The 65,088-nt window shown below is 36.3% G+C and overlaps 6 protein-coding genes across 9 annotated transcripts in view; 2 read left to right on the forward strand and 4 right to left on the reverse strand.

Moving 5' to 3' along the window:
- Positions 1–9,170: 9,170 nt before the first annotated feature.
- On the reverse strand, positions 9,171–10,936 carry LOC130747478 (putative F-box protein At1g67390). The gene is made up of 3 exons (XM_057600430.1): positions 10,810–10,936; positions 10,401–10,465; positions 9,171–9,848 (listed from the first exon to the last, which is right to left on the reverse strand). Exons 1-3 carry the CDS (start codon positions 10,934–10,936, stop codon positions 9,171–9,173), a joined length of 870 nt encoding a protein of 289 aa, XP_057456413.1.
- A 13,803-nt stretch (positions 10,937–24,739) lies between these two features.
- Positions 24,740–29,650, forward strand: LOC130716874 (auxin response factor 2B-like). The gene is made up of 15 exons (XM_057566903.1): positions 24,740–25,097; positions 25,183–25,295; positions 25,552–25,647; positions 25,744–25,800; positions 25,947–26,102; positions 26,197–26,281; positions 26,410–26,500; positions 26,581–26,745; positions 26,918–27,037; positions 27,200–27,275; positions 27,355–27,526; positions 27,610–28,532; positions 28,614–28,804; positions 28,914–29,120; positions 29,271–29,650. The coding sequence occupies exons 1-14, from the start codon at positions 24,989–24,991 to the stop codon at positions 29,095–29,097; spliced, it is 2,538 nt and encodes an 845-aa protein (XP_057422886.1). The 5' UTR covers positions 24,740–24,988; the 3' UTR covers positions 29,098–29,120; positions 29,271–29,650.
- Positions 29,651–30,532: 882 nt separating this feature from the next.
- Positions 30,533–34,944, reverse strand: LOC130716880 (transcription factor ICE1-like). The gene is made up of 4 exons (XM_057566914.1): positions 33,686–34,944; positions 32,992–33,222; positions 31,725–31,895; positions 30,533–30,780 (listed from the first exon to the last, which is right to left on the reverse strand). The coding sequence occupies exons 1-4, from the start codon at positions 34,676–34,678 to the stop codon at positions 30,697–30,699; spliced, it is 1,479 nt and encodes a 492-aa protein (XP_057422897.1). The 5' UTR covers positions 34,679–34,944; the 3' UTR covers positions 30,533–30,696.
- Positions 34,945–44,234: 9,290 nt separating this feature from the next.
- Positions 44,235–51,479, forward strand: LOC130716911 (chaperone protein ClpC, chloroplastic). 4 transcript variants are annotated; one of them, XM_057566953.1, is made up of 10 exons: positions 44,235–44,440; positions 45,498–46,079; positions 46,274–46,389; positions 46,496–46,618; positions 46,706–46,891; positions 47,652–47,867; positions 48,471–48,688; positions 49,456–49,531; positions 49,611–49,700; positions 49,972–51,479. In XM_057566953.1, the coding sequence occupies exons 2-10, from the start codon at positions 45,515–45,517 to the stop codon at positions 51,148–51,150; spliced, it is 2,769 nt and encodes a 922-aa protein (XP_057422936.1). In that variant the 5' UTR covers positions 44,235–44,440; positions 45,498–45,514; the 3' UTR covers positions 51,151–51,479. The 4 variants fall into 4 exon arrangements, with proteins under 4 accessions (XP_057422936.1, XP_057422961.1, XP_057422943.1 ...); XM_057566978.1 differs by lacking the exon at positions 44,235–44,440 and adding an exon at positions 44,446–44,562; XM_057566960.1 differs by lacking the exon at positions 44,235–44,440 and adding an exon at positions 44,549–44,570.
- A 902-nt stretch (positions 51,480–52,381) lies between these two features.
- LOC130716905 (dual specificity protein phosphatase PHS1-like) lies at positions 52,382–60,180 on the reverse strand. The gene is made up of 11 exons (XM_057566946.1): positions 60,004–60,180; positions 59,736–59,813; positions 59,528–59,661; positions 59,081–59,282; positions 58,114–58,296; positions 57,855–58,015; positions 56,297–57,389; positions 55,099–55,245; positions 54,771–54,998; positions 53,651–53,808; positions 52,382–53,025 (listed from the first exon to the last, which is right to left on the reverse strand). The coding sequence occupies exons 1-11, from the start codon at positions 60,064–60,066 to the stop codon at positions 52,665–52,667; spliced, it is 2,808 nt and encodes a 935-aa protein (XP_057422929.1). The 5' UTR covers positions 60,067–60,180; the 3' UTR covers positions 52,382–52,664.
- Positions 60,181–62,719: 2,539 nt separating this feature from the next.
- Positions 62,720–65,088, reverse strand: part of LOC130716932 (serine carboxypeptidase-like 45) — a 3,371-nt gene continuing 1,002 nt past the window's right edge. The window contains exons 4-10 of the mRNA XM_057566989.1: positions 64,788–64,880; positions 64,459–64,538; positions 64,087–64,374; positions 63,844–63,968; positions 63,493–63,585; positions 63,251–63,368; positions 62,720–63,124 (exon numbers count right to left, since the gene is read on the reverse strand). Of these exons, the coding sequence (XP_057422972.1) occupies positions 62,975–63,124; positions 63,251–63,368; positions 63,493–63,585; positions 63,844–63,968; positions 64,087–64,374; positions 64,459–64,538; positions 64,788–64,880 (947 nt within the window). The 3' untranslated portion in view covers positions 62,720–62,974. The remainder of the gene's footprint in view (positions 63,125–63,250; positions 63,369–63,492; positions 63,586–63,843; positions 63,969–64,086; positions 64,375–64,458; positions 64,539–64,787; positions 64,881–65,088) is intronic.

The raw sequence follows: 65,088 nt of genomic DNA on the forward strand, positions 1-65,088 counted from the left end.
TGACAACACTGGATGTGAATGTTATTCATGTATTCGAGATATTATGGGAGTAGTTTTTATGAGATAAGAATTTACGGTTACTCACATAATCTTTATTTTGCTTGAAACAGGTAGATCTTATATCAAGTGTTCGACCTAAGTGAGGGTTAAGTTTGTTGAGTAATATAGGCCTAGAATTTGGATGTACCAGTTGGTCCCCCAACTTAATGAGTTGAGTTCAGAGGGTTTGTTTAGATAATTTATCTAAATTCTCTTTTAACCCGAGCTTAGTTTGATGGATATGTTGATGTTGTGGAGTTCTTTTGCGCTAGCTTCTTGGACAACTGGTCGTTTGGAGTCGTTACTTGATTTGGCAAAGGTGGTGAATTGGGCACATTACATCTGTCTAAGGGTTATGTGTGCAATTCTTCGTTGAATTGAGATGGTTCTGACTTATTTTGAAAAGGCTTAATTCTACTTTTCGTCCCTGATCTATCATGATTGTGCAATTTTGGTCCCCTTATTTTTAAACGAGCAATTTGAATCCCACATGTTTTTGCCGTTAACACTTTTAGTCCAGCCGTCTATGTTCTGTCAAAACTGTAACGGAATATGCTTATGTGTCATATATTTTTGCCACTTAAACATTATTTTTTAAAAAATATATATAAATTACCATGTCATCATCTTCTACTTTACTACCCCTCGGTCCCAGATTATCTTCAAATTTTGTTCATCTTATTTCTAGAAAAATTCATCATTTTTTCATCTTCTTCATCATCAATGGCCCCAAAATCAAATCTCATAAAAAAAAAATCCAACATTTTCACCATCAGAAGTTAGAACCACACAACCTTTTCAAAATCCAAATATTTTTTCATCCTTCACCATCTGATGTAACCTCTTTCTCCAAACTCAAAACTCAGAACAACCTTTTCCACACCATTTTCATCCTTCTCCATCACAACCCAACTCCTCTTCGACCTGAATCCAGAGCCCCTCAACCGCGAGCTATGGTTGCATGCGGTAGATCTTGGTTTGCTTGAGACGGCGGTGACTCGGTTTGAAAGTTTGATGACTCGTTGGCGGAGTGAAGGCTCGGAAGTGGAGGTTGGATGCAGCGGCGGTGTCGATATGAAGCAAATCATGGCGTTCCAAACGCTTCTCTCCAAATTTTCACAGGTCTGAAGAAAATCGCGCTTCTCTCTCCAAATGCTTCTCAGATCTGAAGCAAATCGTGTATCTCTCCAGAAACCCTAGGCACAATTTCAAACTTTGGTTCCATTGTTGTAACCTCTTTCTCCAAACTCAAAACTCAGAACAACCTTCTCCACACCATTTTCATCCTTCTCCATCACAACCCAACTCCTCTTCGACCTGAATCCAGAGCCCCTCAACCGCGAGCTATGGTTGCATGCGGTAGATCTTGGTTTGCTTGAGACGGCGGTGACTCGGTTTGAAAGTTTGATGACTCGTTGGCGGAGTGAAGGCTCGGAAGTGGAGGTTGGATGCAACGGCGGTGTCGATATGAAGCAAATCATGGCGTTCCAAACGCTTCTCTCCAAATTCTTCACAGGTCTGAAGAAAATCGCGCTTCTCTCTCCAAATGCTTCTCAGATCTGAAGCAAATCGTGTATCTCTCCAGAAACCCTAGGCACAACAATGGAACCAAAGTTTGAAATTTGGTTGTAATGTATGAATCGTGTAACAGAAGCTATTTGTGCAGTGTAAGGATGTAATGTATGAAGCGTACATGAATACCTTGGAGAAACAAGGTTTAGTTTGTTCTGTTTTTTTTTTAGTTCAAAGTTTGTATATTTGTCTCCATCTTCTGGGATTTTGATTTGCAAGTTGTGTTTGGTCATTGAACTGGAACCGTTCTGAATTTTTTTCCGGTGTAAGAACCAAAGCTTCAACCTTGATGAAAATCCCAGTTGAGAAAGTTGAGAAGATGTCTGAAACACATTTTTCTGGGTTTAAGCTTGTGGCTATGGAGTTGGTGTTCTGGATTTAATGTATTATTTGAAAAATATAAATGATTTGTAAAATATATATCTATGTGGATTTGCATTCTAGGTGCCACCTCAATTAATGAATCCCATGTCACCACTTCTGTTGAAATTTGGACGGCTGGACCAAATGTGCTCATGGCAAACACATGTGGGGTGCAAATTGCTCGTTTAAAAAATAGGGGACTAAAATTGCACAATCATGATAGATCAGGGACGAAAACTGGAATTAAACCTTTTGAAAATGTAGGCAGCTACTGCTTTCATGTAGCGCCTATCGTTAGCATTGTTTAGTTATAAGTTGAGGTACGATCAAAGGGTTGCAAAGCTCGAAGACTCATGTCACATGTATGTATTGATGTTCATCACCTTTTTGAAAATTTTAATGTAATTCTTATTTCGACTTCCTTTATATCACTTTATCGTTTATTTATATATCTTCCGTCATTCTTGTCCATCAGTGTCTCTATTTGGAGCGATTTGTATCTTGAGTTAAAGAGCTTAGTAAAACCTTAACTTGTTGGGTCGCGCGTGCCATTGGGACTTTTCTTACGTACTAGTTCGAGTGTTGGAATCGAGAGCAGTTTGTGTATACTTTGTTCTATGCATGTTTGTATAGTCATCCTCCACTCAAGCTGTAATTTGACCTTGATTTTCATAAGTCTTGACCTAAGATTAGTCACTTTCATCCGAGCAAAACAACTTGGTTTTTATTAATGTCTTGGCTTAGGGCATTCGTTGCTCTCGCCCAAGTTGATAACCTGGATGGGGAATACCAAGGTATCACCCCGCTACAGTCATGAAACTAATCTTCTCAAAACTCGAAGATCACATTAAGTGGGTTCCAACATATATTTTTTCAAATACGCCGCTCAATGATCAAACCTTTAACAAAATGCTCAATAAGTCAAGCAATCTACTGTGCTAAGACTTGTTGGTATTTATTTCTAATCTATTTAACAAATCCTTAATTAGTTTGTTTTATAGACAAATGTTAATTGTTAATTGTTAATTTGTAAATTAGCTTCTTTGCCAGGGTTTGAACCTTGATCCTTCACCCTTCGAGCTACCCTCCCCCAAATCCTTAATTAGTAATTACAACTAATGCATAAGCTTGGTGAGTGGTGACTCTTTCATTCATGATAGTGGTAAAAATGTGTTTTCCTATATAGAATGGAAATCGAGCTAAAAAAACATGTAAAATGTTTTACAACACCTTTCAATTTTTTCTTTCTCACGCTTGATGTAAAGTTGTTTTTATTGATGTATGTTCTATGGAAAAAGAAGGGGACGAATATAATGGAACAAAAAGGTGTTATTCAGGCCACAATATGCAACAAAGAATACATGACGAACCAACTACCAGATTTGCACCTCTTTGCTTTTGGTATGTTGGTCCAAAAATATAACTTTTCCACTTCTTTTTCTCCCTTTTACTAGACCCAGCTGGTTCTTAGAAGCTGGAAGAGTTGGTGTGTATAATGGCATTGCAGAATTGGAGTAATTAATAGATATCAGCATATACCATCTCATTTTTCATCGGTTCCATTTGGCATTTTCGACTTGTCCTTGTCTTAATTTTCTTCCTATAGTATACTACCACGTCATAGTCCTTAATTACTTACTCAACCCACATAACACAACTGAGAAGACAGTTGAAGCACACCCATGTTTATGTCTTTTGATTCTCAGGTAACTCACATGCATGGGAAATTCCTTTCCTTAATTGCATTTTGTTCTTTTCTGCTCCATTGTTAGTTAGTTCAAAACTTTGTGTTGTGTCATGTCAACACACTTTCACGTGTTGCATTACAACAACCCCCAACGAAAAAGATTGAAGCGTGCCAATCTTAACTAATTAATCTCCTAAATTGGAGGTGATATATAAATATTAAATAGGCTACACGTGAATATTATAAGCGCTTTATGGCTATAAGCGCTTATTAACATTTTTTGTGTGCGTTTGAGAAAATAACTTAATTAATTTTTTTATGATTTTAAACGTTTAGCCCATGATCACTTATTCATAACTTATTTTAAGAAGTTTATAGAGATAGTTGAAAATAGTTTATAAATAAGCATAAATTCTTTTTCAAAAGTTCAATTTAGCAACTTATGAAAATGACACTATTGCTTAGGTAAGTGTGTCAGAGAGTATGACCTACCAAGACTGAATGCATAAGCTCATTTCAGCATTGTAGATGATTCGCTGCACTGGGTGCGAGACACTATTGTTAGGGTTTATTCTATGCTTGCATGGAATTATAATGTTGTTGTTGATTATGTACCGAGGGGAAAAAATAAAACTCTTGACTGTTTAGCCCGAGAGACGTCTCGAGTTGGTGTAGAGCGCAGCGTTAGGAGGCATAGAAAGTGCATTATCGGTTGAAATAAAGATTATAGTTTTTTGTACTCTACGTGAAAATATAAAAGACCTCATTCATCCAAACACTACAACAAATTTGGCCTTAGGCTGCGACCAGGAAACTGCGGCTATATGTGAAAAAACTGTGGTTGTAAGCTTCAAGTATCACAAAATAATATAGTTTTTTCATATGAGTGCATGCTCTTTCATGTATCACAAAATAATTGAAATTATTAGTCAGATAATTACCAAACTATGAAAATTAGTAAAATATTCCAACCTATAATTTGTAAAATCTATTAATTTTCACTGTTTGACAAGTACTCAATTAATAAATATACAATTATCTCATCGTTACAGCAAAACACAAGCATCAATATTGAACATTTTAGGCAATATGATCAAAAATATTATCATGAAGACCACAATAAATTGAAAATTAATTTTTTTACAACCAATAGCACATATAATCCCTAGTAAATAATAGTAAATAAGGTATTTTATTCGTCCACCATCCCTAATACATTAATACATAAATTAGAATATTGAAATAAGTAACAAATAAAGTAACGCAATCTTCAACATTTTAATTTCACATAAATACTACATATAAAACATAAACAATAAAGGAAATCTCTACCAACCTCAATAAAACTTTTTATGCTATCTCACAAGCACTGAAAGTACTATGAAATAAAAATATATATATAATAAAAATACTAACAATAATAAAATACAATGAAACATAAGAAGATGAAGAAAACGAGAGAAGAAAAGAGATGAGGTGTGAGTGAAAGTGATGCGCAAAGCTCATATTTATAGGTTACTAACAGTTCAGTCGTCACTAAATTCGTTGGTAAGTTATATAAAGGCCTTGTTTCCAATGGTGTATTCGTTGGTAACAGTATTGGAAAATGGGGTCAGAGAATTTAATGCTTCAAATGAAAATCGCAAAATGTTCGCCAAAATAGATGATGGAATTCCAGACGGTTAGGATTGTTGGAACATACAGTGGAATTACCGATGGTCTTAGCCATCGCAAGCACCGTTGAAAACTTCCCGCCGAAGTTTTTGCGCGAAAAACTCTTTCCCACCATGCTTATTTATAACTGATTTTGAACTTATTTCAATAAATTTCTCAAATTAGCTTAATAATAAGCGCTTATGTGATAAGCCCTATGTCAATAAGTGCTTAGTTAAACTATTTTCCTAAATGCACCCTAATTCGATTACCCTCATCAAGGCTAATCAGCATTGTACCCTTTGAGAATCTTGCGTTGATCGTTCTGTAACCATTAGAATGATTTCTCCTTCATACCGGCCGACCAATGTTCTTATGGAATTCCTATGAATCTTCTCCTCTCATAAATGGGTGATTATCCACCTTAAAGAGGAAACTAATAATGCCTCAAAAATAGTGCCCATGATCGTTGTGATGGTGATACCTTGTTCAAAGAATGAGTGATCTCAATGAGAGAAAATCCTTTCTAAACGAAAGGGAACATTAGAAGACAATATATGAAACACATGATTAGTTGATGAGGAAGGCTCATACTATCAACCAAACATTTCATCTAGATCATTCGTGAATAATTGGCGCCACCGCAAAGTCTGTTACGTTAAGTTAAAATTATACATCGTTTATCATATTGTGAATGATAACAATTTCAAGAGTATAAGTGTAATGGTTAAAAAAATTCATGTGAATTATATTTCAGGAAATAACACTTAAGAATCACATCCTCCACTGTATGATGATAAATTTCAAGAGAATGCTACCATACAGTCCACACAAGAAAAGAAAGGTCAAAGCTACAAGACAGTCTTCACAAGCGAAGAACAATCAAATCTGTCATACCATATGCATAAGAGAAGACTACGCTTAGTGAAGACCTTCATCATCTATCTCATAGCTGACCAATGGAAGCAATGTTTTGAGAATGAACGCCTTTTTCAAATGAAAATATCTCTAACATTATTAAGAAGAAAGTCAAGTGCAAAGAATCATGTGATACACTACAAAGCACATTGAGTAAGGAAACAAGTACAACGTTGTCAAAATCAAGTTTCATATTTCTCTCTCAAAAGGATTGGAACAAAGCTCAAGTAATACCTACCGGGTGACAAGATAAACTTTGTAGCAACAAGTTACAGTCAAAAGGGTACAACACATTTAATGCACCTTACGAAAGAACTGTTTGATCTAACAGCTAGAACTTGATGCGCTATACACGCTCCAATGGCTATCAACAACCCTAGAAAACTTGAATTTGAAGTATAAAAGGAGGATTTGAAGACTTTTAGAAGTAGAGAATTAGATTTACAATCAACTCATCAACCTTCATCTAAATTAGAAATCTTCAACTTTCAAGGAAGCAAGAAAGTCCTCACATCTTCTGAGAGAAACCCTTAAGAGTCAAATTTTCATATCACATTTTCTATATATCTAGAACTCAAAGTATCTCATATAGTCAAATCATCTTCAATACTTTGTAGTTCATGTACTTAGAACTTTTCTGTTATCCCTCTTGTGAGAAGAGAACCTTGTAGAAGCAAACAATCTTGAAAAATATTGTAGGAGAAGTCCTACATAATACTTGGTGAAGGAGAAGTTATTAAGAATACTTGGTCAACGAGAAGTCCTTAAGAATACTTGGTGAAGGAGAAGTCTTTGATAATACTTGGTTAGGAGAAGTCCTGCAGAATATTTGGCTAGGAGAAGTCTTGTATAATACTTGGTGCACGAGAAGTCTTTGATACTTGTTTAGTGAAATCTTGGTTAAGCCAAGACTGGACATAACCTTATCGTTTAAGGGTGAATAATGATATGTTGTCTGTGTTTTATTGTCTACTATTCTGCACTTTTATCTGTTGCACCAAATGATTTCGAAAACGTTTTAAAACTAATTATCGTTTGAAAAATCAAGTTTTATTTTAACACAATTCAAACCCCTTCCTTTTCTTTTGTTACTTTATTACATTTCATGTTAAACTTTCCCATGTCTCGTCTTGAATTTGCGACTTTGTGGTTCACATATATGGTGCAAACCCATAACGGAGGACCATTCGATTCTCATTCCCAATAGGAAACTTTGGAAGAAATTATTTGTGACTTGAAGGTTAATCTCACCGGTCTTTATTCGCCCATCATAGGTTAAATTCATGGTTGAGATTGTCACCAATCGTTCAAAAATCTTCACATCGTCAATCATGATTGAATATATTTTGAATTCTCTTGGAATTACTTCTCCTCCATAAAAACTACTCCTTATAAATTATTTCACTAACTTTTTTTCTCCAAATATGAAAAACCAATTGGGATTATGAATATATATACTTTGTCGAATACGGTGCAAAGGTCTCGTCCAAATAGTTAATCACATGTGGACTACATTGTTGCAAAATTACATCTCTATACATATGATGTCCTTGTTTTATATTACGACGTACATGATTTTCAATTGTCTTATGTAAAAACATAATTCATAAAGTAAATAATATTAGTGGAGCAAAATATTCATTACTTTTATAAGTAATATGCATAAATATATAAAAAGTCCATGAAGATTACAATAAATAAAAAAAAAATTGTCTGTAGAGTTCAAAACAAAGAAATTGCAATAAAAGTACATTTCTCTTATTTAGCGACAATTTCTAACCTTTTAGAGTTGAGACCCACTTTTCAAAGCTCCCGCCAAATTTTGTCATATACTCCACCCCAGGTTTAAGAGTAATGGATAATTTGGTGGAGGCCTTCGGAAATGCTAGCAAGCACAAAGTTGTTGTGGCTTCAACCCATGTGCTACCATCAACACACCAAATTGTAATCCTCTCCATCGTTTCTACATTTGTTATGATGTATTTTACAAATTTCACTTCAAAATCTTTACCCATAAATCCCTTTATGATGAGGGTCTTAAGATTGTGACAGATACCTTGAGAGAACTTCCTTTACCAAAAGAAATGTTTTTGGAAAGGTAGGCGATCATCTTCATTCTGATTATACGGCTCACCATAATCATCATCAACCTATAAAAGGGGGTAAATTGTGTAATGGAATGCATTTAACTATAAATGGAAATTTAATAAGAATATGTATGGAGTAATCATGTTGTCACCTGACTATTAATTTCAAGATTCTCCAACTTATAACATGTTTTAAGGGCCGATAAGAGAACTAGTGCATTTTTTATATTTTTCAAATCTAATCGATCTTGAAAGTAGCTAAGTTCTCAAATACACTATCGATTTTTGAACCTTGAGGGATCTGAGATAAAAAAAATGAAAGAAATGGAAAAATATTAATAAACATAGTAATTCTACACTATCTAAAAATCATAGTCAAAAGTTTTTTACAATTTACATAAATTCAAAAGAGTTGTTCTTAGAAGTTGTAGTAGTATTACTTATTAATATAATTAACAAGCACTAAACATTTAAATTCATTGTGTTAAAAAATTATGAAAATTTTGTTTAAATTTTTCTATCGAACTTTTTTTCTTCTCGATGAAATAAAGGTTTTGGGTTTATACAAAAATTCTAAAATAAATTAGTGTAACTTAAGGTTTGAAATTAGGAATTGCATCAACAACATTTCAAATAAATAAGGATAACCTATATAGGGTGTAACTGGACCAGATTTATCTTGAAAGAATTGTAATTTAAATTATTGGACTAGAACCCTATTAATACTAATGTCCATAGACATACAACACATTTTTATCACTAAAATATCATGTGGACTAAATAAAGATTAAAACACTTACCGGATTACCACTTAAAACTTCTAGAATCTCCTTTGTAGTCAAAAGATGGTCTCAACTAGGAGAAAAATAAATTTCTTTCTTCTTCATATCATAGGAAGAACAGAGAGCCTGAAGTTTTGGAGTCTTAAAAACCAGTTTCTTAGCATTGCAAAAAATTGTACCAATCTCTATGACCTCAATGTTAACAGCAAAAACGACAAACTCTGATAGAAACATGTCACAAATTTTAAGAAATTTGAGACTTGGACTCTGGATCATAACATTCTCGACATGACACTTCTCTAGGGTTAGATTTTCAAGAGACAAACAATGAGAAAGAATCTTTTGAAAATCATCTAGTGATACATTCACATCACTAAGGGTTAAGGTTTTTAAAAATTGGGGGGGATTGCGCGAGGGTAAAATTTTAAGATAATAGTTCTTCAACTCAAGAACCTCAAAACCTGAGAAAATATCAAATGGTAAATCAATTTTCCCCCTACTATAAATTAGAAATTCATTTAGTTGTTGCTGAGAAATCACACAATCAGATTCCCGCTCCAATGAAATCTTTCTCACTCCTTTCAACAAAAGCTTCCTCATCCATCCCTCAACTTCGCCACTAATGCAGCTCTCTGGCAAATGTCGAATCCTACAACTTTCCAAGCCAACATAAGCATCCACAACCAAGTTAATTAATATGGCTGCTTCAGCAATTGCATCCATATTTTCTTCCTTTGTCAGAGGATTCTGTCATGATCCATTTGAAAAAAAAATTGTTATAAAGAGAAGGTGTATTAATTATATATGTATATATATTATATATGTATATATATTATATATCTAGCACCTCCTTTAATAAAAAATATATTTTTATGTTTGCAAGACTAATTTTTTTTTGAAAGCATCATGAGAGTTCATTAATTTTTTTTTCGAAAGTGAAAGATATATAGGTAATATAGAAAGGGACAACAAGCAAAAGAGAAACCACCTCATGAAAGAGAAATGGATGCTCGCCCACATAGAAAACAGGAGAGGAAAGAACAACAACTCTATCAAAAAATCACTATACAACCCTTACACCAAAGGCCTATAGCAAAAAAAACCTCGCCATGAGAGTTCATTAATATAAGCATAATAAAAACAGATTGTGTCAAATCATGCTCTAACAGTACAGAAAAACCAAAGAACCATCCAAAAAAAGGTTACAAGAAACTTTAGCAAACAAGCTTAAGCCCAACAACCCAAACCCAAAGGAAATCCTTCATACTCACAAAATCACCAGCAAGATATGGATAATACAACTCCAATAAACACCTCAATAATCAAATACCCAAAACAAGCATCAAATAACCACTGAGAATCGCCTACATTGGGCACCACAACAGCGAAATCAAGTAAAACAGGATTCATCCAAGCCACATAAAAACAAAAAAACTTATCTTAATCTAAAATTCTTATTCTTTCACTTGAGAGTTTGAGCAGTTAAAATATAGACTAGAATACAATACCCTAATAACTATAAAAAAACGTACTAAGTAAATATCAATAAATTAATTTATACAATATATTTATTATTGTACCTTACGACCTATGGCTCTTGCAGGACGCAGGCTCGAGCTCGTATATTGAAAATAATTTTCGATCAAATGCTTCAACATTTGTCTTTGATCAAAGCTGGTGTCGGGACAGTGCTTCTAGATCGTTTTCCATTGCTTGGAAAGAACACTTGTTCTCACACTTTCAGTGCTCGAAAGGAGAGAAATGATAGCAATCAAAAGGGAATCAGGAAGATTACTAATGAAATCCACACCTGCCGTAAGTTGTGGTTTCGCCATTTTTACCCTTATTTCGATATTCTGCTATTTTGATATTCTTATTTATAATTCACCCAATGAGAGAACACTTTTGAAGGTACACGAAAATATTAATTTTGTAACGATTGTTAGTTAATAGTTAAGTTGACCATTGACGTGAAAATATTATATTTAATAATTTTATTATTTTAGATAATTGTTTATATTATTATATATTATAATATATATAATATATATTTTTTATTATATTTAATGATATTATCATTAAAAATTATATTAAACTAATTAAAAATTCAATAAATGACGTAAATTTCAGTCGTCATACATAAATAATCAAAGATAATACAAGAAGGGAGCTTGAATTATGAACTCGTTTGATATGTGGTACACTATAAGCCTGATAATATTAGATCTGATAAGATAAAGCATGATAAAAATATAATACTATGCAATGTTTGGTCATACACTATATAACTTATCATATCGTTTAAATTGATACAACCATATATTTGGTGGACGGTGGTGTTGGTGGTAAAGATGGCGGTTGTGGTGGCGTTAATGTCAATGGTGGTGGTGGAGATTGTGAGAGGCTGGTGGAGTTGATTGTGGCGGTAGAGGTGAAGGTGGCGGTGACAGTGTTATAGGGCGACGGTGGTGACAACGACGGTGGTGGCGGTGAAGGGTGGTGGTTGTGGTGGTAGTAGTGGTAGCGGTAGTGGGTGGGAGTGGTAAAATGATGGTGGTGGTAGTGGCAATGGTTGTGGTGGAGGCAATGGTGAGGATGGTGGTATAGTTGGTTGTGGCGGTAGTGGTGATGGGGAAGGGTGTTGATGGCGGTGGGTGGTGATGATGGTGGCAATAGAGATGCTGGCGGTGGTGGAAATGGAGGCAACAATGGTGGTGGCAGTGGTGATAATGAAAATGGCGTCAACAACGGTGGTAGAGGGTGGTGATGATAGTTGTGGCAATGGATTAAATAATTTAAAGTAGTTTATACGTCACAATCTTACCAGGTCATATCCATAACCTATTGAAGGTATGAAAAACGGTAGAAAGGGGGGGTTTGAATAACGTTTTCAGTATAAAGCTTCCACCTTAAAGATTTTGACAAATCTTTCGAGAACTTAAGTGCTAAAGATAAGGGATAGAAAAGCACACAGGAATTTTATCCTGGTTCACTTGATAAATCACTCAAGCTACTCCAGTCCACCCGTTAAGGTGATTTCTTCCTTCTTAGAATGAAGGCAATCCACTAATCAGGTAAGAGTTACAACTGCACTTGAAACCTACAAGTGACTAACAATTACACTGACTTAGCTCACACTAAGATTCACTCTCTTAGTCTTCTCTAGGATCCGATCAACCTTGATCTCCTAAAGGAACTAAACAAACTGTTTATCAAAGAATTGTTTACAAGAGATTTGCTTCTAAAAAGCTAATAGTAAACTCAATGAATTTCAGATGAAAGAAAGCTTAGAAGAATTTGAATTTGTCTTGCGCGTATGTGAATGCTTCTAGCCGCTTCTTTCAGTCTTCAGCCTCTTTATATACTCCAAGGATTAGGGTTGAGCGTTGCATGGAAAATGCTACCGTTGGAGGGCAGTTCTGGAAAATCCAGCTTCTGCTGTGTCTGAGACTGTTAGGTAGGTCGTCAGGAAGGTACAGTTGCTTTTGTACTTGGATAGCGACTTGACCTTTAAACCTAGGAGACTTCTGATCAGGGGAATGCTTCATATTGGAACTTGTGAAGCCGGTTGATCAGAGTCAGAGGGAAAGCCCAGATCCTCTGACCATTGTTTCTTCTGATTCTGAACTCAGAGGGAAGTACATGGTCTTCAGAGTATCTTGCTTCTGGACATCAGAATTTCACTAATCAGCTTCTGGATCTTCAGAGTATTCTACACCATCAAAGTATCTGAGCCTTCAGTGTTTCTTGGTTATCAGACTTTCTGGATCTTCAGAACTTCTAGTGACTGAGTCCACATCAGAGTTTGTATAACTTCAGAACTTCTGAAGCTTTTCCACTGTTCATATTGAACATGGTGAATGCGAAAGCGTTGCTTGGGTCGCTCTTTATACACAGTGCTTCTGATTTGTGTGAGATTGAGTTGAGGTCAGAGCCTGTAAATAGCACACTCAGAAAAACACGTTAGAGTACCACAATTGTTCATATCAAAAGGTTAACTTGTAATCATCAAAACATAGAGTTGTACTACTAGATCAAAACTTGATCTTACAATCTCCCCCTTTTTGATGATGACAAAACTAAGATTTTTGATGAACAATTCTTAAACATTAAACTAAATTCACTCAGAGTTTAGAGATATAGAATAAGACTTATCCTGATGTGAATAGTTTATCTTGCTCATTCTGAATTCAAGTCACTGCTTGATTCTGAGCTTAGCTCCCCCTGAATCTAATACTTGATGAAAACATTAGTAAAGTCTAGATTCTGAGCTAAATGATATAAGAGTTCAGAGTGAAAAACTTATGACATAGATGAAAATAGAGTAATCAGAGCGCATAAGTAATCAGAGTCACGGACAAGGTATCAGAGTCTTGGGTATCAGAGTCAAATTAGAATCACTTCAGAAGAAGTGAAATGTATTCCTTGTATTTGCCCAGTGACACATCTATGGTCATAAAGGTGGAACTCTTAAATTCTCCAAAAGAAAAATAAATCACACTAACACATCTTACACATCAAAAACTGGGTTTACTCCCCCTTTTTGTCATAAGCAAAAAGCTTGGGGTGTGAAAAACTTAGCTTGAAGTACAAGGTACTCCCCCTTAGAGAAGGTCTAAGTTTAAAGAAAATGAAAACGATGCAAGAATCAGAGTTAGGCGAAATAAATAGAAGAGTTAATGCAAGATAAGAACGTTTACCACCGGCCAAGGGAGTAAAGAGGAGGGTCAGTTACCAAGAACTTAACCTCGAGAAACTGTAGGAGCATTAACTTTCAGAGAGAAAGTGAAGCCTATATAAAGCGTTGGAGAGAGAGGTAAGCTTCACAACTCGAATAATTTTCAGTAAAAAAAATGGCATCATACATCGTAGCACTGGAAGAGCTGAGAAAGAAGGCCTTTGAGGAGGACTTGTTCCTGAACATCAGGCATCCAGAGGGTACAAAGACCATCTCGGAGCTAACACGGACACTGCTGGAGGAGGACCTACGTCCAGAGTTGAAGAGAGACTTGAGGGAATTTCTTGCCTTCGTGGAGGAGGTGCAAGAACTCAGCCAGCTTGAACTCAAGCTGCTGGAAGAAAAAGAATTTTTTGAAGAGAAGCTCAAGACTGCAGAAGAGATTCTGGAGATGGATGAGCTAAAAGACAGGCTCAACAACATCCAGTATGCACTGGAGCGTCTGGAGAAGGAGAGGTCAGAGCAGCGCCAGGAGTGCAGAAGAATGAGGAGGGATCCTCCATTCTAGGATTTTAGGAAAAAGAAAGAGAATTTATGATGTAAAAGCGTTTATGATGAATACTAATAAAAAAATTAATTTGCAAACATAATGTCAGAAATATATATATATATATATATATGCATAGATAATCACAAACGAACAAAGTAAAGATTAATAAGAAAGAGCTAGAGGTTAACGAAATAAAACATAGATAAAGAAAAAGAAATCAAAGCGAAGAGATCCTAAAGCTAGGGTTTATCAGATCGACGCAGAAGTTCCATCATCATTTGCTTCAGTTCAATCAGCAGAGACTCATGAGTGTCAAGACGTTGTTCCACAATGTCGAGTCTGGACGAGTTTGGCTGTGCAGAACTAGAAGGAACATTCTGAGCAGCGTGAGGATCTGGAGTGGAAGCAGAAGCAGCAGGAGTAAAAACTACGGGTGCAAGTGCTTGGCATCTAAGAGCTTCAGCCTCAGCTTCAAGTCGTTCTGTCTCTAATCTGGCTTGTTCAGCTTGAGCTGCTGCTTGACGTGCAGCTTCTTCTGCTTGTTCTTTCTTTCTTTTGGCTTCTTCAATAGCTTCAAGTAGCTTATGTCTCTGTTCTTGTTCATGAAGAGCCACCCTTCTAGAAAACCTTTTCTTTGCAGCCTCGATCCTCTGACTTCCTTCTGCATGCAGGAGCTGCATCATAACTGGAACTTGAGCCACTAGCCAAGTGCCCAGATTGTTCCACTCTTCAGCCACATGTTCAGCATTCTCGCTTAGGTCAGTCTGACCTTGCACATTGCGTAGCATCAAAGAGGCTTCATGATAGAAAATATTGATGCACTCAGAGAGAGATGTGGGTCGGAGGTGAGTGTAAGGAATTATAGAGAGGTTGGTTTCAGGAGAGGCTGGGTGATTGCTGCTGTGAGCTTCAGAGGCACCTTGTGGAGAGCCAATGTTAAACATTTGAGCATGTGGTTCAGAGGTTCCAAGGTGAGGTTTTGAAGTTTCAACCAGAGGATGGGGTGATCTAACTGAGGATTGGTTAGACACAGATTGTTCTGGTTCAGGTTCTGGTTGAATAGGCTCTTGTTGGTCAGGGGCAGGGTGAGCTTGTTGAGCCAAAGGGTCTGCCTCATGTAAAGGATTGGCCAAGATAGGTTCATCTGGGTCAACTAGACGTTCGGGTCTAGGGCCAGGATATCTTCTAGGGCTTGGACAAGTGAGATAATATTCTTCTAAGGTAGACACCTTTTCTTTTCTAACTTCCATGAATTTTCGAAGGGATTCAGAGTTGTTGGAAGGAGAAGAATCAGCAACATTTGTTGGGAAGGATACGGGTGTAAGGGCTGTGGAAGAGTCTGTATCCGTGGTTCTGGGAGCCAGACGTGCTGATGCTCTTGGGACAGAGTGATCAGAGGTTCTGGGTCCAGGTTCTGTTTGGTTAGGCTCTGGTTGCTCATGAATTATGGGTTCAGAAGTTAATGGGTTGTACGGGATGGTAATGGGAGAGGTTGGTTCATCTGGCTTAGAGGGTTGGTTCTGGAGCAAATTCCAGAGAGGTGCTTCAGTAGGAGAAGGTTGAAAAAATGAAGACCTTGGGGAATGTGGTGGAGAGGTGGTTTGTGCAGCTGGTTGGGACTCAGGAATAGGAGTGAGGGGATTTGAAGATTGTTTGAGCATGGCTGATATGGGGAGTGCATCAAATAAATTCAAATCATCATCAGAAGCAACTGCAGACTTACTTGAATGTGCTGATGATCTTGTCACTCTGGCAGGAGTTTCAATCCTTCTGATCACTTCAGCAGCAGGTTCCACCCGAGTAGGCTTCACCACAATTCTGACCTGCTTCTTCTTCTTCTTAGGAGAAGGAGGACCATCCTCATTATCACCATCATCACCATCATCGGGCTTGCTGGTTTCATCATGTTTTCTCTTGGATTGACCAACCTTCTTCTTTTTGATCAGAGGAACATTTGATTCCTCAGAAGATTCTTCTAGGATCATTTTCCTCTGAACTTTCTTCTTGATAGGAGAAGGAAACTCTGGAGCTGGCGGCAGTCTGCTGAAGAATTCATCGAGATCAATTTCAAAGCCTTGAGCCCTTAGGTCTTCAACATAGCACCTAATGGCTTCAGGATTGTCTGCCTGTGTCCACAGAGGGTAGTCATTCAGAGGCACCCTTCTACTTCTGATTTCAGAAGATGTGTCTTCATGGGCAGGAGCAATCTTCTTCTTGACTAGGCCCATTTTCTTTAGAGAATTTGCAGTGAAGACATCACTGACAATGGTGGTCAGATCCTCTGTGCATCCATCATTTACCAGATCTTGAATGAGGCCACTCTCAATGAAGAGATCAGACAACAGTCTCCCAAAGGGAATATACTTGATTGCTGACTTGATGGAGGCAGTGGTACGAGACTTCCGGATACACTCCTTCAAGTAGGAGAACAGGAAGTAGGGAAGGCAGATCTTCTTCTTGTCTTGGATGAAGAACAACATCGCCTTCTGGTTGAAGTTGATGTAGTCTGGGGAACTGCCCTTTGGTCTCTGGTTTATGCAGTGGAGCAAAATCTTGTGCCAGATCCTGAGCTTGGGATGAAGGTCCATCACTTTGTAATTAGTCTTGCCCGGTTTGTAATTGGTGTACAGGGCCTTGTTGGTCTCATCCTTCGTCTTGGGTTTCAGCTTCGATTCAGTGAATTGGAAACGATACCCAAAAGCAGTTTCTGCACCCAGCAGGTTCACGAAAGACTTTTCTGTAATGATGATCTTTCTTCCAAGAATGTGAGATACCACCTGAGTATCATCGCAGTCGGCGTGCTTCCAGAATTCCTTGACCAGTTTGTCATACACCGGTCCTCGAAGCCTGTTGAAGTAATTTCCCCAACCTTGAACTTGGACTTCAGGACGAAGATCATACCCATTTGTAGCAAGGTTGTCGAGGTCGAATCTCCATTCTGCCAGTACTTGAAGTTCCTCAGGAGCATATACGCAGTGAACGGCACAGCCCCGTTCTGCAATCGGAATAATCTGCTCTTGAGCTTGACCTTGATCTTGAGTCGGATTCTCAGGACCCCTTTGACCTGTTGCTAGACCAACTACCATATGAGGGAACTGGGTTGCATCTGCAGTAGCTCTTCTGGTTTGACTCACCATTTTTGGAGCGGTTGAAGGTTTAGGTAGAAGATGAAGGTTGAAAGATGAAGAGAGATCGAGAGAGAAATCGAGGATAAGCGGTTTTGAAATAGCAAGAGAGAGAGAGAGTAAAAAACCGAAAGTGAAGGAGATCGTGTGTGGATAGTGGGTTTTGACAAATAACCGTTGTTGATTCAAAAAGCAATTTAAAATCAACGGTTGAAAATTAAAGATAGATAGTAACAGTAAATACACATATCACACATAGGAGAGAAGCACATATACACGCAATCATGACAGACTGTCACACGGGCACAAGGAACTATGCATCAGAAATACTGACACACGTGTTGCTGTCTCAGCTTCAGAGTCAGTACCAATGGGTACACACACTCTGATTGAGTTACCTTCTGGACTAGACATCTTCTGATCAAGAAGTATCATAGTCAGAGGTTCTGATCCATCTTCACTCTGGACAAAAGTCCATGTTCAGATTTTTCAGAATAAAATTAAATCTATCCTCTGCTAAGGGCTTTGTAAAGATATCTTCCCATTGATGGTCAGTATCAACAAACTTCAGAAGAAGTACGCCTTTCTGTACATAATCTCTAATAAAGTGATACTTTACCTCAATGTGCTTTGCCCTTGAATGCAAGATAGGATTCTTACTCAATGAGATTGCAGCAGTGTTATCACAATAGATTGAGATATTGCTCTCAAGGATCTGATAATCCTCCAGCTGATGTTTCATCCAGAGCATCTGAGTGCTGCATATTGCTGCTGAGATATATTCTGCCTCTGCAGTTGATAGTGCAATGATTGATTGCCTCTTGCTTGCCCATGAGACTAGATTGCTTCCCAGAAATTGATAATTTCCAGAAGTACTTTTTCTCTCTTTTCTATCTCCAGCATAATCAGCATCACAATAACCTGAAAGCTTATACTCTGATGTTTTCTTATACATCAAGCCAAGGTTAGTGGTGCCTTTCAGATACCTTAGGATCCTCTTAACAGCAGTTAAGTGGGTTTCCCTTGGATCTGATTGGAAACGAGCACATAAATGAACACTAAATAGTATGTCTGGCCTAGATGCAGTTAAGTATAGAAGTGAACCTATCATGCCACGATAGAGCTTCTGACATACTTTACCACTTTTATCTTCTTTCTCCAGAATGCATGTAGGATGCATTGGAGTCTTGGCCACTGTAGATTCCAGCATATTGAACTTCTTCAGAAGTTCTTTAGTGTACTTGCTCTGATGGATATATGTTCCTTCTGGTGTTTGATCAACTTGTATTCCCAGAAAGTACTTTAATTCTCCCATCATACTCATCTCAAATTCAGCCTGCATCATCTCAAAAAATTCTTTGCATAGAGATTGGTTAGCAGAACCAAATATAATATCATCAACATAAATTTGCACAATTAAGATATCATCTTTATAAGTCTTGCAAAAGAGAGTTGTATCTACTTTACCCCTTACAAACTCATTCTTCAGAAGGAATGAGCTGAGTCTCTCATACCATGCTCTGGGAGCTTGCTTCAGACCATAGAGTGACTTCTTCAATTTGAACACATGGTCTGGCTTCTTCTCATCTTCAAAACCTGGGGGTTGATGAACATAGACTTCCTCTGAAATATAACCATTTAGGAAGGCACTCTTCACGTCCATCTGATGTAGAACTATGTTGTGATTCACTGAAAAAGAGATCAACAGTCTGATTGCCTCCAGTCTTGCTACTGGAGCAAATGTTTCAGTGTAGTCTATTCCTTCCTGCTGGCTGTAGCCTTGAGCAACTAGCCTTGCCTTGTTTCTGACTACATCTCCTTTCTCATTCAGCTTGTTTCTGAATACCCATTTTGTTCCAATTACATGGACACTCTCAGGCTTCTTCACTAAGCTCCAAACATCGTTCTTGGAGAATTGATTCAATTCTTCTTCCATAGCCAGAATCCAATCCTTGTCCTGAAGAGCTTCATCTATGGACTTGGGTTCAATTAAGGACACCAATCCTTTCAGACTGAGCAAGGTCTCTTCAGAGGGTCTGAAGGCAGATCTGGTTCTGACTGGTTCGTCTTTGTTGCCCAGAATCAATTCCTTAGGATGAGCTGCAGTGATTCTGAGATCAACAGTCTGATTGCCTCCAGTCTTGCTACTGGAGCAAATGTTTCAGTGTAGTCTATTCCTTCCTGCTGGCTGTAGCCTTGAGCAACTAGCCTTGCCTTGTTTCTGACTACATCTCCTTTCTCATTCAGCTTGTTTCTGAATACCCATTTTGTTCCAATTACATGGACACTCTCAGGCTTCTTCACTAAGCTCCAAACATCGTTCTTGGAGAATTGATTCAATTCTTCTTCCATAGCCAGAATCCAATCCTTGTCCTGAAGAGCTTCATCTATGGACTTGGGTTCAATTAAGGACACCAATCCTTTCAGACTGAGCAAGGTCTCTTCAGAGGGTCTGAAGGCAGATCTGGTTCTGACTGGTTCGTCTTTGTTGCCCAGAATCAATTCCTTAGGATGAGCTGCAGTGATTCTGCTCTTCTTCAGAGTTTGTGAGTTAGAGGGACCAGCTTCTTCCTCTGGTTCATCTTCCTCTGGCTCAGCTTCCTCTGGAGCTTTGCCTTTGTCAGAAACATTAATGCTTAAATCTGCAAACTTCTCAACTAGCTTTGACTGGTCAGAGTCAAGCTTATCGTCAAATCTAACATGAATAGATTCTTCAATAGTCTTAGCATCAGTATTATAAAATCTAAATCCTTTAGATCTCTCAGAATAACCAAGTAATAGACACTTAGAAGACTTAGCATCAAATTTACACAAAAAGAGCAATATGCCGCATATAATATTTTTTTTTAACTTGCGAGAATATATAAGGAGCAATAACAAATAATAACAACAACTAAATATCACACACACACATGAAAAGACACTGACATTTTAAGACCGGTATAAGAGGGTCAACAATGAGCTAAAATTGTGCTCAACAATGAGCTAAAATACAAAAGAACAAAATTAAAATAGCGAACTAAGATAATCGGAAAAAAAACTAGAAAAACATTGTTGTTAAAGCCCCATTTCTCCTACTTTAGACATTTTTTCACCGATCCAACCACTCAAATTGAAGAACCAGATTTTGCGAACATGTTGTTCAAGTTTTAGCCCGATCCAACGGTGAATGAAATAAGTAACAAATCTCATACAATTGTTGTAAGTTTTGTTGAAAATAGCTTTACTTCTCTCTCACTTTTAAATTGCGTCTCTTGCTAAAATGAACACACTTACGCTATTTTAACTAATCTCCACTAATGTAAGTGTGATAAGTGAACTTACACATGTGCATATGTTGAACTTTGCTCCACATATGAACTTTTGCTCCACATATGAACTGAGCTCAAAACCCAGCGATTAATTACAACCAATGCATAAGCTTGAAGAGTGGTGACTATTTCCTTCATTATAGTGGTAAAAGCGTGCCCCGTATATAGAATTAAAATCAATGTTCAATTCCTTGCTAACGAGTAGATGCAATTATGCATGCATTTTCCCCACAATTTCATGGAGCAAAAGTTTGACCCAAGCCATGAATAACTCGCTGATTTTAAACAAGACATAATTAGTTGAATTTGTGTGTAGTTATATATATGTGATTTTATGTGAGAAATGTGAATAAATCACGACCGTTAAATTTAATTATGAATTGTCTAGAATGAAACAAATTAATAGTTATGCGATCACTATTATCATTATGTGGCGATAACATGGGCAAAACCTCCCATGACGAGATAAAGGGAAAAGAGAAATAGGGACGATATGACAACTGCAGATGGATTTCACACACGGTTGCGTTGGGAGCCAAATTTTGAAAAAAAAAGGATTATCCCATTTTTAATTTAATTTATTACTGTTCACGTTAAGCGAGCAATGTGAGCTAGTTAAGGAGGAAATCTTAGCAGAGGTGTAAGATTCCCTAATGACTAGCCGCTTTTGGTTTATAAACTATTCAATCCAATTAAGATAAACATGTTTTCTTGTGTACAACCCTAAATCTAATTAATAACTAGACTATTGGGCCTCGTAGTTTACGGCCCAAGAGTCATTACAAGGAGTCAACTGGACAAGTCTCGCCCCAAATGGAGCGAAGCCCCTAGACAAGGAACCAACTCGCCAGGTATTTGAGTGTAGGCCACGTGAGAGAGTCCCAAAGTGGGCACTCCCCTAGTCCCATCGTACCTCTTCAGCCATGCCTTGGGCCGATGATGGCTCGCTCTTGAGTCCACTTTCACAAGACACTCTACTTGCCACAATCACATCCATAGTCACTTTCACAGAGATCATCCCACTTAGCTTTATCAAGGTGAGCTATAACTTGAGAGACACTCAACCAGTCCAATTATTTCATTTTTTATTATTGGAATGTTACCTCCCGTTCGCTAAATGGTTGCATGTCTCTCTTAATAAATATCATCTATATACTTTAGAAAAGAGGAAGGTTGTGAGACCCACCTTGCTGATTTGGCACTCCAAGAATTACTTTCATCCAATCTCTCTCTTTGCCTGACAAGTGTCACCGTCTTATTGATTTGGACCAAAACATTACAAAGCTCATTTTTATTTCAGTTTTATATGGAGGCCCATTATTGAAAGCTTATTGAATGCTGATTTTTTATTATTATTTTTTTAGTCATTCATTAATTGCTAACATAAAATATCCACATTAATGACTAATTAACATTTTGACTATTTCAACTATTTAATTACAAATAATTTTTGTTTTGCACCACAAGATCCATGTGTTTAAATAGAATTACTATTTTTCAAAAATATTCGAAATAGTTTCGAATTTCCTATAATTACTGATTACCTGTGCGAGGACCGTCAACAACGTGTTTCTCAAATTTTTTTTAAATCAATGCGTTTCTAAGTTAAATAACACCTTTCCTATAATTAATCATTTTCATAAATGAGATATATTGACCTATCATTCATAATAATTATAAGTGAACCGTGCGTTTGTAATATTTTAATAAATGGAATCACTATTTAATATCATGATTTGTAACGCACGGGGTAGTATTTTAATATCATGTTTGATACATTCCATTCTTATGAAGAAAAAATTACCCTGGAATTGATTGAATTTCCTATTTTGAGTGGTAAATCACCTCATGCTATTAAAAGTCACTATAAGCGTACGATTGAAATTTTGGTTGAAAAAAAAAATTGTGCCGGCTAATTTCAAATACCATTCATAATACCCTAATTTTCCTACATTTTTTTAACTTGCATTGAGAAGTAACCCTAATTCTGAAATTTCTATATAAATCACCTCATGTTATTCTTCAACTTTATCAGTCCTTCCAATTCCCACCAACTATTAGTTTTGAAAATTCTGAATATTACCCATCAAACACTCATCTTTTTGAACTCAACTTTCGGGAGGATACGTCCACTATCAGTGAGTCTTTGTTAATTATTTTGTAGTTATATTATTCGCACTGTATTAACAATTTCTGATATCTGGATATTTTAGATATAATCGGTGTTTTGAGTAAGGTTGGACGAGTACAAGAGTTCACAATCCTTAGAAAGATTGAGAAGGTCGTCTGAATTGATCGACCTTTCTGCAGCAGGGTAAAATTACCTAGGTACCTCGACCACTAAAATTGTTCAACGGAAAAATATATATTTTTATGACAATTTTTTTAGTCTATGTTATAATGTTGTTTTTTTTACTGATGTAGGAAATTCCAATAGATATGTGCTGGAATGGAGCCAACCAGAATTTTGTATCGACCAACTCTTTGAAGAACCTCTCATGATCAAGTAGCGCTCCTAGCTATCGTCTGACAAAATAACTGCACTTATTTTGTTAATAAATCTCGACAAATGCACGACAACATCATCTCCATGAAGTATCTGTGGAGATATTTAGGTTGCATGGTCTGAAATATGGAAGACATAATTTCTTTTTCATTTGTATTATGAAAAGTTGTTTTGTTTATTAATTCTTTGGGTAGGTTTTGACCCAATTCCAATAATCAATTATGTGATGTTAAGTTACTTTTAGAAATTTAAGTAATAATTCAATGCATGGAAACTTAAGTAATATTTAAAAATATTATAATTGAGGTGGAGTAGTAATTAGGTCGACCAAAATGGACTCAGGTTGTGAGTGTGCTTAGCTCAACCCACTTATGGGGTGGGTTCAGTTGGAAAAATACAGGTTTACATTTAGATGAATGATTTGTCTTCGCTCAATAACTTAATGGCCTACACAAATGAAAAAAAATAATTATTTTCTTATCTCTTTTTAAAGTATGATCATTAACTACAAGATATAAGGTTTGTTGGCGTTTCTATAAGGTTTGTTTAACATTTTTAAATTATACACAATTTATATTTGTATTGGTTATTGATTATTACTCTTATATAAATTTTTTCCTTTGTAGGTTCTATAGCTCAAATATGCTTGATTAACAACATGATTGGTTATGAAGTTTTTATCATTAATCGTGGACTACAACTTCTAATAAGGGTTCATGTTGTTGTTATTGTTATGTTTAACTTATTTCAATTTCAATGTAATGCATTCCTTAAAAACTGAGTTCTTATTACTATTCAAGTGTTGCCATTGTGAGGTCTATACAACCTAATCAAATTAATATATTTACTGTGGTCATTCATCTACATGTTTGTAACATATGTTCGGTTCCATCTCTGTTCTACTTACTGAAAAGAGCCTAAACTAAGTTAAAACATATTTCTACTGATTCATTTTTACAATAAATTTAATCGCCGTGCAACGCACAGGAAAAGAACACTAGTTCACATGATTCAAACTTGTAATCTCATCCTTACGAGAGTCTAGTTTCGGTCGACACTAATGCATAAAGAAAAAAATGAAAAGAAATATACGGAGGAAAAAGAGAAGAGCATGGTTAAGATGCTTGGGGGTGTTAAGTGCGCACCATTGTATAGAGAAAAGAAAGCAATTTGCATCCAATGCCATCCATGAAGCGCTGCCCGTTAATAGCACGACAGTGCCATTTCCCAATAAAAACACAACAACTTTCCCGCTACCGTGACGACACACGCCGCTACATGCCAATCCAATCCCTCGTCGACAACTAGTTAACGCCGTTTGCACCCTCAGCCGCCTTTACTCACACGTCGATACAACCGCCTCCACCCGGTCACAAAACACCCCATAACCGCCAACTGCCTGTTCCCTTTCCATTTGGTTAAGGGAATTGACCGTGGTTGAAATTATTGCACGCTGATTTGACCACTGGTTAAGTCTCTCTTCTCTATCTTTTTTCTCACACACACTTTTTCTCTTCTCTTCCCCTCAAAAAAGCACACCACACAATACACATGCTTTTGTGGTTTCGTTTTTGCCCCTCCTGCAACCCTTTCTTTCTATATTCACAAAAAGCGTGAAGAACAAAATTCAGTTCAGACTGAAATAGAAACAAAAACTGAGCTGAGAAGCAGTGAAGAGCGTGTTTCGGATGAGAGATCTGTGGTGAGTTTCACGGAAATGGCATCATCAGAGGTGGCGATGAAGGGGAATTGTCCGAACCACGGTGATGGTGGTCGGAGCGTAACAACCGAGGGACAGAATGGTCATTCAGCGTCGACGGCGAGAGGTAGGTAACCGATAATTCTTTCTGAGGTTTCGTTTTGAGGAACATGTCGTCGCGTGTTGTAACTGTTTGTGTTTGCTTTTTGCAGACGCGGAAGCTGCGCTGTACAGGGAGCTATGGCATGCTTGTGCTGGTCCTCTTGTGACGGTGCCACGGGAAGGAGAACGAGTCTTCTACTTCCCTCAGGGACATATTGAACAGGTAAATCATCTTCAATCATTCTCAATATTAATCTAATCTAATTTAATTTTCTTCATTTATTTATGTTTTTTCTATAAAAAAAAATTGTACTGTTTTTGTCATGGAGTTAGAGCTCAGATTTGTTACATTTTTCACTTCTGGCTCTTCCCTTCTTTTAATTTGTGTTCTTGATCATGGATTGGTGTTTGATGGGTTTGTTTTTTTTTTCATTTTGTTGATTTTTCTTGTGCTTGACATGGTTTTTCCTTCCCTTTAGGTGGAGGCTTCAACGAATCAGGTGGCGGACGAGCATATGCCGGTTTACGATCTCCCATCTAAGATCCTATGCCGGGTCATCAACGTGCAGCTGAAGGTAGTGTTCTGCTTTTTTCTTTCAAAATTCCCATGCTTTTGAACCAAGCAAGCAATTAATCCTCTTTGAGCTGAGAGTTTTGAATGATTTTTTCAGGCGGAGCCGGATACGGATGAGGTGTTTGCTCAGGTGACCTTACTTCCTGAGCCAAATGTAAGTCCTAAGCTTTTGTTGTTTTTTTTTTTGTGTGTGTGTGTGTGGTGGGGGTAGAGGGGATTTCTGGAATGGGGTTGTTATTAAGCAAAAAACATCATCCTTATGGTTCTTCTGTTGTTTTTGGATGTGGGTGTGGATGGCAGCAAGATGAGAATGCCGTGGAGAAGGAGCCTCCGCCACCGCCGCCGCCACGATTTCATGTGCATTCTTTCTGTAAAACCTTGACGGCCTCCGATACCAGCACCCATGGTGGGTTTTCCGTGCTGAGACGACATGCTGATGAGTGCCTTCCTCCACTGGTTTGATTCTTTGCCTTTCTCGCTCGATTTCCTCTTAGTTTTGTTTTTGTGTGTCTACAGCTGACTGGTGGATGAATCACTTGTTTGTTAACAGGACATGTCAAAGCAGCCACCAACCCAGGAATTGGCGGCTAAGGATTTGCATGGGAATGAATGGCGATTTAGACACATCTTTCGCGGTAATTGCCGACATATTATTTGCCTTCTTCCTCTGGTTTTGCAGATTTATTGTCATGTCCTATAGCTTGTCTTTTTTCCGTCATGTCCATTGGTTGGGACTTGGGACTGATCGCTCGTGTAATTCCAGGTCAACCCCGTAGACACTTACTTCAGAGTGGTTGGAGTGTTTTTGTGAGCTCCAAAAGGCTTGTCGCTGGGGATGCATTTATTTTTCTAAGGTTTGAATGGAGATTCAGATTGTACTAGTTTGTTAATTTCACTCTTCTATTTTGAACTGGACTAATATATGGACTTGCAGAGGTGAGAATGGGGAACTTCGTGTTGGTGTAAGGCGAGCAATGAGACAGCAGGGCAATGTTCCACCATCAGTTATCTCTAGCCACAGCATGCATCTTGGGGTCCTTGCAACTGCTTGGCATGCTATCTTGACGGGAACTATATTCACTGTTTATTACAAGCCCAGGTTTGTAACTGATTCATGAAATGACGTCTGTTGATCTTGGTAGTTTAATTATGATTACCATTAGTTTGAGTCTATGTCTGTTTGCAACCTCCTGTTTAGGTTTTTTCTTCTATTTAATCGATTCTTTTCCTACCACTGATTAACAACTCTTACTGTCTATGTTATTTTACAGGACCAGTCCTGCTGAGTTCATTGTTCCATATGATCAATATATGGAGTCTCTCAAAACAAATTATACCGTAGGAATGCGGTTTAAAATGAGATTTGAAGGTGAAGAAGCTCCGGAGCAGAGGTATTATTGATTGATGTTGACTTAATGTCTGAATGACATGTCATTGTGTGCGCTGTTTTTTTTTTTTGCTACTTAAAATGTCATGTAATATCTCTGTTGTATTGTTACTAAATATACAACTTGAATGAAATGAAGCCCTTGACATGCTTGTTTATATTTTAGGTTTACCGGTACCGTTGTTGGAATAGAAGATGTTGATTCCAAAAGTTGGAGAGATTCCAGATGGAGATGCCTCAAGGTTGCATTTATAGTCTTTGTGCCCCTATTAATGACTTTTAAATAAGGCATGCTTTAATGGAGTTGTTCTTGTTAATTAGGTGAGATGGGATGAAACGTCTAACACGCCTCGTCCTGACCGAGTTTCCCCATGGAAAATAGAGCCTTCTCTTGCTCCTCCTGCTCTGAATCCTCTTTCAATGCCCAGACCTAAAAGGCCTCGATCTATTGCTGTTCTTTCATCGCCAGATTCTTCTGTTCTTACTCGAGAAGGTATGGTTTTTTAGCTCTGGATATTTGATGTTTCAAAGAGTCCTTTCTAGAAGTGAGGCCTGATATTTTTCGATGTTTAACAGCTTCGTCAAAAGTAAGTGTAGACCCTTTACCTGCAAATGGGTTTCCAAGGGTCTTGCAAGGTCAAGAATTCTCGACCTTGAGAGGCAATATTGCAGAAAGCAATGAGTCTGATACGGCTGAGAAGTCTGTTGCTTGGCCACCTGCAGTAGATGATGAAAAAATGGATGTTGTTTCTACTTCAAGGAGGTATGGATCAGAGAGCTGGATGTCAATGGGGAGGAACGAGGCTACGTATTCAGATCTTCTTTCAGGCTTTGGGGCTGGTGGAGATCCTTCTCATGCATCCATGGGTGATCAAATGACCCATGTAGCTTATCCTGCTAGAAAGCCTTCAGTGGATCATGAAGGCAATCTTCATGTGCATCATACGTGGCACGTAACACCTTCGGGTCTGTCACTGAACCTCTTGGACAATACAAAAGGTTCTGCACATGGTGATGATACAGCTTACCAAGCTCGAGGAAGTTCGAGGTACACTGCATTCGGTGAATACCCTATGCTCCATGGCCATAAAGTTGAGCATTCACATGGAAACTTGATGCCACACCCATCCTCAACTCAATATCAGAGTCCTCGTTCAAGAGAACTAATGTCGAAGCCATTGTCAGTGAAAGCTTGTGAGGCTGTTAAGCCAAAAGATGGTGACTGTAAGCTATTTGGCATTTCACTTATCAGTAGCCCTGTTGCACCAGAACCTTCTGTATCACAAAGAAATGGGACAACTGAGACAGCTGATCCAATGCATATTGCATCACGTCAACACAGAACTTCTGAAGATCAGAATTCAGATCACTCAAAGGGCTCAAAACTAGAAGATGGTCAAGTTGTCGTTTATGACCCTGAAAAGTCATTTCAAACTTCTCATCTGCATCTGAAAGATGTTCAATCCAAATCACAAAGTTCTGCCAGGAGTTGCACTAAAGTAAGGTCCTTCACTGTTGATTAAGAAAAAAAAATAGTTAGAAATTTGTGGGGAAATTTAATCACTTGCTGTTTGTTTTAGGTTCACAAGAAGGGGATTGCACTTGGTAGGTCAGTAGACCTTACGAAGTACAGCGGCTATGAAGAATTGGTTGCTGAATTGGATCAGCTGTTTGACTTTGGGGGTGAATTAATGTCAACAAAAAAGGAATGGCTCATTGTCTATACTGATAATGAGGGTGACATGATGCTTGTAGGCGATGATCCATGGCAGTAAGTATCTGTATTTGGTTATACGACTTTGATTTGCTCCTGATTATTTCATGTTTTTCCCCCTTGAGAATGTCACGATTCACATTAATTTTATATGCATTTAATTCAGGGAGTTCTGTTCAATGGTTCGGAAAATTTATATCTACCCGAAAGAGGAGATTCAGAAAATGAGTCCAGGTACCTTGAGTTCGAAAAATGAAGAGAATCTGTCAGCTAGCGAAGGCACGGATGCAAAAGAAGTTAAAGCTCAGCTGCATCAGAAACTAAATTCAGACAATGGCCCTGATAATTAGTAGTGGTTTTCCATAGCTTTCAGGTAAACTCTCCGCACCCATTAGAGGTAGTACTGGATTGAATGATTTTAGCTTTCTTATATGAAAATCCTCCATGTGGTGTTACCATACGTGAACTTCGACTCTAGTTTAGTAGAAGTATCTCATGGTGTAACAATTTTGTTTTTCAACAGACTCCGAGGTGGAAAGTAGGGAACTGGCGTCAAGTCATCCGGTTAGAGAACATGACATGAAGACGCTTTGAATCAGAATGTAGAGATGGCAATGAATGAGTATCCATCCATCCAATTTTGGAGATCCTGAATGAGATGGCAATGAATGTGTCTGCCCAGTTATATGTAATCATTGTGTTTTGAACGAGGGTGTTATGGGGGTGGAGATAGCCTTCTCTTCTGTACATAGTTGTTTCTCTCCCTCCCTCAGAACACCAACCCATTAATTAATGTAATGAAGTTCATACACAATAGCAGCTTAATGGTTGATTGGCTGGTATCTAGTTTATCTGATTTTAATTTTGATTAATGAGAATTGTGGATAGTAATCTTCAATTTCATTGCACAATGGCTAATTATAATGTGTGAGCAGGATCCTTAAGTATTATCAATAAAAAGTAAAAGGTAGTTTGAGCTTTGATATTTTTAATTGTTATCTTAGATTTTGATTAGTAACATTTATGAACATTGTTTATACAATTAATGAAAATAACCCTTTGGGTGGAAACAAGGGGTGGCGTGGTCCACGCCTCCTTGGACATTTGTGGAGATTACGTGATTAAGCTGCTATTACTACATTACTATTGGGACAACATAGTACTATAATGGCACGTTAATAATGGGACATTGTTTCCAGCGGTTGATATTGTGACAACCGTCACCACAAGGGTTTTATCATTTGGAATTATGATTTTTAAAAGGAAGCTTCACTGTGCATGTATGGGTAGCAGAAACCATTGTCTTATTTTTCATCTACTTCTAGTGTAAAGGGAAAGGCATTATAAAATTGTGATGGCCATGTTTAATTGGTGGGGATGGGGGGACACCAATATAAGGGTCGCTTTAAAGCTTGGTCCTCTTTGAAAACAATAATATAAAGAGGACAATAAGTTGGGCACAAAGGTATAAGAAATAGCACAGCAGGTAGATAATTGATAGCTGAACTCTTTAAGCTTCTAATCTAAAGTTTGATATCTGAGCGGTGTATATGAGAAATGATTTGTTAAAGATGCCTACCGACTTAATGTGATCATTGAGCCTCAAGTGTTAAGTCTCATGATTGCCGGTTTGTGAGAATACATTAGGGAAAAAAATATTTAGGCAGAAAGAAAATACTACAAGCTCCGCATCAAAACGCGTGTCAAGAAAAGTTCTCCGACCGATTGAACTCCAACACGTGAAATGTGCCAAACATTGTGTAATTGATGTTAGAGAGGTTAATATCATATGAAAATATCTTCTAATTCAACTTAAAAGTCAAGTAATTACCAGAAGCCAGTACCGTACACTTGAATTTGGAAATGAATTAAAATGTAAAAACTTGATTAAACTTTCTAAATTAACTGTTTGAAATGGCAGGTACTAGTTTGTTCCTTGCTAAAACTAATTAGATCAAGCCATGGAAGCCAGCTGACTCCAATAGTATTGCTTTGATGTGCTCCGGATGGACTTCCTGACCTTCGTTGCATTGCTGAAATAGAGCCAATGTTAGTATTTGAATTATAGAAATAAACTTAAAATCAAGCTTCACTTTAACGGTGATAATGATTTTTTAATAAATAATTCTAAACTTCTTATTACTAAATGAAGAAAGAACTGAATGTTTTTAAGCTTTCAAAGTATTAAATGCATCTACTATTTAATAATGTATTAGTAAGAGGGTTATGCAATTATGCTATCCTCTACTTCTTAATCACTAAAATACTAATTTTTTTTTTATATTAGTCGCATAACATTTGTTACACTAGTCGTTGATAAATCTCACATTGACTAAATATATAGCTAAAATAGTCATGATAAAAAGTAGAACAACCCTCACTCCTAAATTAATTTTTAGGCTCCAACCCGAATTCTAATATGGTATCAGAACTTATTATAATTCATTTGTTGGAGACCCATATATATGGGTCAGCCGCAAATGTGCTTATAAATCTCATGCTCCATATGTCTTAACCTTGAACTGAGAAGCCTCACATTGATAAGAGATATTCTCAAAAAAGTCTTTATAAAGGTAAAATAATTCTCACCTTTAAACTAGCTTTTGATGTGGATTTAGATCTAATCTAAATTTTAATACTAATCAATCACTTATTGGTACCACTCCTTTATATTTGTATACCATCCTCCACTTTGCAGGAGGGCATGAATTTTTTTTTTTTCTTATTTACTTCAACAATAGTTATGACTTGTGATCATAAAAACAGCTATAGAGCATATTTGATTTCGAAATAGCATTTCAACACTTAAGCCATTGATGGATAAGGATATCATTATTAAAATATCATAATGTTATAATTTGCAACAGGTGAGTGAACTAGGAAAAATATCAATTAAGCTTTGTAGTATGGATGCAACATGTTTGATTTCCAAGTGGTGTAGAATTGTAGATGTTGATAACAGAATAATTTTTTTTACCTCAGCTCGAAAAACATCCATAGCAAATCCATTGAAACAGCTGATAACAGCTTGCTGAATGTCCAAACCAAGATTATCCAAAGCCCTCATGGTTGAGAGCAACAAACCGGGTTTGCGGGCACAAAACATGTGGATATTCACAGCTCTTCCTTCACGCAACCGAACCTCAACCTATACAGGGTAAAAATAATAATAAAAATTCCCATTAGATCATTCTAATTAATAACAACAAAACTCTCGACCATGTCTATGAGGTACTCAAATCCTTTGTTCATATTTAGGGTGTTTGTGAGTTTTAAGGAAAGGGTAGGGAAAGACTTTGAGGAGAAGGGTAGATGAAGGCAAGAGAGGGGTTAAGAGGGCAAGCCTTTCTTTTGCTTGGGAGTCAAAAACCCCAAATTTGGGGGAATTAAAAAATATAACTAGGAGAAGGTTTTGAGAGGCCTTAAGGGTTATTAGAAATATCTCAAAGCCTCTCCCATTTGAACAAGAAGTGGGCTTCCCATAAGCCTTTCCCTTCTCTTTCCCCCTCCAAAACTCAATTTAAAAACATACATCAATCTCGGTACGTTTCAACAATTAAATTATGACATATCATTTAAAAATCACACATGTAAAAAATGAAAACACGTTTACTGAATCCAATCTCCACCTCTATTCTCATAAAGCACATTGGAATTAGGTGAATGTATGTATGAGTTAGCATTTTTGAATACGCTAATGTGGTTTCACGTATGCCAAAGTATTATCATAAATGGATAAATTAAAATTTGAAACGTTGAGTTGAACGTGAATCAGAGAAACATAATTTTACTGCAGTAAAGTTCAATGTGAATATACATTAAATTCAACGGAAATCCAAAAAAAATATGCAATTTGTCATTCCAAAAACAAAATGTAATTAAATGTGCCAATAGTTGGAAAACCAAATAACTCTACTGTTGTCATACTCATACAGTGATGGCATATTTCATTAGTGAGATATGAATGAGAAATCAAATGAGTACAAATGATCATTCTAAGTGAAACCTAGAGAGTTAAACCAAGATTGAGGAGCATAAACTTGGCAAAATATGATTATACGGTTCCTTCATTTTCACACCCCAAAACAAGCACAAATTCAAATCAGCAAGAAAGCAAGCATAAAAGTTGTGCATCTTGACAATATTTCTAGTTAACAGGAATAGGAAGCAAGGAAGCAATGTCTATTTAAGATCAAGATCTGAGCAAAAAGACAAAAAGGACATAACAACATTAACAACATTACCCTGGCAGGTTGGCCATTGGGGCTTGGCAATGAGCTGGGGCACAGTTCTTCTTTAATACGGCCAGGAAGTGCTGTTGGAGTAGGTGTCAAAGGATGGAAGCTTGAAACAGGTGTGAGTGAACAAGACCCAGAATTAGGTGTGGACTCCAGCTCATTGTGAAGATCATTGATCCTTTGCAGCAGTTCCTTCAGATACTCAATTGCATCCCCAAGGATTGATGCCCTGTCCATCTACCAAACCAAACAAAACCATGTCATACAATCTAGAGATCCACCACAAATCACACTAAATTTTTTAAAATTCTTCTGCAGCAATTAATTATGTAGCTAAAATCAATTCCGGGGAGATGGTCACGAAAGTAGCTTTTGGCTCTCTGGATTGATATAAGAAAAAGAGAAGTTAATCCGAACATGTTATATGTCTTCATCTTAACATTGATTCACAATTGATTCTGAAGCTAAAGTCAATTCACGCAAGTAGTTTCTGCCTCTCAAAATTGATTCTAAATGAAAGAGAAGTTGACCCGAACATGCTTATATATCTTCATCTTAACATTGATTAACATAGTCATAGATCACATTAATATTCATAATCTATCAACTAAGAAAGACAAAATTCTCTAAACACAATTCTAAAAAGTAATGGCAAAACATAAGATTTGAACTTTAAGAGATTGATGAAAAGCACTCTTACTTTGCTAATCTTTGGAACAACGGACCTCAGCATGTAGAGCCTATCATTGAGCTTCTTCCTACGGCGGCGTTCCGCCATCAAATTCTTAGCAGGCAATCCCTTCTTCTTCCCTTTCTGATCCACACCGCCGCCAGTGACAGTGCTATTGTTGCCATTAGAGGCTCCACCATTCTTAGCACTATTCTCTTCCATCTTACTCTCAATCAAGTCATCAGAATCATAGTTCAACCCAGACCCATCAAAGCTCGCATCTTCGTACTCATCTCCAATACTCAGCTTCCTTTTCTTATCACTCCCTTCACCAATTTCACCCTTACTCTGAACAGGAGAAGAACCCGAACCCATGTTTTTTCTAAGCGCAGCTCTCTTCTGAAACAGAGTAGGTTGTGCCCCAGAAGGAGGCAAAGATTCAAGCGGTCTCAAAATCTTGGACCTGTTCAGAAATGGAGTCTTTCCAGAAGCTTCTTCCAAGTTCTGAAATCCTCCAAAGGAAGTGTTGCTTTGTGGCAAATGGGGCATGGTCATGGTAGTGCCTGAGGTGAAGTTAGGAAGTGTTAACTGGGGTTTTGAGTTGTTCAGCTCAACGAAGCTACCCAGAAGAGAAGAAGTGGTGGAACCTTGAGGATCAAGAAACCCCATGTCAAAAGGGTTGAGAAGAGAAGATAAAGTGGGTGGTTTGGGATTCGGAGGCAGAAAATACTGCGATGATGAAGGTTCAAGTGTGTTGAAAACAGAGGAAGATGGAGAACATGAAGATGCAGAGTGAGAGTCCACGGTTTGGAGCAAAACGTTGTCAAAAGCCATGTCCCTCATCATGAACCATTCCTCATCCACTTCAAGCATGGGTTTCAAAGCACAGAGAGAACCCAAATCATCTCTGTTTTCAACAAAACCAGTGGAGTTTGGCTTGGAGTTTCTGGCCCAAGAAGCAGAAGCAGAGTTTTCATCCTCTCTTTCATCCATCCAGGAACCGTTGTTTATTCTGGACAACATAGCTTTTTTTGAATGTGATTCTGTTCTGACAAAAAGTTTTGAGTCTTTGGCTAATGGGGTTTCTTTTGGGGACAGAAAGAGAAGAACATGAAGGAGAGGGAAGTTAAAGGAAAGGAGCAGAAAGGAAGGGGAAAAGGATGTTGCAGAAGGAAAAGGGCATTTGCTTTTTATTTATTCATGTTTGTGTTTTGTTTTTTGGGGAGTTTTGTTGAGATTGTGATTTTGGAGACAGGCATAGTAGGGGTTCGAACGTTATATATACGCTTGTCCATATATAGTGCTGCAAAGCATGGTGAGTAGGATGAGCATCACATGGAAACACCCTTTGGTGAATTTTTGTGTTGGTGCTTTGTGTTGTTGTTGTTTCTACACGTGGAAGAAAGCTTCACTTTTCTCCCGTTACAACTAGGTAGGGCATTAGGAGGAGGGTCTTAAAATGAGGGTTTCGAAATACCGTAATGATGGTGGTTACAAATGTCGTTACGTTGCATAATTGTGGACTAATGTACGTTGATGCTAATATAATTGCACTCCAGCTCATTTGTTGGAATTCTAAATTCGTTTATGTTATGCACGCAATTACGAGTAAAGATTGCTATCTAAAATTCGGCTCAAAATACCAATAGTATGTGTTAGAGATATACCGTTTGTTAATATTATCAAGCAAACTTCCACATTTTCACATGTCAATTTTGGGTAATGATTGATGTTATGAATTTTGTTCACATGAAACCTAACCAATCAATCTTATAAGTTAATCATGTCGTACATATGGATACGCAATACTCGATGTATTTAGTAAAAAAAAAAAAGACATACAACATGTCGTGTAGATTATTAGTGTTTTTTATTGTCACATATAGTTGTGCTTGCCAATTTTTATCATAAGATATGAGGGTAGATATTTAGGATATGAAAAAGTTGTTTTCACATAGCAGTTACCTTTATCATCATTTCTTGTTTATGTGTGTGTAAGTAAAGATTGCTTAAACATAAACATAAACATACGGAATGTCCGAACACTTTTTCAACATATGTATTAGCGGCGGTTTTTAACCACTATAAATTTATGTAGAAAAATTATTTAGCGTGTTCATTAATAGTTTCCGATAACTATAAGTTAATTATACCAAACTTATGTATATGTTTTTTTTGGGTTATGACTTAGATTCATTTGCACAACACTATATACGGCAGGTAGGCCAAGTTGTGGCAAAGTATTTCTGTAATCATTTGGTATCTAAGGATCGGACTTTTTGCATTCAACTTGGCCAAATTTGTCCTCTTAAATGTGAGTCTAAACACGGCATTAAAGAAAGAAGCAAGTTATTCCCTCTTATGAATGCCAATATAATTTCATTTATCTATTTACTTTGAACACGTGAATATTATTTGATTAGTGAGTTTACAATTATATGCATATATAAATTTTAGTGCATAATGGGATAGAGACTTTATTTGATTCATAAGCACAAGAAATGTATAATGACATGTGGCCTGGTCTCCATGCAAAAACATAAAAAAGGGTCCTAATTTGGTTTCTGAAAATTCCATGTTTGATTGAGTCTAGACTACCGGCAGTGGCTTTTCAGAAGGCTTTTTATAAGCAAAGTAACTTAACAATGTCAAATTCATGTTAACTTTAGGAACCTTTTTTAAGCATCTTTGGCGTGGATGGGATTAATTGTAAGAATGTACAAGTTTCGTTGATGCATGTAAGAGGCAACGCTTATGATAAATTCCATGCAATACAAGCCTGTTTTGTCTGCTTGTTAAGGGTGCCTTGCTTGCTCTCTTTTGCTTTCTATGAAGTTGCAAAGGTTCTCAATTGCATCGGCCATTAATTTGCTATTTTCTTCCTTAATGTTTCCATAAAATGCAAAACATCTGTCTTTGTTTTTAGATGCATATGAAAATCTCGCGACATTCAATTATTTCAATTGACATACATGTTAGCGAAAGTCTATAACTTCTGCAAACACCTATGAGTTAAAATTGCTACTAATATGTACATTTGTTGGATGTCTTGAGATTTAATTATTGTTGTTTTTATCTCAAAAATCGAAAAATAACATTATTATTAATTCATATTATACAATTTTCTTCTTTATTTGTTGTTATTTGTTTATAAGTGTCGTTTTTTATTGAAAAAACAGTAAAGCAATATATAGAGATTACCATAAATAGCTGGATAAGGTTTGTTGTGAATTGGGAATAGGTGTAGCTAGAAACAGAGAGGAGATTGAGATACAATTAATAATTGTGATTTTGACATTTAAAAGAGTACCATTTTTCTTTCTTACTGAATATTATGAAAGGTGGTAGAAAACTAGAGATCGAGAAAGAAGACTAATATGCAGTGACTTAGAATGAAGGCAGGGAGGCTGAATATAATACTGTCCCAAGTATCTCGTGAAGCTTTTTTATGTCACCGCAGTTACTGCCCAATCCAAACTATAACACCTCCCACTCTCTCTATCTACCACAGTATGGACAATGGACATGCTACACTACACTATAGTCTATTCTTGGTTTAATTTGTTTTGGTTAATTACTTCTCAAATTGTTTCAGGTATATCTTTATATTTCTCAAGAATGATTGATTGATATTCACTTTTAGTGAATACCCTTTTGACATACAATATTGCAGAGGTTTTTAATCATCACAAAGTGTTGTGGGTGTTATAAGTCTCCACAAAAACATATATTTAATGAATGTCTATTATAAAGTGTATGTCTATAATAGAAGCCTCATCTCATGAGCTTCTATTAATTAGTTGGGCCAGAAATAGATAGTCTCATTATATTGCTCTTTTATGAATATTAGTTTAATAATTCTAGCTTTTTATTATATCTTATGATCTAAAATATTATATTTCCTAGAATGGTGTCACATGTAAGGTCACCTTTCATTCCTTAAATGGATAGATAATATAAGTTGTATTGCTTCCATTGTGAAATGTTAACAAGAAAATTGAACAAGTCTTTCCTTTCTATCCTTTTCTTATCTTCTTCTTAGTTTAGATTTTAGGGTTCCTAATGATTGTCCTTAATAGGAATTAGCTTCCTAGCTATCAGTCTACCTATCCTATCATCACTCTTGTTTTTTTATAGGTAAATGTTAGTTGTTAGTAATATTAATAAATTAGTCTATCTTTAGGATTCGAACCCTGGACCCTTCACCCTTCATCTCACTCAACCATATGTCTCCTAACTCTTACCACTTGAGCTAACCCTAAAAAAAATTCAAATGGGTTACAAGTCTCGGGTGGTATCTCTTCAAATGAGTATGAACTAGGTCTCTTCGGAGACGAAAAACCTCCTGCCTAAAGTTATCTCTCATCCGGAAATTAATTCTTCTTCAGTTTCGAAAGGGTCACAAGAGACAAACCCTCCGGCGATGACTAATCCTAGCATTTTCCTAAATGCATGGACAAAAATAAAAAATAATTTTATCTATAATTTATAAATACATGAACTAAAATGATAGGTAGCCCCTTTTTTGAACCAGAGTTTTCAAAATAATCAAAGAGGTAAAGAACATAAATTAGCACATTTATTCCATCTCTTAATTTGTGTGTCCTTAGAATAAATAAATATATGTCACTATACACTTCTCCAAAAATTTGTGTATTTACTCTTGTTTTTGTAATACATGTATTTTTCCATAATCTTATTCGAATCGGAAACATTCACATTATGTTGGGATTAACTTTTTTAACTTTTTTTCTTTCTATTTTTTAAACTTTAACTTGAAATTCAAAAATTAGACATGTAGTAAATGAATCAATTACTAGTTTTCAGTTCTATTAATAAGTAATTAAGCTATATGTAACATATTTTAATTATTTTAAAATATTTAAATATGAAGAAGGAAGTATTTGTTTTATGTCTATTTTTTCTCCAATGGGAGACTCTTATAGAAATAATTAGAATGGAAAATATAGTACTACAATCACATTTGTCAAGCTACACCACAAAGCATAGTAGAGTAGGGTTTGGGTCCACAAAGTGTAATTGTAATTACATCATCCATGTGTAATTCTGGACGAGAATTGAATGCAAGAAATTGAATAAAAACCGCACATTTGCTCGAAGGTGTTAGAAACCAGAGAGGGACAAAATCTTAAATAAGTTGCAGTCAGTGGGTATAGGGAAGGGAAGATACTCTCCTTTATGATTTCTACACTAACCTCGTGAACATGGGACACAGAACGTTAATTTGCCCTTGTCTTGTGGGATATGTCATCGTCACAAAATATTTGAATTCTGTACTCTGCTCATCAACTTGTCCACTCATCATGCACCCCAAATTTTGAATTCCACCATTGCTAGCTGCTCAGCAGGTTACATTACACAAATACTTGGAAGTGTATAGTGACATATATATATTTATTCTCAAGGACACACAAATTAAGAGATGGAATAAATGTGCTAATTTATGTTATTTACCTCTTTCATTATTTTGAAAACTCTGGTTCAAAAAAGGGGCTACCTATCATTTTAGTCCATGTATTTATAAGGTGTGCGGTTTAGCTTTCATTTCTAGATAAAATTATTTTTAATTTTTGTCCATGTATTAATTAGGAAAATGATAGGATTAGTCATCGCCGGAGGGTTTGTCACTTGTGACCCTTCCGAAACTGACCAAGAATTAACTTCCGGATGAGTGATAACTTCAGGCACGAGGTTGCCCGCTTCTGAAGAGACCAACTCCACACTCATTTGAAGGAGACACCACCCAAAACTTGTAACCCATCCAAATTTTCTTCAGAAAGCCACGAGTCCTGAATGATTCTCATCAGAAAACAATGTTGTCCTTTGTCTTCTTAAGCCTTTTTTCTTAAGGCAAGACCTCGGTTTCAAAGGACTCGGCCACATGCAAAGGAGAAAGCGGGTCGAAAACCTCCAATTGTGAGAGTTATCACATTAATAAATTATGAAAAAAATGAGTACTTTATTATTTTATAGGTAAGCTTTGTCATTTGTCCTTTATTTGATGGTTTTCTTATTTATTCATTTTTTCATTAAACATAAATATGTTTTCATTAAACATAAATATGTTTAAATAAAAATAAGCATAAAAAATAAAAATAATACTTCCTCCGTCCCTTTTTATAAGGACTGGTTCAGACAATTACGCTTATCAATAAAACATGTAATGAAACTATTTAATGTTTTAATTTAAAAAAATATAATGCAATTTTACATATTTACCCTTATTGAATTTCACTATCTCTCTAAAGTTAACAAACTATCTCTCCTAACAAACTTTTAAACTTTTATTTCTCATACAATATTTAAGTTAGAAAAAATAAATGGTTTTAAAACTTAAGAGCTCCAAGAAAATGGTACTGCCACCAATTTGAATTTTTTTGGATATGTATGTGAGAAAATTTGAGATAGAGGTTTGGAATAGTAATTTAAAAAATCTTCTACTATACAATACATTAATAGGGTAGTCCCACCCATAGGTCCTTAGTAGCGTTGACAAAGAAGAACAACCGGTTAAAGGATAATTTGAGGTACAGATTTTAAAAGTTTGAATAAAAAAATTTGGAGAGAGGTTTTGAACTAAGCAAAAAATTTCACTTCCAACCAAATTGAAGATGAGTAAATTTCAAGTGTAATTTGTTTGTCTAATCACACAAAAATTCAGTTCCCCCAATTTTAATTTTTTTTTTAAAAAAGGCAAAGTTATTGAGCTTTTTAAATCACTCAGAACCTGATGCTTTAACACTGGAGAGAGAAACAAAAAAATTGCACCTGGACTTGAACAAATTAGTGTGTTCAGACTTCAGAAGATGAAGAAGATGAAAATTGCATTCATAAAATTGGTTGGCAAAAACACGCGCGCTAGGCTGAAGATTTTTGAAATTGAATTAAGCCAATCGTGAATTAAGTAGATGATTAATAAAATTGGTTGGCAAGCATGAATAGTGGGTGTAGGATGACAATTTTGCCCAAACTCATGGGTACTCGCCCGAACCCGATTCAATTTGACGGACAAAATCCGAGTTTGCTGGATTTGAATTTGTGTTTTGCTCGTTACTGTAGTAGTTTATGGGTTTGAGTTTGATATTAGTTAAATCTGTGCCCATACCCGCCCGAACACGAACCCAAAAATACCCAAAGCATAAAATTACAAAAAAATAACTTCATACATGTATATTTATAAACTTTGTTCTTAGTGTTTGATGATTAATTGTACTTTTGTATGTTTGAGAAAGTAAACTCTAAACTATTGTTATCTCACTTTGGTGATGGATGAGGATGATGAATAATACATTTTTTTTCCTATGAATTTCACTTTTTTTTTATGGAAGTAGGTTCTTGAACGGGTTCTGGGACGGGTTGCTATTTCACGTAAGTAATAGGTTTGAGTTTGGGTTTCAGGTAAATCTGAAACCTAATGAGGTTGTGCATGAATTTCACATTTTATCGCTCATAAGTGTTTGGATTTGGGTTTGGGTTTGGTATTGTAAAACCTGTGCTCGATCCTTTCCGTTGCCATCCCTAAGTGGGTGATGGGCAAAATTTTAAAATTAAAGAAAGATAAAGATAACAAATGCAAGGGGTAAATATGGAACATTATAATATTATTTTTAAAAATCTAGTAAAGGATATTATATTAAGGAACATTAGGTGTGTCACTAAGGGGTCTAATAAATAAGGAAGGAGGTAGTAAATTTCTTATTACCTTCTCTGTTTTCACGTGTTTCCTTTTTTACATGATAGAGAAGGTAAATTTCTTATTACCTTCTCTGCACTCACCTCCCGTCCTCCCCTGAGGTTAATCATTATTGCAGTGACCTCCCCTTTATTAATTAATAAGACATTAGCCACCCTTTTTTATTTGAAATATTGCACTAACATCTCTTAAAGTTTATCATTATGACACTTACCTCTCCTGAGATTTATCCTTTTATCACCCACAACCCCTCTATTTTTTTTCCAACACCAAAAAAAGTCTTTTTTAAAATAATGACTGGCCCATTCAACCTGCAGTCCGTAGAAGGCTAGGCTGATCTGGTGAATTAGTAATCCAGAAATATGTTAGTCCATCGTGGGTCGGGCCAGTTCAAATTAACACCCTTCTCTTTTGTAGATAAAAAAAGATGGTCACTATACTTTATGATATTATAATTTTTTATTAGCTTAAGTTGAATCATAAATAAAACAATAAAAGCATTTAATTCTCCAGAGTCCAATTTTCCACCCAACACCTAAATTTTCACCCTTTTAATATAGTAAAATATTATAATCCCTCACTTAAGTTTATTATCAGGTTTTGAAAACCTATAACTTGTGTTAACTCAATGTTTTCGAAAATAAAATTAGGAACATAATGCAGAATATTTGCTTTAGGGGTCTAAAATTTAGAAGGTATTTCCATGTATATAAAGTCACATGTTACCGAGCAAGGTTGCGCTTGCCTGTAACCCAAGCGGGGTATTAAAGTGATGGAACACATGTTCACAAATAATAACAAGTGGCTTTGACAGTCAAAGGGGATGACGGGTGGTCGTGGCTACACCCATAAAATACAACTAACACTAACAAATTTGTAAAATGTATGAGTCCACAATTAAAAAATAAAGGTCAGGTGTTTCGGATTCTTGAAACCCTAGAAGTAAAAATTCTTGAATTTGCATTTAGGATTTTGCAATTATTCGCGGAGTAAACCCATATACTTTTGAGAATTTGAAAATCCAATTATGTGTTTTAACAATACTGATTTTTGAAACTTAGTACTTTCCACATATTTACATCTCGGATTTTAAATCCTAAAAATCATTACAAAACAACATAATAACCAAAACATCAACATAAAACTTAGTTATTTTGTCTGCCGTTAACAACTGGTCTTTCATTTTTAAATGCATGCAAAAAAGTTGTCTCTCTTTTTTCAAATTAACTGGCAATAAAAAAACCCGTCCGCGCAAGTCCAACCAATCCCGCTATCAACTCGCTAAATGGCGGGTACAAATAATGCAAGTCATGCGAGCTAATGAGTTCAAACCACCAACTCAACCCACCTAAATATGTTGGAAGGGCGGACTGGCTCGACAGATTAAACTAATATTGTCACCCCTATTTTTCATCTTGATTAACTTGAAAAATATGAGATTGCACTTAAGAAGGTTATTATTTTGAGGTGTCTCACGGGAGTTGTTTCCCAACGTACGTATTTTCTGTGAAAAGACATTAAAACTACATGGTTCCGAGTACAACTTGATTTTTGATTGCATAAGCTTGATTAAGACTTGAGTTTAATTAAGAAAAATTTGGATTTTTGAAAGCTTAAAGTTTTGGAAGCTTGAAACAGCTACTATTTTGTGATTTTCTTGAAAGAAAAATTTTCGTGATTTTTCAGGTATGATGGAAGATGAAAACATGTTTTTGTTTTGGTATTTTTGGAGTAACAAATCCTAAACCTGGACATTGGGCCAGACAGCTCGAACAAAATCCTACTTGACTAGAAAACGTTGTTGTTTGTTTTCCTCTTATATCTAAAAAAAAGAAAGGAAAAAAAGAAAGAAAAAAAACAACATGGGTCAACTAGCGTGGCGTGGTTGTGTTGGGTCCCTTTGATTTTGTCTATGGTTAACCATTACATTACATACACAGTAGTTAGACAACCAAAGTGGCCAATGAATCGTATACGGCTTCTCAACAGCGATGTCAATCAATAAAATCAAAACCAATTTAGATATTTTCATTATTCATTTGACTTACATTACATTACATTACTTTACTCAAATCTCTTCTCTTCTTATTGAAGCAGTTTTTGCCTTTCTTTCATCCACTCCACAAATCATTCATATGGGGTTTAAGGCGGCGAGCACATGTGGACGCTGCATGGATGCAGCTTCATAATCAAAAATCAAAAGGCAAAATAGTCACTCCAAGTAATATGTAAAAATAAAAATATGAATGATATAGTATATGTGTATTCATCTATTAAATCAGATGTGTTTTTTCTTATAGTTTGTTTGGCATGGTATACATTATATTTATTCACATTGGCCTCCTTTCCAAGCTACTTGCGTGGGTCTCTTTAAAAAATCTTATCCATTACCATTAGTACTTTAATAGTTATTTTCTCCATTAATTGAAGGGACTAACTCACATATTCTACATTTTATTTTATTATCATAAGCTTATGTACCGCATTGTTTGAGTTTCTTATTCTAAATTGGTCATAAATAATCCTAAATGCTAATTTATTACATAAGTTATTTTTATAGGCTATTACATAAATTTTGGAAAACATTTAAAATTCACTGAAATATTTATGAATGTATTAAAGTAATAATTTTCTATTAACAAATTAATGCTAGTCTAAACATGACTCAAGTTAATGCCAAGTATGAACAAAACATTAACTGGAACTAATAATGGGTTGGTATATACTGGAAAATTAAGTAGCTATGTGTGGTTTGTGGGACCAGTGGAGGTGCAATGGCTACCTATTACGTGTCACATTTGCAGACACAACCTCGAACCAATCGACGCATGAAATATATATGATCCAGTGGGTGAAGGTTCATGCAAATGATGCTACACATATCACATTAGAGGACAGAGAAAGAGAGGTAGTATCTTGAAGAAGGGTTGGGTTGGATTGGGTTACCTCCTACCACATTTATATTCCTTCATTCATCTTCTTCCTCTCTCTCTATCTATCTTCCCCACCACCACATTATTATAATACTCCATATCAACACCTTCTTCATCTTTTTCAACTTCCCTAATAAGGTTTCTCTCTCTTTTCTCAACTTTATTTTTTATTATTATTATTCATCTTCCTTTTTTCTCTCTCACCCTTTTCATTTTTAGTCATTCTGTGTTCATTTCTTATCTGTTATCTGCTTCTTCTGGTGAGTGAGTGAGTTTCTTCTTTTCTTTCAATTTTCCCTTCACTGATATCTCTATCTGTTACTGTTGATTGACTTTGGTTTTTGGTTGGTGGGGGGTTTGTTAGCTCTAAAGCTGCTTCTTTTAGATTCTGGAGCACCAGGTGTTTGCTCAATATTTCTCACTATTTTTATTTTTATTTTTGGGATTTTTTTATTAATTAATTAAGGTTACTGATTCATTACATGAGGTTTTTTTTTCCCAATTCTAGATTTGTATTTAATTATTCATGATAACTTGTGGTTGAACATGTTAATTTTTATGTTATCTGCTATCTTAGCTCTTGCTGTGTAGTTGGTTGATGCATGTTTGCTTTTCTTTTTTGGGTTTATTTTGTCAATTTTCAACATTGACCTGATCCACTCATGTCTGAGGATGTTGTTATTGGTTTTATACTCTGGTTCTTTGCTGCTTGTGTTGATTGTTTATCATCCATTCCATACTGAACTCAACTTTAGTTTCGTTTTTTAGTTGGGTTCCTGAAAACCTGACTCTTTTCGAAGTGGATAATATTGTTGCTTAGGTTTTGCTTTAAAGAAGTAATTTAAAGTTTGCTCTGGTCAGAGTAATTTATTTTGCTGGCAAGCTTTGAAATTTCTTTACTTCAACTTTCCTGTGTTCATTGTGATCCAATGACAGATTTTACCAAAATAAAATTCCTTGCAAGGAGGGAGTTGAATATATAGATTGATTGAATATCTGTATAAGCATTTCTTTTCGCTTACTCTCCTAATTATTGCTTGAGGTGTCATTCCTAGTTTTGGCTACTTAATGCTTGCCACGAGGAAGGATTCTTTTCCCTTAAGATTGATTAAGTGAATGCTTGTAACATGTTCAAATGCTTTATCTGAGTGCCTTCTGTTACTCAATGGCTAATGTGTTTCATATAAAAATGCAGCTTGCAGTTCAGTAATCATGGCTAGGGTTTTGGCTCAGTCAATTAATGTCCCTGACCTAGTGGCTAGGCAAAGGCATGGTAACCATAAGGGATCAGGAAAATCAAAAAGATCAGCCAAAATGATGTGCGCCTTACAAACAAGTGGATTTAGATTGGCAGGTTTCTCAGGACTTCGTACTTACAATCCTTTGGATACTATGCTGAGACCTGGACTTGATTTTCACTCTAAAGTATCAATTGCAACTTCTTCACGGCGGGGAAAGGCTACCAGAGGTGTACCCAAAGCCATGTTTGAACGTTTCACGGAGAAAGCAATCAAAGTAATTATGCTTGCCCAGGAGGAAGCAAGACGTCTCGGTCACAATTTCGTTGGAACAGAGCAGATTCTATTGGGTCTTATAGGTGAAGGCACTGGTATTGCCGCCAAGGTTCTAAAGTCTATGGGAATCAACCTTAAAGATGCACGTGTTGAAGTGGAGAAGATTATTGGAAGGGGTAGTGGATTTGTTGCTGTTGAGATTCCATTTACTCCCCGTGCAAAGCGTGTCTTGGAACTTTCACTGGAGGAAGCTCGCCAACTTGGTAAACATTTTTTCACCTTCCTACATTTCTTTGTATTAGCTAATTAATTTGTTGTAGATAGCATTTGTATCTTTAACAGAGTATTTTATGTCTTTTTCTCATCTATCTATTCATAACAATTTCTTAAAAAGTTGTATTCAGGTGTATTTTCTCTTAGCTTATTGAAACTCTGAGCCGTATCTTGAAATTTTCAGGACACAATTATATCGGATCTGAGCACTTGCTTCTGGGCCTTCTTCGTGAAGGTGAAGGTGTAGCAGCACGTGTTCTTGAAAACCTGGGTGCTGATCCTACTAATATTCGCACACAGGCTAGTACTTTCCCTTCAGTTTCCCACATATTTTTGCTTTATATGTATACTTTTTTTACTCTTAATTTTGTGTTATTCTTACAATTTCATGGGATGATGCACACAGGTTATTCGCATGGTGGGTGAGAGTGCTGATAGTGTAACTGCAACTGTTGGATCAGGAAGTAGTAGCAATAAGATGCCAACTTTGGAGGAGTATGGTACCAATTTAACCAAACTGGCAGAAGAGGTAAGGGAAACTCCTAGTTTTCTTCATGACAGATTATGGATGATTTTTTGTGCTTAACAGCTTAATTATTTCTCATCTGCTCCCCAGGGAAAGTTGGATCCTGTTGTGGGAAGGCAGCCGCAAATTGAACGTGTCACTCAAATTTTAGGCCGTCGCACCAAAAACAATCCTTGTCTTATTGGAGAACCTGGTGTTGGGAAGACAGCAATTGCTGAAGGTCTTGCTCAGAGGATTGCGAATGGTGATGTACCTGAAACCATAGAGGGGAAAAAGGTTAGTATAAAACGTTAAACCTCTGCAGTCCTTAAAATTGGCTTTCAATTTCAGGGATTTGTGATTCTTTTCAGTACCATTAACATGTTGACTTGCTGAGTTTGTGTAAGGTAATTCTGAAACAATATCCTGTTAGTTTTCTGGTTGTGGAACAGTGTAATTCCACATGTTGATCAAAAGGAGTTTTATCGCACCAAGATGTTCAAGCTAGTATCTTGGACATGCTGTCTCATTTTTAGTCATATGATTGTTTGTTATTCATTTCATGTTAGTTGTTAAGTTTAGCATAGTTATTGTTGTAAACTGTTTGCTTTGTGGATGTTTAGTATGTTTTTGATAAGTCCTGATTAATGTGAATACTTTCTCTGCTTAATTGTATCTGGCGTACAACAGTCTGTTTTACATTTGTTTATCTCCAGTGTTGGCTGTTAAATTAATTACAAGCAAATAGGTAGCCACGTTCTTTAATCATTTTTAATTACCTTTCACATCTATGGCTATGAAACATCCAGTGATTAAGATCAATGCTTTTGAAGGTTTCATATATGTGGATTGTTATTCTTTGATACTTCCCGATTATATTTTTTATGAACCAGCTATTTCTAAAGCTTAATCTATTAAGTGAAAGTACTTCAATGATTTTGTATCAAACATGCCCCTTCACGTGAGAGCCCCAAAATGACAAGCTGTTGAGTGAAAGTGCATGAATGGTTATATTTCCAACATACTCTAATAGTGTACTTTATCCTGCATGAATTAGGTTATTACCCTCGACATGGGTCTTCTTGTAGCTGGAACTAAATACCGTGGTGAGTTTGAGGAGAGGTTGAAGAAATTGATGGAAGAAATCAAACAAAGTGATGAGATAATACTTTTTATCGATGAAGTGCACACTCTAATTGGAGCAGGAGCAGCTGAAGGGGCAATTGATGCTGCTAACATTCTAAAACCAGCTCTCGCTAGAGGTGAACTACAGGTAGTGTTTTCTTTGAAACATTTAAAATGTATTCGTGGCATACTGTCTCTGCCCTTGAAGTTAGTGTGCAATTATCAAGAGGATGAAAGAATAGGATTTGGTTGTTGGATTTTATGGGAACATTCCTGAACTTTTTGTTACAAGAAAAAAAGGACTAAACACTTCTTTCTCTGGTCAAAAGCTGCATTATCAACTACTAAGTATACAAAAAGAGCATATTCTTGTCATTTAGTTTTTGTGAATAGTTAAAGCCATTTTGAGACATTTAATCAGTCTGAATGGGTCAGCTATCTAGTCTTAATGCTGACTTATGGTCAGAACTTGTCGCTGGCTTGTAGTTAAGAATAAAAATTAAAAGATATTCTGAAGTGTCAAAGTTAGTATTGGAACTTTTTTATCCAGAAGTTCATGCATTGGCATTTCCAACTGTTTCAGTCTTGTATGGTAATTGATACAGAATGGTCAATGTATCCATATTTAAGTCTTCATGTCTAAAACATAATGAGCATCTTATATTTAATAGATGTGGATAAATTCACTCTCGGCTTTTTATAATGAGATTGTACCAAGTCTAAAACATGTTCCCATAATATGTCTCTGCAGTGTATTGGAGCCACAACATTGGATGAATACAGGAAGCACATTGAAAAAGATCCTGCTTTGGAGAGACGATTCCAGCCAGTTAAAGTACCAGAGCCAACTGTAGATGAAACCATACAAATACTGAAAGGACTTAGAGAACGTTATGAAATTCACCACAAGCTCCGCTATACTGATGAGTCTCTTGTAGCTGCTGCACAGCTGTCATACCAGTATATTAGGTTTGTCATGATTTATCTGTCTGCACCTTCTCTGTTCATTTGCCATGGGATTTATGCTGGATTACAGGAATTTTTCTTTCAATGTTACTTTTTTAAGTTGTAGGGTTCCCTCTGAAAAGTGGCTTCTGGAATTTAGTTCTAGGAGTCTTCTTTGAATCACACTATTTGCATAGGAATCTATGAAATACTGGAAATCTGATAGCTAAAATTGGTAAAGTATGATTTGCATAGGAAGTATCCTCTGATTTTTTTTTTTTCAAGTTTTATTGACAGATCCATTATGGATATGGCATACATACAATTCTTTTTCTTTCTAATTAAAACGACTATGTTTTGATATCCCTGGATTCTTCTTCCCTTTCTTACAAAGTGCTGCTGCTTCGCCTGACATGTTACATGGGAAATAATATAATTCGATACAGACAGTAGAAAGATGTCCTACCAATCTTTTATTTGATGATTACAAGTATCTTTTTTAAGTTTATTGTCATCTACCGATATATGTATTAATGAGAAATGATCTGTACCTCCTTAATACATATCATGCATCTATGTAATCTTTTGTGTGTGTGTATGTAGGCTGAAACATGTTCTAAATTTTTAAGAATTCCCCAAATTTATCTTGTCTTACCCATGTTTTATCAAATATATGGACTACTTAGGTTGGGATTCTAATGTAGCTGTTTGATTAATATTCAAACTGTTCATTCTATCTTCTTTTTCTCTTGCTCTAAATCTTAACCAAATAATAATGCTGTACCCTGCAGTGATCGATTTTTGCCTGACAAAGCTATAGATTTGATTGATGAAGCTGGTTCAAGAGTTAGGCTTCAACATGCACAGGTATATTGTCTGTCTACCTTTATCTAGTAGATTTAGTTTCTGTTATTGTGCTAATTGGGCTAGCTTTATGTACTTACAGTTACCTGAAGAAGCTAGAGAACTTGACAAGGAGGTGAGGCTGATTATTAAGGAGAAAGAAGAATCTGTTCGCAACCAAGACTTTGAAAAGGTAATGTCTTCCTCTGAAGATTTAACTTGTAAAGCTACAATGTCACGTTTTCTGGACTGTCAACTACTTTCACCCGATGAGATAATGTTGTTTGTCACAGAAGTAATGCTTTTGCTTACGTCAATATAAGGAAAATGATTGGCATTTTATAATGTAGTTCTATGTTGACTTCTGTTGCGTATGAAAAACAATGTAGTGGTTTGTTCCTTGTTCTGATGTATTAAATTTTGGCTATTAAATTGTGACTTGATGATACATCACTTTTTAATAGGCTGGAGAGCTACGAGACAAAGAAATGGATCTTAAGGCACAGATCTCAGCACTTGTGGAGAAAGGCAAGGAGATGAGCAAGGCAGAGACTGAGGCAGGAGATGCAGGTCCTGTTGTGACTGAAGTTGATATCCAACACATTGTGTCTGCCTGGACTGGTATTCCTGTTGAAAAAGTGTCAACAGATGAATCTGATCGCCTCCTCAAGATGGAAGACACTTTACACAAGCGAATCATTGGCCAAGATGAAGCAGTGAAAGCCATTAGTCGGGCTATCCGTCGAGCTCGGGTTGGTTTGAAGAACCCTAACCGTCCAATTGCCAGCTTCATCTTTTCTGGTCCAACTGGTGTGGGGAAGTCTGAATTGGCCAAAGCATTGGCTGCATACTACTTTGGCTCTGAAGAGGCCATGATTCGGCTTGACATGAGTGAATTCATGGAAAGGCACACTGTCTCCAAACTTATTGGTTCACCTCCAGGATATGTTGGTTACACTGAAGGCGGTCAATTGACTGAGGCTGTTCGGCGTCGTCCTTACACTGTTGTGCTATTCGATGAGATTGAGAAAGCCCATCCCGATGTGTTCAACATGATGCTTCAGATCCTGGAAGATGGAAGACTAACAGACAGCAAGGGTAGAACTGTGGATTTCAAGAACACACTTCTTATAATGACTTCAAATGTCGGAAGCAGTGTGATCGAGAAAGGAGGCCGCCGAATTGGGTTTGATCTTGATTATGATGAGAAGGATAGCAGTTACAACAGAATCAAGAGCTTGGTGACCGAGGAGCTAAAACAATACTTCAGGCCAGAATTTTTGAACAGGTTGGATGAAATGATTGTTTTCAGGCAACTCACAAAGCTGGAGGTCAAGGAGATAGCAGACATAATGCTCAGGGAGGTGTTTCAGAGACTCAAGAACAAAGAGATTGAACTTCAAGTGACAGAAAGGTTCAGGGACAGGGTGGTTGACGAAGGTTACAATCCTAGTTACGGAGCTAGGCCTCTAAGAAGAGCGATAATGCGACTCTTGGAGGACAGCATGGCTGAGAAGATGCTTGCTAGAGAGATCAAAGAGGGCGACTCTGTCATAGTGGACGTTGATTCTGACGGTAATGTGATCGTGCTCAATGGTAGCAGTGGCACCCCGGAGTCGTTACCAGAGGCTCTTCCTGTATAAAGAAGTTACCTTTGTTAGTATGTATGTACTTGTTTTATTAAAACCATAGTGTCATTGTCTGTTTTGCTTGTTAATGGACCTAAAGCTTTTAATTAGCAAAACAAGTAGATTATAGGGAGCTACCCCTTGGGGGGAATGCTAGGTGAAAACTGGAAATGGCATACCTATCAATGAGATATTGGTTGGAATCTGGGGTATTTTTATGTTTTCACTGGTAGGACTATGATGCAACATCCAAACATTGCTGTAAATTATCACTCTGGCGTTTTTATTGCTTGACATGTGATCACAAATAATTATCGTATGGCAATTTGATAGGTTCGGGGTAATTAGATGCTTGCTTTTGAATACATTTATTTTTTGATTTGGCGTGAGGATGGGGAGGAATCCAAAGTGTAGACAATTCGCCTTGATGAAAAGTCCTGGGCCCAGTTTGATTCTCTTCTCAGTTTTTTTGAATTTAAAACTATTTTTTAGAAATAATATTTAATAGCATCACTGGTGAATGCTTTGCCAATGATTGCTAACTTCGCAAGAATACACCTTCTAGAAAGGGTATTCCTTCACTATAGTAAAGGAAGGAAATTTTCAGTATTCCTATAATACATACTGACTTTTGTGGTAAAGTTATTTCCAATTTTAATATTTTTCTAATTTTCTTTTTAAAAGATAGCTGCTACATTATGAGTGGGGTGTACTTTGCTCCCAGAAGAAGCTTTGCTTCCAACGAGATCAAGTTACGATGACACTTTATGTCATGGGCCAAATTCTGGGAGTCATTGTTAATCTCACTTAACCTCTCCTCACTTGGACTAGACACTTGATGCGAGATCTGTCCATATCAAGAAGTCTTATGAAGGATTAGGCATTTAGGTGAGTAACTGCTAATCCTTATCACCTAAAAGTTACTACCCTAAAATCTTGAATAAAGGAGTAAGAACAACAGTGGTAATAGTTTCTACCATCAATAAATAAACGTTATCATGCACATCCAATATATACACTCATTATCCAATATTTTGTATACACTCTTGCTCGATTCTCAAATGGACTTGAGGGTCAAAGTTTCTTTTACAGATAACTCGGGTCGTTCTGCCAATTGGAGCTTGGAGTCCAGTTCACCTATGCAACCCGGGGAAGAGGTTGGATTAACCGAGTAAACACTTATAAATAACGAGTCAACGAAAGAATACTCGCAACAGTTTTATCCAATAGCTTTTGGTCGAGACAGTTAAATTTTAAAAGCAGATGTGGATTTTATTGATAATCATTACTTAAACAACCCATTTCCGGGCACATAAAAAACTTAATTATGAAAAACTTTCACACCCTACAACCCTCCAAATGAGTATATTTTGCAAGACTAATGTACAACAATGTAATGGGGAATCTATACTCCTATTCTGCATACACTTTCTAGAAGAAAAACTAAGGTTAAGCTGCAGATGCTAAAACTTCAACCCACTCAATTTCTCACCTGAAAATCTTCATTATATTTCCCCCAAGAGTAAAATCTATTCATCTACCATTGCATGAGACTGCTTTTGAAAGGGATTGACACTCCCACCACGGCTTATCTTCAAAGCTGATAATGCCTTTTGGATCTCCATTGTCATGGCACTGTCTACACTCCCTGATGATAGCCTTTTATGTGATTTCTGAAGATGGAGCGTAAGTGAGCTGCTGCTTATTCCAGCATTCTTGCCACATATGGGGCAAATCCTCATCATTGGTTTCCGCTGCTGCCACTCCATTGAAACCTTCCCGTGCAGTTTCTGATCGAGTTCCAGTAATACCTTTGCGAAACCATCATTAGGCTGTGCTCGACGGTGAACTCGTTTCAAAGCATTCCATGCTTCTAATAAGGTGAAATTCCTGCAACCAAAAGCTTTCAGTTCACAGGGTGCTACTAGCAGTAATACTCTAACTCTCAAGGAAAGTAAACTTGTGATTTTCCTGTATTCTACAAACTGAATGATACTTAGATTGCTTTATATCACCTAACCATGTAAATAATTGATACTCCCTCCGTTCCTATTTATAAGAACCAAATAGAAAATGCACTTGTTCCTTTTTATAAGAACCAACTTGGAAGTTTGTGGAAAATTAATTATTTTTGGACAAAAATGCCCTTATTTAATTGAGTTTCTCTCTCTTTCCACTTGCTATAGCATTAATGATGCATATAAATTAAGAATAATATAGGTAGAGGGTAACTTTGGAAAGTTGATATAAATTGAGAACAAATTTAATGCAATTATCTAGATTAGATAAATTTCTTAAAGGGTGTGAAGTGGTTGCTTGGTTCTTATATTAAGGAACGGAGGGAGTAATATACAACTAAATAGTTTACTGATTGAAAGAACCTATATGATAATATAATTTGTCATTAAGATTCAATTATTTAATTACAGTTGATACAATGATTGGTTAAGGAAAACTGGATTCATAGAAACACTAGTTTCAATTTAACCTAAAACTGTTTTTATTTTTCACTTACTTCCTGAGCATCTGGTGAGCTAGGACCAAAGTGACACTTCTGCTTTTCCCCTCAAAGCAATGGACTAAAACTCTCTGACCTATTTGCTCAACATAATCTATAAAATCACAAGCTTCGTCAAATATGCTGCTGATGTTGGAATCCACATTGTCATAGATCTGTTCAAATGGGAGATGAATGGAAATAATATGAGCATTTATTCCTGAGCAGAATTGAAGAGTGCTTTTGGTATCTTTAATAACAGAAAAGATTATTGTAAATATGCATAAGAACAAGCATAACTCCTCGTACAGAATAGCAAATACATTAAAGGATAAGCGAGAAAATGATGAAGCAAGCCTTAACAAGTAAATACACCAGCCAAAGGTGATCAAATACGATAAGTGAACAGCAGAAAACACAGGAAAAAAAGGGAAGAATCCATTTCAATTTGTCCATAGTGGATCAATATATTAAGTATGTTATTAATGCAGCAAAAGCGTCAAGTCTGGATTAAGCTGTAGTTGTAGGGTACAGAACAACCAAGCCTTATCCTGTTTTGTGGGATTGGCTACATTATCAATTGAAGTCATTGCCTCATTGGGCTCTATAAAAAATAAAAATTTAAGTGAAACAATTTATATAAAGGTTGTAGAGTATGCATACTAAATTAGAGATAAAAAATCATTCATGAGCTGGCAGTGACACCTAACATCTCAAGCGTTTGCAATGATAGTTTGCAGACATGGTACCCGTTTAGATGGAAACCAAAGAGCACTTGTTGGAGCTTACTTAGTGCTTTTTCTAGTAGATAAGCTCCAATAAGCGTGTATCCAAACATGCTCTTAGTATTAGAATTTCTACAATCAATTAGTCAACACTTCTACTTCCATTCTTCATAATTAAATTAAACTTAAGCACTGAAACCAAAGCAGTGTTTTGTCTATACTTCTAGCTCATGCATGCATCTAAAAACTTGAACTTTTGTGGATGACTGGTCCTTTAAATAGTTATTGGAAAATCCAGAAGTTATCATAATGGATATGCGTGAAAAGACATCACGAAGGAAGTCAAACTAGACCTCTGCAAACAAATCAATAGGATAACTGGGGTAAAAATTAGACACGAGAAAATGACTTACGAAGAAATTTTTGTATGTGAATAGATCGGGAAACTGAGAATCTGACTGTCCAATTTCATTAGTACACAGACACAAAATATGGGTGATTCCCAAGTGTTGCAGTGTGTATACAGATCTTGCAGCTAGTGCTCCACCAATAAAAAGACTATTTGTAACAGCAGATGGCCTTTCTGTATTTGCAGCCTCAGATATCAATGCAATCCTCTCAAGGATATGCTCAAGTCTGACCTGGAAGTAAATGGAGTAAATGCTTTCTGTGAATATGGATCCCCAATAAATGAAATGACTCTAATATATGAATTCTGCATACTATTTCAATCTGAGATACCTTCAGTTCACATGCATCAGAAACAGTGTTGTTATCACTACCCTCAAAAAATCCTGTATTGAAATTGTTCTCCTGGCATAATTTGATAGCATCATTTTTAAGCATTTCGTTCCATTGTTCCAATTCTTTAGAAGATTCAGCATCAACCTGAAAATCATCATAAAGTACAACACATAAGATAAAAAGGGACGCGTGATAAAAAAGGCTGTTTTACATGGCAAAGATGCCTAGTTACTGTGCTATATCCTTATTTTCCAACCACACTAAGATACTGGATTCCGTACTACATTTACACATACAGAACAAGTGAATGTAATTACCAAAATACACTTCTTTTGAAAATCTACAATTTATAACGTACTGGTGTTTCTATATTATACACTAATCACATCGGTTAAACAATAAGAATGAAGGAGCAAAAGGTCGGAATATTTCTCTGAATTAAATTGACAAACCAACAACAACAACAAAAGCCTTAAAGGAGGAGGGCTGTGTTAGGCCCCGGCAGCCAACGTAAAGCCGTATGAATCAAACAAATTGACAAACCAATTCACCATATTCGTGCTCTCAATAGAAGTACATCAATGTGTTAGGATCCACTTGCAAGGTATGGACTTGGGTCCCACATTAGAAGTATGGGATTCTAATGCGAGGTTTATGAGGCTTTGGGCTCTCCAACTACAATGGCTAGTTTTTGTGATACGGTTCCCCCCAGGTTCTATCAATTGGTATCAGAGCCTTCTACCATGTCTCTGAGCAGCAAATGAGCAGCGTGGGTGGTGACACGGGCATTGTAGTGTCCGCTCGGGAATAGTCAAAGGGCTAGTCTGCAGCCAGCCCGTGGTGGGATGTTAGGATCCACTTGCAAGGTATGATATTTGGGTCCCACATTGGAAGTATGAGATTATAATGTGGGGTTTATAAGGCCTTGGGCTCTCCAACTACAATGGCTAGCTTTTGTGGTATGGTTCTCCCAATGTTCTTATCACACTGCCAGTCTTAAACATTGTCCACATTAGTTTATTTTGTGTTAATAGACATGCAACAAAGTTACATTATTTTGCACAACAAGCAACATACCACTGAGTGATAATTTATTATCTACCCAAAAAAAAAGGGGGGGGAAAACACCAAAACAGCAACTTAGAAATTAGCAAAACCAAAATCATGCACTCGTATACAGATTATGTTAACCAACCTTAGCAATTTTATGGAAGTCACGGAGCTTAGCTGTAAAGCGGTGACCATGAAGTGGCTCCCCACTTCCTTTAGAGAACTTTCCATGCCAACCTTCTCTTGACACAGAAGATGCAGAGTCACAGCAATCTCTATTGCCTGAAGATGATGATGCCCTTGGAGCAGTTCTCTGTGATTCTGAATCACTAAAGTCTTGATGTCTATCATTAGATAACCTCTCTTTACTTGTTGGAGAGTGACAACCATAAGCAGAAGTCGGTGAAGGTGAGTCAGGAACTGGTGAATCCTCTTTATCAGACTCCCCCAGTGATATTTTGCTCATAATATTATTAAATGATCTTAACAAGTTATCAAGTTTTTGGTGAAGTGTGAGTAGGAATATATGGAATCCCTGCAGATCCCTTAGTGCAGCACGAAAACCACTACGGAACTCATGAACTACTGATATTACATCACTTGCTTGAACATCAGCTGTTGTATTCAACTCTTCTGGGGGAGAACATCCTAATCTCCCACCAGTTATATCATGTAACAGGTTAGAGGAAAATTCAGAGCTATTTAGTAGCAACTCAACCAACTTAGGATAATTAACTTGATCATTTACACGTATTCCAGCTGGGGGTCGGCGAGGAACGACCGAGTCAATAGCAACAATGTTGAAGTCAGTAAACGATGATTCTCCTGATGTTTGACTATTAAGGCTCATGTCCGTCGATGTTGATGATTCTATTGTCTCTGAATGATAAGAACCTTGTGATAGTACCCTTCCAAGATTATGAGAACTCAGTCTTCCATCTACTGAAGTTGACCTTCTTTCTTTCTTAAGTTCCCTAATCACCCTAGGTCCATATTGCTTGTTTGCAGAATTAAAAGCTTCTCCTAGTGTATCTGTCTTCGGAGAGATCATCTTTTCAGCCAATAACAAATTAGCAGAGTTCCCACGCCACCTAAGTTGACGGCAAGGGAGCCTATCTTCATTTCTGATGACAAGATCCAGCATCATTACCCTGCCAAGAGCTGCTGATATTCTTTCTGCAGAATCCTGGGTTTCAAATGCGCTAGAGCTTTCAAGCAAAGGTGAACCATGCACATAACTACAAGAAGATGATGAATCTTCAGAATAAATAATTGAAGCTTATCTTGCAGAAGAATAGTTTGCACAAAAAGATCCCATATTAATTGCTATTGATGTCTTTTCTGAGAAATAATAATACTGGATTTGGTTTAGCTACGATATAAAAACAATGTTAGAACAAAAAAAACCATATTTTTCTAATTACGAAAACTTCCACTATACTGCACACCATCACACATGGAGAAGAGCACAATGAAACAGATACTTCTTTATTATTCCTAGAACTTAGTTACTGTTATATAGAAATTTATATGAAAATGTCATTTCTGGGATCTTTGCATTAAATCAGGCATAGGATGATCTAGTTCTGCACACATTTGAAATAATCATCAAGCCCAAGCATGAACAGTGTAGCATAAGTATTTCCAGGAAAAAAATAATCAATAGGTGGAAAAAGAAACAAGGCAAGAAATTTGAATCGTACCTCATAAACAAGAGACATCGACTAAGATCCAGTGCTTCCAAAAGTTCTGAACATGACATTTCACCAATTTCAGCACCCTCACAACTTGCTGTATCTCTGGCTTTTTCTGCAGCTTTCTTTATTTGGAGCCATTCTGAACTGGTATTGTGAATAACTCTAGCCTGCATTTTACAAATAAAATAAAGAATAAATATGAAAAGTTTAGCTACATATGCTTGCATATGCCATGGTTGAGTTAAATAAAAAGTAAAAGAACAACCTGTGGAGTTTGGACTCCCAACCACTTGGCAAATTCATAACCAAGGCGTTCAGACTGTGTTGCCATTCTTGATGGTGATATCTTTATAACAGCTGCTGCTTCTTTTGGAAAAGCATCATCACTCCCAGTCCCAAGAACATTGAAAAAGGCAAAGAAGACAACCCCTCCAGAATTTACCGTTACCTATATGCACACAACTGAGAAGAAATGAGGCCCAAGCTAAGAAAATAAAGATTATGCACACAAGTTTCTGTACTACAAAAGCAAATAAAACATAAAATCACAATAACAACACAAATGCCAGCTTAGAGGTGAAAATTGGATTAATTACCTACCATAAGTACCATAGTTTAAGTATCTAAGGCCCATCATACAAAATGGCGGGGAGAAAGGGGGAGACCTCAACCAAAGGATCAAAGCAGGGGGACAAAATGAAAGAATGTTTAAGGGATAATTTATGATAGAAAAGTACCACACAAAGTTAGGAACTTTTTTACTGCAGAGTTATAAAACATGCAATGTTATATGGGAATAAATGCTGGGGGATATACAGTCAACAGAAATGAGTGTTACAAAAAGATGAGAATGTTCAAATGGATGAGTGGTCACAAAAACAAGATGGAATTAGGAAAGAAATCATTTCATAGAAAGTAGATGTAGCTCCCATTATAGAAAAGATGGTAAAGTCTAGTATTAAGTGCTTTTAGTATGGGGTGGAGAAGTCTCATAGAAGCACCGGTGAGGAGGATAGTCAATGGATGACTGTCCAATAGTTAGAGGTAGGGGTAGAGCGAGATAAGGGCAAATTATAGACCACAGCATTAAGAATGATTTAAAATGAAACGGTCTATCATTAGATATGGTTCATGGTTCATGACAGTATATAATGGCCTTGATTTCTCAAGTTCAATAACATTAAACACCAAGTATAGCATTTATGCTGGAAAAGGATACAAGCATAAAGAACCTCAAGAGCTCTGTTCATTTCATCCTCAGAATGTTCACTGCCGCAAGTGTGCTCAGTATGGTGAAGTGAAGAGAGCCTATCCCAAGAAAAGGAGCTCGATTCAATGTCCAACATTTCAGCCTTACCAAGTCTCTCCCACAAGCTTATTTCCGTTTGCTCAGGAGGCTGGTCAATTTCTGCATCCTCAGCAGATTCTACCACACTGAACACAATTTAAACCCCAATTAGCAACTACTTCAAAAAGCATACAAAACTCATAACAAAAATTTCTTTCAAAAATCCCCCTTAACCACTTCCCTTCCAAAAAAAATAAAAATAAACTTCAGCATCTGCCCAATACATTACATGCTAAATCACCACAATGAAAATAATAGTAGCAAGATAATCAAGTTAGACTAAAACAATGCAAATGCAATTGATGGGAGAGTAGTAGTAAGTAGTATTAACCAAGAAGGCATGGTGGAAAGACGGTGAGGGAAGCCGGAGGGGCGATAGTTCGAAGTCCGTTTACGGACTAAATGAAGCCATTGAGTGAACATTAAAGCAGGCCCTGCTGTGATATCACCCAACATATACAAAGCCTGCATTCACCAAACAAGTTTCAATCTTTCTTCTTGTAAAATGAACCCAATTGAAAAATACAACAGAATCATACCCTGGAAGTAACACTGAGATGCAACGGGGTCTCAACCTCCTCGTTTTCCAGTTCCAATTGCTTCACTTCACCTTTACCCTGCAATACCCATTTCCACATTCAAATTTCAAAACATTCACAGTTATCTTATCTGGGTTCAGTGAAGTGTGAAGATCAAACACATGGGTTGCATTCATAGGATCTAGACTACGACAAGTTTCCATTTTTATACTAGATAAGCAAATTAGAGCAAAAATGGAGAAGTGGGTAGATGAAGAGAGTTTCAAACCTGGTTTTGATTTTGGTGTTGGGAAGAGTTGTTGATGATTGATGCAGAAGGGTCTTTTGCCATGTTTGTGTGTATAAAGGATCTGAAAAACTGCTCGGAAGGAAGCAAAAGTAGTTTGCTTTTTGTTGTTTTTCAAAGGGATGGAGGGAAGAGAGAGAGACCGCCACATGTTGGTGCTTAAAGTAGGGCATTATACATGGAAAATCTAATCTAAATCTAATGATTGTATAAAATATACTCAATATTTCATTAGAAGAAGAAAGATACTCAATATTTAGCATTAGGTTTTATATTATTTAATTTAAATCATTCAAACTGGGAAAGAATAAAAAGATCTTTATCAATGATCACGGAAAACAATAGTGTGATTCATTAACCACGAAGGTGTTTGGACACTCACTTTTATGTCGATTTTAAACCGCCATAAAGTGGAAATCGTGAAAAAAGAAATAAAGGGTCAGTTTGTTTCTTATTTTGAAAACAGTTTTCTGTTTTTTGTTTGGTATGACCTCTTGTTTTTTAAAACAGTTCTTATTTTTTATTTTTAAAACTAAAAAACCAAAACAGCTAAAAGATGTTTTCAGTTTTTGTTTTTAGTTTTCGGATATCAGTAATCTAAATGTTGGAAAACATGTCATTCAATCTGTTTTCTTCTTCTGAAAACTGTTTTTAAAAATTGTTTCTGAAAATTATTTTAAAAACTGAAAACAAAATTACAACCAAACAGGCCCAAAGAAACTAGTTTTGTAGCGGTTTTAAACCACCATAAACGTAGGTATCCGAGGTGTTTGGTATTTTACAGTGGTTTATCAATATTTTTTACGAAAAATCTACCACACATTTAGCTGTATCAAGCTCAAATAGGGTTGTCTATTAATATTTGCACTAAACAATGTAGTTGAAGATTTTCATTAAAAGTTCAAATTTCATAAGAGTTTTCTTTTTTACAATACAAAGCAAAAAATTAAAAAAAATGAGGAGACCTCAAGTTAAGATTTTACATACGAAGTACTCATAACATCAGCCAACAACAAGAGGCTCATACTCTCTGAGATGTTTAAAATGGCGACTAAAGGCTCATCATGACGCGCTTCATGCTTAGCCAAAAAGTTCGTTCAATGTCCAAACATTGCATTCTTCAAATTTGATGAATCTCGACTATTCAAGATTGACTCAACAAATATTTTATGTCCCAAATAAGGGAAACATAACCATGTCAATATGAAGGCACATTGTTCACCAAACTCACAAACACAGAGTATGGAAAACCCCCCATCATAACAAACAAGGGCTTGGGAGAAACATGTAGAGTCGATCAACTCTGACTTTTTTATCATAGTAGTATACTTTTAAAACATATTTACCATTATAGTGTAACTTTTGATTTAATTACCTATTTAGTGTAAATCGCCACTCCAAGTGGCGATATCTACAATTTTTTAAATTATTTTTTAGAGAAATCGCCAGTGACAGTGGCGATGCCTTAGTTTTTTTTTTTGAATTTCTATTTTAGTGACAGATGAAAATCTGTCACAAAATCCTGGTATATTATTTAAAGGAAACAGTGACAAAATATGATGAAATAAGTTTTCTGTCACAAAGTTCTTAGTGACCGAATTAAATTGCTACGAAGCTTTTGCATCACAAAACCTTAGTGAATAATATTAATTGAATTAGCGACCGACTGTTGAGAGGGGCTTATCTGTCGCAAAAGAATTAGCGATGGAATATTTCTTTTTGTGACGTATATTTTCTCTCTTCATAGGTCACTAATTCATTTAAATTATATACCATGATATTTGTGACGGACATGTTTCCGTCTCTAAAATAGAAAGTCAGAAAAAAAAATTAAGGTATCGCCACTGTCAGTGACGATTTCTTTAAAATAAATTAAAAAATATATCGCAACTTAGAATGGCGATTTATACTAAATAGGTAATTAATTCAAAAGTTATACTATATTAGTAAATAAATTTCAAAAATGCACTACTTGGATAAAAAAAGTCGATGATGGTTACCCATATTACATCTGGGGATGAGATTCATGTTTGTTTTTACTGTTGTTTCTAAGTGACGAGATCTAGAGTTTTAAATTATAGTTGTACTTGCAGTTACAATTACTTTTATGTTGTGGATTTGTGGATACATGCGAGTTGATGCATGGTGCAACCACAATGCCATTGCGGCCTCGTGAGAACTCAAAATCCCTTTATATTATTGCGACTACAATTGCAGTTGCGGATGACAATTTAGAATCCTAACTTTAGGAGTCTACACCACTTGTCCACGAAGATGTTGACATATCTAATGTTTGCATGCAAGTAGATAACTTAAATAACGAGTGATTATAGTATCATCATATTTTATCCTAAGAAAATAATAATTGTTTTTTCTTTTTCATATGCACTCAAATTTCATTTATTGTATTCGTTTTATATTGTAGGAAGAGGTTTTCTTGGAGGTTTTATAGGAGAATAAATCGTTTAAGCAACACGGATGGTGCTTCATTGTTTGCCTAGAAATTTAAAACAATAACCCACGCATTCTCTTACAACATTCATACCCTACCTCTTCAACCCAATAATCTATGACAAATTTTGTATGTACAATGCTTTCGTATAATAAAGAGAGATAGGAAGAGATGAGAGAGGAGTGTGTGATAAAATTATTTATATAATAAAGAAAGACAGAGAGTAAACTAGTGTTGTAGAAAGTCTTGTAGAAAAGTGTTAATGAATAAAATAACTCATAATCTATATTACATTTTACAGCCCAAAAACAAGCAAAAGCACCCAAAAACTCACTTACAAAGGTTTAAAACCCAAAAGGGAAAGGAAAAAAAAAAGAACTTTTCCAACTTTTCTTTTGACATTCTGCACAGTTAATACACATTCCTTTACTTGACATAGTACTAAAGGATAATGCTTAATTACAACCTCAATTAAATGAGAAAATTCAAAAAGAGAGTGAATCAGAAAACTTCAGGTAAAGGCCTTCCTTCCAAGAATGACTTGAACAGCACAAATGATCTTTCAGGCTGAGAGAATGGGGCTTCATGAGAGGCACCTCTAACAGTGGCAAATGAAAGGATGCTGCCATAAACTTGAGTCCACCCACCAACCTAGTTTCATTAACTGAGATTAGTTTATGATGTATATGCAATTTGATTATGTTAAAATGTAGCAAGATTTTAACAATGTTTTTCTCAATAATTCAAACTAGCAAGATGTTTGATTTGTATACATACCTGCTGGCCTTCAAACCATACTCTGTAAGGGACTGTTGTATTCAGTCCTAATTTTGTTGCCAACTTTTGAACTAAGGTGCGGCTTCCGGTCAATGGAATTACTGAATCTTGATCTCCACTGCAGAGAGAGCAATACACATTGTTATGTTAATTAGCACTAAAACACTGATGTATGAGCCCTCAAATTCAAGTAACCACATAAATCACAAGAAGAAAAAAGGGTTTTGGTTTTGTTTATTTACCTGTAAATTAAGACCCGAACTCCAGATTTTATCAGTAATCCAACAATTGGGAGTGTAGGCACTTCCAGGTTGAGCATATCATAGTCCAAGACGCTGTTACCAACACAACAAAGATCAGTTAAAATCATGGTGGACAAGCAAAGCTGACTCCGATGATTGATCTTCTTATTTTCAAAGATCAATTAAGCAAAACCTTAGGCTAACAACCAATTTGGTAGAAAATATATGTTTGGATATCCGTTTGCACCAACTCTTCTTATGGATTAAGATGAAAGTTTGTTCAGATTACTTATAATTGGTATTCAAATACGCACTAAGTTTTATGCTTAATGAGAACTGAGAAGGACTTACTTGCTGCAAACATCCCACTTGCGAACTCCAACAAGCTTTGCATGAAGTGCCTCTTGTACATCTCTACGGTTTAAGTAGTTTGTAACCTTGTCATCTACGCACACATCTATCCTCTCATTTGCTTGCTGTCAGAACACAAGACAATGATGCTAATGAGCAAGGCAAACTTGAAAACCAGTGAGTAGTAGAACTAAAATAGTAGATAAAGTGATGGAAAAAGCAAGCCAACAAGGGAAGACTCACATGTGTTTGAGGAGAAATAACCTTCGATTGTGATAACACTGAGGAAATGCAAACATCAAGGGTGACATCATATTTGTCCACAAATTTACTGGTTTCTTTGCTCACCTGTCCCATAACCTTTGAGCAAAGAGGTGAAACTGAGTCTCTATAGTACTCACTAACATACCGAGAATAATTACACACTCTAGTGAACATGTTATATGTTGAATCTGATATTAGTCCATGAGACCAGAAGAACTCAGCCCTTGAATTGAAGTCAGTGGCATATTCTAGAACTGGATTACCCAACTGCATTTCAACACAAGAGGCCATTCATTAATATGTGAGAAAGAAAGCATCACTGATAGATAGGTAACAGTTAATGTTACTTACAGCTATGCCTTTCAGATTGAATATCTTGTTCTTTTTGTTCATTTCAATCATGAGATTTGCAAGTTGAGGAACATAATGACCTGATATACACACACATACAAAGAAAAATATGTAAACACAAATAATAGTAATAATTGTTGTAGTTTGTTTATGAAATGGAATATTGATAGATAAGTGCATGTTTGGATTGGAAAACCACAATGAAGCTAAAATCACGGTAGGCAGCCACAAAAGCTAAGGAAGTTGCTTTTGTCCACCATGATTTTGGTTCACCTTAGATTTACACTGTATACCTAAAATATGCAATAAAACAAAGGTGACACATTTACCTGCATAACTTTCCCCAGTTAGAAACAAATCTCTATTCCTGTATTGTGGGAACTTGTTGAACCAGCGTTCCAGGAATACAACATTGTCCCTGGCTTAAGAATTCAAAAAGCACTGCTTCAGATGACAAATGTCTGAGGGAATAATGACAATTTGAGTATTCAAGGACAACACAATCATACTGAAAATGTAAAAGTACACCATTCTAAAGCTTGCGTAGAGAACAAGAGATGAAGAATAATCATGTAAAGTGCCATACAAAAGCTCCTAGAATGACATTTTAGTATTTTACCACTAATCACT

This window comes from Lotus japonicus, chromosome 1 (genome assembly GCF_012489685.1).
Source record: "Lotus japonicus ecotype B-129 chromosome 1, LjGifu_v1.2".
Lineage (NCBI taxonomy): Eukaryota > Viridiplantae > Streptophyta > Magnoliopsida > Fabales > Fabaceae > Lotus > Lotus japonicus.

What these genes read in the sequence shown, in the direction of transcription:
- LOC130747478 (XM_057600430.1), bottom strand. Translation starts at nt 10,936, where the DNA reads ATGGCGAAACCACAACTTACGGCAGGTGTGGATTTCATTAGTAATCTT. An exon ending in AAGTGTTCTTTCCAAGCAAT is followed by an intron (nt 10,466 to 10,809) that starts GGAAAACGATCT and finishes TGCCCAATGTAG; the next exon opens with GCGATTCTCAGTGGTTATTT. An exon ending in TTGAGGTGTTTATTGGAGTT is followed by an intron (nt 9,849 to 10,400) that starts GTATTATCCATA and finishes GGATCATGACAG; the next exon opens with AATCCTCTGACAAAGGAAGA.
- LOC130716874 (XM_057566903.1), top strand. Translation starts at nt 24,989, where the DNA reads ATGGCATCATCAGAGGTGGCGATGAAGGGGAATTGTCCGAACCACGGT. An exon ending in TCATCAACGTGCAGCTGAAG is followed by an intron (nt 25,648 to 25,743) that starts GTAGTGTTCTGC and finishes TGATTTTTTCAG; the next exon opens with GCGGAGCCGGATACGGATGA. An exon ending in GAAGAAGCTCCGGAGCAGAG is followed by an intron (nt 27,038 to 27,199) that starts GTATTATTGATT and finishes TTTATATTTTAG; the next exon opens with GTTTACCGGTACCGTTGTTG.
- LOC130716880 (XM_057566914.1), bottom strand. Translation starts at nt 34,678, where the DNA reads ATGTTGTCCAGAATAAACAACGGTTCCTGGATGGATGAAAGAGAGGAT. An exon ending in TTGTTCCAAAGATTAGCAAA is followed by an intron (nt 33,223 to 33,685) that starts GTAAGAGTGCTT and finishes TTGGTTTGGTAG; the next exon opens with ATGGACAGGGCATCAATCCT. An exon ending in TGGATGTTTTTCGAGCTGAG is followed by an intron (nt 30,781 to 31,724) that starts GTAAAAAAAATT and finishes GCTCTATTTCAG; the next exon opens with CAATGCAACGAAGGTCAGGA.
- LOC130716911 (XM_057566953.1), top strand. Translation starts at nt 45,515, where the DNA reads ATGGCTAGGGTTTTGGCTCAGTCAATTAATGTCCCTGACCTAGTGGCT. An exon ending in CTACTAATATTCGCACACAG is followed by an intron (nt 46,390 to 46,495) that starts GCTAGTACTTTC and finishes TGATGCACACAG; the next exon opens with GTTATTCGCATGGTGGGTGA. An exon ending in GCAACCAAGACTTTGAAAAG is followed by an intron (nt 49,701 to 49,971) that starts GTAATGTCTTCC and finishes ACTTTTTAATAG; the next exon opens with GCTGGAGAGCTACGAGACAA.
- LOC130716905 (XM_057566946.1), bottom strand. Translation starts at nt 60,066, where the DNA reads ATGGCAAAAGACCCTTCTGCATCAATCATCAACAACTCTTCCCAACAC. An exon ending in TGGGAGTCCAAACTCCACAG is followed by an intron (nt 58,016 to 58,113) that starts GTTGTTCTTTTA and finishes TGTAAAATGCAG; the next exon opens with GCTAGAGTTATTCACAATAC. An exon ending in CTGATGCATGTGAACTGAAG is followed by an intron (nt 54,999 to 55,098) that starts GTATCTCAGATT and finishes ATTTACTTCCAG; the next exon opens with GTCAGACTTGAGCATATCCT.